General features: G+C 50.8%; 3 protein-coding genes, 1 long non-coding RNA gene, 2 other non-coding genes and 1 pseudogene across 6 annotated transcripts; 4 read left to right on the forward strand and 3 right to left on the reverse strand.

Annotated features, from left to right (window-relative positions):
* Positions 1-1,490: 1,490 nt before the first annotated feature.
* Positions 1,491-13,548, forward strand: LOC137309982 (uncharacterized). Its single transcript, XR_010960035.1, has 3 exons — positions 1,491-3,135; positions 11,285-11,379; positions 12,896-13,548. It is a non-coding gene; the product is annotated as an uncharacterized lncRNA (long non-coding RNA).
* Positions 12,266-16,052, reverse strand: LOC137309981 (probable G-protein coupled receptor 139). The gene is made up of 2 exons (XM_067977981.1): positions 15,983-16,052; positions 12,266-13,173 (listed from the first exon to the last, which is right to left on the reverse strand). The coding sequence occupies exons 1-2, from the start codon at positions 16,050-16,052 to the stop codon at positions 12,266-12,268; spliced, it is 978 nt and encodes a 325-aa protein (XP_067834082.1).
* Positions 16,053-21,606: 5,554 nt separating this feature from the next.
* On the reverse strand, positions 21,607-24,506 carry LOC137309979 (zona pellucida sperm-binding protein 3-like; annotated as a pseudogene).
* A 3,602-nt stretch (positions 24,507-28,108) lies between these two features.
* On the forward strand, positions 28,109-28,180 carry trnad-guc (transfer RNA aspartic acid (anticodon GUC)). The gene has a single exon. It is a non-coding gene; the product is annotated as a tRNA-Asp (tRNA).
* A 7,788-nt stretch (positions 28,181-35,968) lies between these two features.
* Positions 35,969-36,040, forward strand: trnae-uuc (transfer RNA glutamic acid (anticodon UUC)). Its single transcript has one exon. It is a non-coding gene; the product is annotated as a tRNA-Glu (tRNA).
* Positions 36,041-61,299: 25,259 nt separating this feature from the next.
* Positions 61,300-63,650, reverse strand: LOC137309983 (ferritin heavy chain B-like). Its single transcript, XM_067977982.1, has 4 exons — positions 63,471-63,650; positions 62,577-62,681; positions 61,873-62,002; positions 61,300-61,487 (listed from the first exon to the last, which is right to left on the reverse strand). Exons 1-4 carry the CDS (start codon positions 63,648-63,650, stop codon positions 61,300-61,302), a joined length of 603 nt encoding a protein of 200 aa, XP_067834083.1.
* Positions 63,651-64,625: 975 nt separating this feature from the next.
* LOC137309997 (ferritin heavy chain, oocyte isoform-like) lies at positions 64,626-67,931 on the forward strand. Its single transcript, XM_067977996.1, has 4 exons — positions 64,626-64,813; positions 66,308-66,454; positions 67,067-67,192; positions 67,623-67,931. Exons 1-4 carry the CDS (start codon positions 64,712-64,714, stop codon positions 67,773-67,775), a joined length of 528 nt encoding a protein of 175 aa, XP_067834097.1. The 5' UTR covers positions 64,626-64,711; the 3' UTR covers positions 67,776-67,931.
* Positions 67,932-69,681: the final 1,750 nt, after the last annotated feature.

The raw sequence follows: 69,681 nt of genomic DNA on the forward strand, positions 1-69,681 counted from the left end.
TATTGGAAAAAATTCTGAAAGACGAAATTAGTCTCCACTTGGAGAAGCAAGGATTAATCAGGGATAGTCAACATGGCTTTGTCAAGGGAAGATCATGTCTGACTAATTTGATTGAATTTTTTGAGGGGGTGACTAGGCGTGTGGATGAGGGTAACGCAGTGGATGTGGTATACATGGATTTCAGTAAGGCCTTTGATAAAGTTCCGCACAGGAGACTGGTCAAGAAGGTACGAGCCCATGGAGTCCAGGGTGCCTTGGCACTTTGGATACAAAACTGGCTTAGTGGCAGAAGGCAGAGGGTGATGGTCGAAGGTTGTTTTTGTGACTGGAAGCCTGTGGCCAGTGGGGTACCACAGGGATCTGTGCTGGGGCCCTTGCTGTTTGTGGTCTACATTAACGACTTGGATATGAATGTAAAAGGTATGATCAGTAAGTTCGCTGATGATACAAAAATTGGTAGGGTGGTAAATAGCGAGGAGGATAGCCTCAGTCTGCAGGACGATATAGATGGGTTGGTCAGATGGGCGGAACAGTGGCAAATGGAATTTAACCCGGAAAAGTGCGAGGTGATGCACTTTGGAGGGACTAACAAGGCAAGGAATACACAATGAATGGGAAGACCCTCGGCAAGACAGAGGGTCAGAGGGACCTTGGTGTGCAAGTTCACAGATCCCTGAAGGCGGCGGAACAGGTAGATAAGGTGGTAAAGGAGGCATATGGGATACTTGCCTTTATTAGCCGAGGCATAGAATATAAGAGCAAGGAGGTTATGATGGAGCTGTATAAAACACTGGTTAGGCCACAGCTGGAGTACTGTGTGCAGTTCTGGTCGCCGCACGACAGGAAGGATGTGATCGCTTTGGAGAGGGTGCAAAGGAGATTCACCAGGATGTTACCAGGGCTGGAGCGCTTCAGCTATGAAGAGAGACTGGGAAGATTGGGTTTGTTTTCCTTGGAGCAGAGGAGGCTGAGGGGTGACATGATTGAGGTGTACAAAATTATGAGGGGCATAGATAGGATGGATACTAAGGAGCTTTTTCCCTTCGTTGAGAGTTCTATAACAAGGGGGCATAGATTGAAGGTAAAAGGCGGGAGGTTTAGAGGGGATTTTAGAAAGAACTTTTTCACCCAGAGGGTGGTTGGAGTCTGGAACTCACTGCCTGAGCGGGTTGTGGAGGCAGGAACCTTCACAACATTCAAGAAGCATTTGGATGAGCACTTGAAATGCCATAGCATACAAGGCTACGGACCAAATGCTGGAATATGCGATTAGTTTAGACTGGGCTTGATGGCCGGCGCGGACACGATGGGCCGAAGGGCCTCTATCCGTGCTGTATAACTCTATGATTCTTTCTTTCAACAGTGGTCCGTGGAAAGTTAAACATACTGTCATCAAATGAATAATTCAAACAGATTCACTGAAACCTGAAGCATCTGTGGTGAACGTACATCCCCTTCCGGCTCCAGTTCCTCGTTAGTATCGTGGTGATTGTCAGTGTCTATCACCCTGGAGACTGGGGTCAATTCCCCGATGGGAAGGTCTGCCTTTAGAAGCTTCACTTTCACTTATCTGCAACATCGGATAAGGAAAATACAATGAAAAACTGACTCAGACTTTTCCACTTTCCATGATTTAATTTCACTGATATTCCAGCAATTTTAAAATCTGTTCTCTGCCTCACTCTTCACCTCGATGTCAGAACACAATAATGAGGAAGAAATAAAACGCAGAATCGCTCTGTGAACAGACCCGGGCTAATTCACCAGCCCAAAACAGAGAGAGACAGAAAACTGCTCACGATTCCAGGATCATCCTGGAATGTAAAGATACACCCGGTATCTCTTCTTCACTACAAATTATTATTCCTACAAGAAACTCCTTGAACCCCCTGCCTCCTCCACCCTCACCACAAAAATTGTGCGGAGCTCATGGACTATTTTATCACTAAGATTGAGACCATCCGTCCAACTGCCGCTCCCTCCCTTCCCCCACGGTTCCCCCCTGTCCAAGCCCTGAACTCACATCTTTCTCTAGTTTCTCTCCCGGTGGCTGTTGGAGGCCAATCATCTCAGCCCCAGGACATCGCTGCAGGAGTTCCTCATGGCAGTGTCCAAGGCCCAACCATCTTCAGCTGCTTCATCAATGACCTTCACTCCATCATAAGGTCAGAAGCGGGGATGTTCGCTATTGATTGCACAGTGTTCCGCTTCATTCACAACGCCTCAGATAATAAAGCAGTCCCTGCCCGCATGCAGCAAGATCTGGACAACATCCAGGCTTGGGCTGATCAGTGGCAAGTAACATTCACTCCAGACAAGTGCCAGGTAATGATCATATCCAAGTAGTGAGAGCCCAACCACCACCCCTTGACATTCAACGGCATTACCATCGCCGAATTCCCCACTATCAACATCCTGATGGTCACCATTGACTGGAAACTTAACTGGTCAAGCCACATAAATACTGTGGCTACAGAAGCAGGTCAGAGGCTGGGTATTCTGTGGCGAGTGACTCACCTCCTGAGTCCCCAAAGCCTTTCCACCATTTACAAGGCACAAGTCAGGAGTGTGATGGAATACTCTCCACTTGCCTGGATGAGTGCAGCTCCAACAACACTCAAGAAGCTCAATACCTTCCAGGACAAAACAGCCCGCTTGATTGGCACCTCATCCACCTTAAACATTCACTCCCTCCACCACCGGCGCACCGTGGCTGCAGTGTGTACCATCCACAGGAAGCACTGCAGCGATTCGTCAAAGCTTCTTCGAAAGTACCTCCCAATCCCACGACCTCTACCACCGAGAAGGAAATGGGCAGCAGGTGCACGGGAACAACACCACCTGCACAGTCCCTTTCAATTCACACACCATCCTGACTTGGAAGTACATCGCCGTTTCTTCATCGTCGCTGAGTCAAAATCCTGGAACTCCCCATCTAACAGCACTGTGGGTGAACCTTCACCACACAGACTGCAGCGGTTGAAGAAGGAGGCTCACCACCACTTTCTCAAGGGCAATTGGGGATGAGCAATACCTGCTGGCCTTGCCAGTGATGCCCACATCCCATGAAAGAATTTTAAAAATCATCCAAATTACCTATGGTCTGCCAAACATCAATTCCTCGTTAATATAGTGGTGAGTATCCCTATCTATTATGCGTGAGACCGGGGTTCAATTCCCTGGCGAAAAGTTCATTGCTGCTTTGGAAGTTTCACTTTCATTTATCTGCAATATTGGATGTTGAAAATACAATGAAAAACTTACCTTCCACCCACCAGCCTCCACATTCAATGTATGATCCTCTGCCATTTCCACCACGTCCAAGCGTGATGCCACCACCAAAAACATCTTCCCCTCCCCTCCACTTTCAGCCTTCCGAAGGGACCGCTCCCTCCACGACACCCTGGTCCACTCTTCCATCACCCCCAACACTCGCTCTCCTCCCCACGGCACCTTCCCATGCGAGTGCAGGAGATGCAACACCTGCCCTTTCACCTCCTCCCTTCCCACCTTCCAGGGTCCCAAACATTCCTTCCAGGTGAAACAGCGATTTATTTGTAATCGCTTTGCTGAACACCTCCGCTCAGTCCACGAGTGTGACCCTGAGTTTCCGGTCACTTGCCATTTTAATTCCCCGTCCCACTCCCACTCTGACCTCTCTGTCCTCGGCCTCCTACACTGTTCCAATGAAGCTCAACATAAGCTCGAGAAACAGCACCTCATCTTTCGATTAGGCTCTTTACAACCTTCTGAACTCAACATTGATTTCAATAACTTCAGATCATAAACACTGATCCCATTTTTTCGGACAGCAAGTGCTGGTTATGGTGCTAATGTTGCCATTTACAGCTCCTCTAGACCCATCTTTTGTTTCTTTACTTGTCCCATTACCACCCTCCTTGCCTTGCACCATCATTCCTTTTGTTATTTAATCACTCCTGCCCTCCACCCTATCATAGACCTTCCCTTTTGTACTTTCCTCCCCTCCCCTTCCTCCCCCATCCCTTTTCCTGACTCTGTACTTGTTAAAAAACTGTTTAATCTTCAACTTTTTCCAGTTCTGATGAATGGTCATCGACCTGTTTCTCTCTCCACAGACGCTGCCTGACTTGCTGATTATTTACAGCATTTTCTGTTTTTATTTCAAATTTCCAGCATCGGCAGTATTTTGCTTCTAATATCTCCTTCTGTGGCTTGGTGTCAAATTCTGTTCAAAAACGATCCGATGAAGCACCGTGGGATGTTTTGCTACGTTAAAGGAGCGATTGAAATAGCTCGGGCAGAGGCTTAACCACTGACGTGTGGTGCCGTGATCGTATAGTGGTTAGTACTCTGCGTTGTGGCCGCACAAACCTCGGTTCGAATCCGAGTCACGGCATAGTGTGCGCTGCTTCTTTTGTTCTCTCCCGCGCGTGTGACTGGAATGCAACAATATATCAATATTTAATACATGAAAGAAAACATTTTTTGTTGGTGGTGAAAACTATTTTATCCGTCAAATCCCAGCACTCTCACATGCCTGTACTTGATGTTCCACAGTTCAAACCCGCCTCTTCTCCCGGCTTTTTCTTCCTTCCACAGTCAATCGGCCGCCTTGACTTTCCTCCTTCCATTTCATGGACACTTTCCTGCTCCATTGCCGACTCTAACATTCACTTTCACGATCTCACGCCTTTAAGTTTGTTCTGCTCCGACCGCTGTTTCTATTGGGCACATGTCCCATTCGCACCAATGTTCATTTGTGCCTTGAAACCAGTCGATACATTTCGATCTGCGTGACCGCTCGACAGACAAACACGACGAAAGCAGGGCTGGTCTCTGGAAAGACAGCCGCCCGATTGCTCTCGAAATTTACTTGGGGAATCTTGTGATCCAGGGGATGGTAACTGAAGAACTGGTTTTTGTTTTGATGCTTGTTGGCTCTTTTCTCTCAGCAGTTGAGTTGCGTGGGCGACGGGCAGCGCGACAGAGCTGCGAATGGCGGTTGAAAGGTTCACATTTGGCAAGTTGGGGCGGTGCAGTAAGATCGGAAATGTTCCGCCTTGATCTTAATAGTTCTGTTGAAGCGTGAGATTGAATTGAGTAGAGGATAAATGTAAAGAGCGCCTGTGGGGAAAAAGGAGCGATTACAGGCCGTGAGCGGAAGGTCTTTTGAATTCTCGTGCCGCAGGACGCTGTGTGTGGAAACGGCAGATTTTAAAGCGCGTGTGTCGGAAAGTAAAGTGTGATCTTGTGTGTGAGAAGAGCACAAGAAAGTTGTGCTTGAAGCTGCGCCCTTGAGGCAAGTTGCAGGTTACCAGGAAAACTGCGATAGTGAAAGCTCAAAAATAAACCCAGAAACTGCTGGCAACACTCAGCAGGTCAGGAAACATCATTACCAGGGCGTCATTGTTCACTTTGATTGATACTAAAGACCTGTACAAGATGGACGGGTTGCACCTCAACGGTGCTGGGACCAATGTCCCCTCAGGGATGTTACCCTTGTCTTATCAGCGAGCAATACCGACCGTTACTGGGCCTCAGCTATTTACAATCTATATTAGTGTAATGTATTGAAGATCTCTGACGATACAAAGCATCTGTGAGGAGGACACAAAGAGTCTGCAAAAGTTTATAGACAGGTTAAGTGAATGGGCAAGAAGGTGGAAGATGGAGTATAATGTGGGGAAATTTGAGGTTATTCACTTTAGTAGAAAGAATAGAAAAACAGAATATTTTTAAAATGATGAGCAACTATTAAATGTTCGTGTTCAGAGAGACTTGAGTGTCCTGGTATAAGAAACACAAGAAGTTAACATGTAGGTACAGCAAGCAATTAGGAAGGCAAATGAAATGTTGGCCTTTATTTCAAGGGTTTGGAATACATGAGTAAGGATTTTGTTGCAATTGTACAGGGCTTTGGTGAGACCACAACTGGAATTGCAGTTTTGGTCTCCTTATTTAAGAAAGGGTTCTCAGGACGTTTCACGTTGACCACGGTCTGACGGCCTTGTGTTCGAAGGGGTTACTCCTCAGGAACTTCTACACCTGGGACAGATAGTGGGGGGGGGGGAGCGGTCCAGCTCGATGGGACATCCTGCACCTGCTCGGCCAGCACAGCCAGACCCAGCCTTCTCAGTGTGTTGGCCAGGTAGAAACTCAGCACGTAATGACACTTGGTATCTGCGTACTGGGGCTCTACACATATCCTGAGGCAGCCACACACAAAGGTGGCTGTCAGGATCAGAGCAGCATTGTAGACGCTCTTTCTCCATTTGTCTGGAAGCTTGTACATGGTGACCCTGTGGACACATTCTACCTTGGACCTCCAGGGAAAGTGGAGGATATCTCGGGTGACTGTGACGGCGGAGATTTGGGGAACGGGCCAGTGCTGGGTCATGTGGAGCAACACGGTGAGTACCTCACACCTTATCACCAGGTTCCTGTCGGTTATGGAGAGGGATCACCCCACCCACATATCAAGCTTCTGTTTGGCCTTAGTGATCCGCTCCTCCCAGTTCTTTCGACCGGCCAGGGGCCCCTTGAACCAGATCCCCAAAACCTTCAGGTAGTCGGATCTGACAGTGAAGGGGACAAAGGACCGGGTCTCCCAACTGCCAAAGAACATGGCCTCACTCTTACTTTGGCTCACCCTGGCCCCTGAGGCCAGCTCGAAATGGATGCAGATGCCCATCAGTGTGTGGACCGACTGCTGGTCGGAGCAGTTGAAGTGAATTTAATAACGAGCGGTCAATCTGCAAGGCCAGTCATATGCCAGCTCGCCAAGCAGAAAATGTACCCAGAGAGTCTGCAATTATTCGTTCTGGGAACTGAAGTATATAGAAATTCAAGAGAATAACTTTTCTGAATTCAAACATTTCCATTGACCAGAACCCCGACCACCTCCTGTGGAACAAACGGATTTGTGTTAACATTGCAGAATATCCATTGGAAATCCACATTTTGAATTGACACATTCAGCATTGTACAAATTACGGATTGGTGTCGGTCATTCAAACATTACCACAGACACTCGCTTTATTTCATCTTATTCATCTCTCCCCCACCGTGAGATAAATATCTAACCCTCTGACACCAAAATCAATGAGCGACATATGTTTTCATCACGTTCATCGCTAAGAACTAAGAGATCATCATTAGTACAGCTGATTCAGACACTCTAAGAGGTCTCTTTTGGGCCTCTGTGAATGATCAATAGATGGATTGAAAAGGGCAGGTCAGTTAAAATCTGATTATTTCCCGTATTAACAAACAGCCAAGTGATTAGGAGATTCTAATTGCCAGTTTAGTGCAGACACCATGTGATGAGTTCAGCACTCACTCTTCAGCAAACTGAGAGCTGGTCTGTTTCTGGCTCTGTGATATTGTAAGGAGTGACTGGTTGTGTTTCAGGGGTCTGTGCTGTGCTGATGACTGGAGCAGAAAAAAACATCTTTGGGCTGAAATCTACGCCTGATTCTTTGGTGCCTCGTGCGTTTGGGCCTTTTGACCATCTGCTTTGCTTAGACAGCCTGTCATTGTTCTTCTTAGAGAACCAAATATATGGAAAATAAACAATCCTAGAATCTCAGCATGGAAGGAGGCCATTCGACCCATTGTGCCAATGCCAGCTCTTTGAAGGAGGTACCCAATTACTCCCATTCCCGTGCTCTTTACCCATAAACTCTGCAATTTTTTTCCTTTTCAAGTATTTAAAGTTACGATTGAATCTAGATCCACCATCCTTTATGAACATACGAGTAGGCCATTCGGACCCTCGAGCCTGCTCTGCCATTTGATAAGCTCATGGCGATCTGATTGTGATCTCAACCTTACTTTCCCGTCTACCGACCAGATCCTTTGACTCCCTTGTTAAGCAGGAATCTATCTTACTCAGCCTTAAAAATATTCAATGACCCTGCCCCCACCGCTCTTTGGGGAAGGGAGTTCCACAGATTTACGATCCTGTGAGAGAAAAAATGTGTCCTCATCTCCGTCTTAAATGGAGACTCCTTATTCTTAAACTGAGGGCCCTCGTTCTAGACTCTCCCACAAGGGGAGACATCACCTCAGCATCTACCCCTTCTAGTCCCCTGAGATCAACTCTCATTCTTCTAAGCGCCAACTCCAACAGGCCCAACTTGTCCAACCTTTCCTCATAAAATAACCCCGTCATCCCAGGAATCAATCGAGTGAACTTTCTTTGAACCGCCTCCAAAGCAATTATTGTCCTTTCTTAAATAAGGAGACCAAAATTGCATACAGCATTCCAGATGTGATCTCACCAATGCTCTGTACAACTGTCGCAAAACATCTCTATTTTTATATTCCAGTCCCCTTGCAATAAATGACAACATTCCATTTACCTTCCCAATCACTTGCTATACCTGCAATCCAACTTTTTGTGATTCATGTACTCGGACACCCAGATCCCTCTGTACCTCAGAGTTCTGCAATCTCTCTCCATTTAAATAATATACTGCTTTTGAATTCCTCCTGCCAAGTGGGCAAGTTCACATTCTCCCACATTGGACTCCATCTGTCAATTTTTTGCCCACTTACTTAACCTATCTGTATCCTTTTGCAGACCCCTTATGTCCTCTTCACAACTTACTTTCCTATCTACCTTTGTGTCATCAGCAAATTTAGCAATCATACATTTGGTCCCTTCATCCAAGTCATTGATATAGATTGTAAATAGTTGAGTCCCAAGCACTGACCCCTGTGGCACTCCACTCGTTACATCTTGCCAACCTGAAAATGACCCATTTATGCCTACTCTCTGTTTCCTGTTAGCTAACCAATCCTTTATCCATACTAATATGTTACCCCCTACTCCATGAGCTCTTATTTTGTGTGGTAGCCTTTGATATGGCACCTTGTCAAAAGCCTTCTGGAAATTCAAGTACACCACATCCACAGGATCCCCTTTATCCACGTTGCTTGTTACTTCCTCAAAGAACTCTAATTCATTAGTCAAACACGATTTCCCTTTCACAAAGCCGTATTAACTCTGCCTGATTGCATTGAGATTGTCTAAGTGCCCTGCTACAACCTCCTTAATAACAAATTCTAACATTTTCCCTAAGATAGATGTTAAGCTAACTGGCCTGTAGTTTCCTGCTTTCTGTCGCCATTCTTTCTTGAACAGAGGAGTTACATTTGCTAATTTCCAATATGATGGGGACTGGAGAAAGGCAGATGTTACTCCTATTGTTAAAAAGGCAGCAAAATTCACCAAGGAAACTACTGACCAGTGAGTTTAACGTCCATTGTGGGTAAAGTTATGGAAATGCTTATTAAAGGTAAGTTCAAGGAGCTTGTGAATAGAAATATAACCTTAAAAGATAGACAATTTGCGTTCATGAAAGGGGAAGTCTTGCCAATCTAGCTCACTAGTTTTCTTTGAATGTGTGGCAAAGGAGTGTGATATTGGTACGGTAGTGGATGTGGTGTACATGGATTTCAGGAAGGCCTTTGATACAGTTCCTCTCGAAAGTCTGGTACTGAAAACAAAGAATGCGGAAATGAGTGGAAATGTTTTTCAGTGGGTGTGTAATTTGTTCACCGATAGAATCCAGAGGGCAGTGGTAGAGGGATTGTCATCAGCTTGCAAGAATGTTACCAGTGGGGTTCCACAGTGATCTGTTTTGGACCTCTTTTGTTTAATATCTTCATAAGTGATCTGGAACTAAGCGTAAATTTACAGATGATGCAAAGCTGATGAAGATGGTAGACTGCAAAACAGAACAGGATAAGCTACAGGAGGATTTAAATACTTGGGCATCGGACAGACAGGTAGCAGATGAAATTTAATGTAGAGGAATGCAAAGTGCTTCACACGGGGACAAAAAAAAACAGGAATGAACTATTGCAACAACAATAAAAACAACGTCCATTTATAGATCACCTTTAACACAATAAAATGCTTCATGTGATGGTTATCAGACAAAATTTGACACCGAGCTACATAATGAGATATTAGGACAGGTGACCAAAAACTTGGTCAAAGAGGTAGGTTTTACGAAGCGTGTTAGATGGGAGGAGAGAGAAGTGGAGAGGTTTAGGGAGGAAGTTCCAGAGCTTAGGGCTGAGACAACTGAAGCCACGGCCACCAATTGTGGTGCAATGGAAATCGGGCTGCACACGAGACCAGAGTTGGAGGAACGCAGAGTTCTTGGTGGGCTGTAGGGCTAAAGATAGGAAGGGGCGAGGCCATGGAGGGATTTGAACATAAAGGTGAGAATTTTTAATTTGAGGTGTTGCCGGACCAGGAGCCGATGTAGGACAGTGAGCACAGGGGTGATGAGTGAATGGGAGTTGGTGCGAGTTAGGATATGGGCAACAAAGTTTTGGATGAGCTCAAAATTACGGAGGGTGGAAGCTGGAAGGACAGCAGTGATAGCATTGGAATAGTGGAGCCCAGATATAACTAAGGCATGGATGAGGATTTAATAGCAGATGAGCTGAGGCAGGGGCGGAGACGGACAATTTTACAGGAGGTGGAAACAGGCGGTCTTGGTGATGGAGAAGATATGTGGTCAGAAGGTCAGCTTAGGGTCAAATAGGACGCCTGGGTTGCTAACAGTCTCGTTCATCCTCAGAGAGTGGCCACGGAGAGAGATGGATTTGGTGGGGAGGAAACGGAGTTTGTGACAGGGACTGAAGATAATGGATTCGGTCTTCCCAATAATTAATTGGAGGAAATTTCTCCTCATCCACTGCTCGATGATGGACAAGCAATATGACAACTCAGAGGCAGTGGAGGGGTGGAGAGAGGTGATGGTGAGGTAGAGCTGTGTGTCATCAGTGTACATGTAGAATCTGATGTCGTGTTTTAGGATGATGTCGGCGAAGGGCAGCATGTAAATGAAGAATAGGAGGGGGCCAAGCGTAGATCACTGGGGGAATCCATTACTTAACTGGAAAGAAAATAATGTCCATGGCAATGAAAAAGATCGGGGGGAGTAGATTGATAATAAATTGAAGCTGTCGCATCAATGCTCGGCGGCAGTGAGGAAAGCAAATCAGATGCTGAGATGCATTTAAAGGTCAATATTGAGCCGAAATAGTTTGGGAATCCTGCTACTGTAAAATTATAGGTGCAATCGCACTTACAATGCTGTGTACAGTTCTGGTCACCACAGTACAAAAAGCATAATGCAGCTATTGAGAGGATAGAGAAGAGAGCAATCAGAATGATTGAGCGGGTGGAGGGATTGAATTATGTTGAGTGATTATGTAAATTGGGCATGTTCTCACTGGAAACGGGAATGTTTAGAGGTGATACTATTGCTGTTTTTAGGTTTCTAAATCGACTGGATAATGTAGACTGTGACAAAATATTTCACCATGTCCAGAAGAGTAGAACCAGAGGAGACGGCCTGCACTTGAAGCCAGGTAAATTCAAAACTAAGCTCCATAAAGAATATTTCAGTGAGCAAGTGGTCACTCTATAGAACAGGTTCCCCAGGGAGGTGGTGAAAGCAGTTCATATTGAATCATTCAAATGCAAATTAGATAGAATCTTACAGAAAATAACATTTCTCATTTCAGTATCTGAGTAATTTGAGACATGACATGTGGTAAGTGTCACATGTTTGGGAGGAACAGGTGCCTTTGGGCCTATGGTTCCCAATGCTCTCGATGACTGGGGGATTCCTGGCCTTGTGTCTGGGTCTGTTGTGGATTCATTGATAGAGATTGATCGCTATGATTAGTCAACAACCCCATTGTCGTTGTATCATGTGACTAACCGGATAGTGGAAGGCGAGCTGGATGGACCTTGGTCTTTTTCCATCCAGCAATTCTTATGTTTATGGACACACGAGTGTGGCTGTGGGGCGGTGCCTAGTGAGTGGAGAACAATGGGTGGGCACAGTGTGTGTTCCCATTTCAGAGAGTATACTATCCTCAAAATCCAAACCATTCCCAGGGGGGATATTGAAGTCACATCATTAAACAGTTAAACTTGATATCCAACAACAGAACAGAGCTCGGACTCTGTCTCCCACATGAATGTGGAGATACTCGAGGGCCCTCGGGGCTGGTGGGAATGCACCAGGCCTGAGTCAGCACCGACAAGAGAACTGGAAACTAACAGAACAGGAAACAACACTGAATTGTGCAATGATGTCGTTTTCCTTATACTTTCGTAAATTTACAGTGGGAAAGGATCTCAGAGTGAGTGACTGTGTATCTGAGAGGGCAGGCAGTGTGTGAGAGGAACGAGAGGTGTACAGGATGGAATATAAGGAACAATTGAGGCTGGATTTTACTATTTTCATTATTTAAATAATTTAACAATTAGAGTCAGTGGATATTTCACCATATTCTTTAACTCGTCTCTGAATTTACTCTGGGTCCCTGCATAAATAAACGGGTTTAGGCAGGAACTCAAAAGCTGAAGCATAAATCCGCTTTCCTCCAGAATAAAATTTGAATCATCGAAATTGGAACCTGAGAAATAACTAACGTTCGCAATTCGCACATAGAGGAAAGTTATAAGAAACAACAACCATAACAGGATGAGACTGCCCGAGATACAGAAGAGCAAAACGATGGATTTCCTCCGGTTCTCCATCTCTGGGTCACTCTGATTCTCAACGTTGCTGCGGACCTGGAGTCTTCTGCGGATTCTAATGGCCGCTAAAATGTGTCTGACGGTCTGAGCATTGAGCAATAAAATCACAATGAATGGGAGACAAGGGGTTAAAATGCGGTGAATCCAGTCAAATGCAGCCCATGCGGGTGAGGTGTAAAATATTAACTTGATGTTGCAGAACCAGGGTATGTTGTTAATTGTATACAAAGGTTCATATATAAAATACCAGAATGTATTTTTTAAACAGCTCAGGACACAGACCGTTCCGATAACCACAGCCACCGTTTTCTCGGTGCAATATTTTGTTTTCAGCTTCTGGCAGCAAATGGCTACAAATCGATCAAAGGTGAACACGACCGTGACCCAGACAGAACTGTCTCTGATTGCATAAATTAACACAAAACTGAGAGAACAGACCGGAGTGATGGACAGGAAACTGAATGGGAAATAAATACCAACAATGCGGTTTAATATCACAGCCGTGATAATGACCAGGAGATCCGTCACCGCCATGGACACCAGGTAGGAAGTGATACATCTGGAGAGACCGCACCTTCCTCGGGACAGGATCACAATCACCGCCAAGTTAGCTGTAAGAGAGAAGGAGAGAGACAGAGCATGTGTACGTGTGTGAGAGAGAACAGGAGCGTTAATGATCCGACTCCCAGCAAAATAATCCAATTGACAGGATTCTGTGTGAAACTTATAGCTTTGACACTTGATCCTGAGTTGAAAACCGATCCTTACCCTCTGGACACCTGTATCTGTGCTAAAATAATCATCCGCATTGAAATCAGACAGGCCAAAGACTTCAGAATGTAAATGAATATAATAAAACATAATGGGAACAAGAAACCCATTAAAACCAATGCGGGAACGTCAAATAGACAAGAAAAGAAACAAATCTTAAAGAATCAGTAAAATGGTTCATAATAAATGCGAAGATTAGGTGACAGGAAAATAAACGTGTTACAGAAGATTTTTTAAGAGAATAAATAATAAAAGAATTGACAATGAAACTGGAAACAACCAATAAAGTACAAAAAACTTGCATTTAAAACCGACCATGTCCTGTCGGAGCCCAAATCGCTCTCATCCGATGAATTCATCGAATCAGAGAAAGTTACTGCACAGAAGGAGGCCATTCGGCCCATCATGTCCGTGACGACTGAAAAAGAGCTATCCAGCTTTATCCCCCTTTCCAGCACTCGGTCTGTAGCCCTGTAGGTTACAGCACTTCAAGTACACATCCAAGGACTTTTTAAATGAGTTGAGGGTTTCTGCCTCTCCCACCCTTTCAGGCACTGAGTTCCAGACTCCCACCACCCTCTGGGTGAAAATAATTTCTCCTCAGCTCCAGTCTAGCCCTTCTACCAATTACCTACAATCCAAGCTGTCAAATTATTCACTGTTGGAAGCACAAACACAGCGCGGTCTAAGTTTGGAGCAAATCCAGATTCATTCATAAAACGGACACTTGTTACATTGTTTATATTTTTGTCAATAATTGGCTGCCCAATAATGTCCCTTCAATCAAGTCAGTTATTAAATTCAGTCGGGAATTATTTAATCACTGAATAATCTCAATCGATAAAGAACTTGTTGAAATTATTCCGTGCTGTAAATAATTATCAAAACGAAGACAAGTAAATGAATCATTTAATAAACCCAGTCAGTAATGAATAAATCCAGAGATTAAATTCAACCAGTAGCTTCACGATTATACAGTTACGTCTGTAATTGGTTGAATTATTAATACATCCAATCAGTATTACATATTTTTGATTTAATTTGCTTTAATTAATGAAACCGTAACTATCAGTGAACCATCCTGTATTGGTGCCTGGAATGCTGGCATCAAACGCAGAGAATTTTCACCCTGATGTTGCTGTTTAGCGGATCGCCAGCGGTTCCACTTCTTATTCATCTGTAGAGGCTCCGATATATCTTCAGGGGCAACTTCACAATTAGAGTGGAAATACACTGAGTAAAAAGGAATGGTCACGGTACCCGAGGGTTGAGAGCGTCTGTAGAACCGAACCCCACCACCAGTCAGTCTGCAGCAAGGAACAAAATAATTTCCTACATATCTTATAATAACGTGATAATACCACTCACAACACAACGGCAGCAATACAATATATTCTCTGATATAACAGAGTACACCTTTCACAGTGCAGCACCAATAAACACAACATAACTACATATACACCGGAATAACAGTGGGATAATTCACCCACAGTAATAATGTTCATAACACAATAGAACTACATCTACACGGTGAGAACAGTGTGACAATTCACTTACAATAACACAATAGACCTACATGTACACCGTGATAACAGATGAAAACATTGTCTTCCTTTCAGCCACAAACTCCCTTCCCTCGCCATCGACTCCATCCCTGTTCCTGGCCATTTTCTGAGGCCGAACCAGACTGTTCACAATCTTGGCGTCCTATTTGACTCTGAGTGCAGTTTCGGACCCATATCCTCTCCACCACCAAGGTCACTACCTTCCACCTCCGTAACTACTGGTCTCTGCCCCTGCCTCAGCTCATCTGCTGCTGAAACCTTCATCCATGCTGTTGTGACCTCTAAACTCAACTCTTTCAATGCTCTCCTGGCTGGCCTCCTGCCTTGCACCCTCCGTAAACTTGAGCGCATCCAAAATTTTGCAGCTGGTATCATAACTCGCAACAAGTCCTGTTCACCCATCACCCTTGAGTTCGATGATCTACATTGGCTCCCTTTCCGACAACACCTCAATTTTAAAATTCTTATCCTTGTACTCAAATACTCAGCCTCGCTCCTCCCAATCTCTGTAGCCTCCTCCAGCCCTACAATCCTCCGAGATCTCTGCACTCCTACAGTAACAGGGCCAATAACACATCAGGTAGTGGTACTGGTAAAGCCGAGAAGCGCACAGTTAAAGGGGAGAAACGATACAGTTAAAGCAGAGAAATGATACCGTTTAAGGAGAGAAATTATACCATTGAAGGGGAGAAATGATACCATTAAAGGGATAAATTACACCGGTAAAGAGCAGAAATGATATAATTAAAGGTGACACATAAAAGGCAGATATTTATACTGTTGAAGGGGAGAAATTACACAGTCACAGGGGAGAAGTGATAGTAAAAGCGGCGAATTTATACATTTAAAGGGGAGAGATTGCACTATTATAGGGGAGAAATATTGGTAAAGGGGAGAAATTATACAGTTAAAGGAGAGAAATTATACTGTTAAAGAGAAGAAATTATACCGGTAAAGTGGAGAAATTATATCATTAAAGGGGAGAAACGATACAATTAAAAGGGAGAAACGATACCAGTAAACTAGAGCAGTGATACAGTTAAACAACGATTTCCATAACTAATAACTAACTACAATACTTTACCTGGAACACTGATAGCTGCAAGGATGGGATAATAAATGGCAAATAACAGTCCTTTAGGTGAACCGTGCATTTCTATCAGAAGCTCTGCTCTACATTCAAGGGTTGACACAGTTATACCTGATGTCAGCCTCCAGGGAGACAATTCGGTGCTTTGGTCTTTTATATTAATTACAGTAATTGATACAAACAGATTAGTGCAGCCGTTGCCAGGCTTGTGTTTTTGTTTTGATGAAATTGGATCTGACACAGCTCTAAAGTGAAATACCGAGAAACCACAGTATGATCCCGATTACATTTCTTCAGAAAAGATAATGAAAAGCTTGACAGGCAGCTGCCATTGGTGAGGGTGAGCCTTGTACACGAGGAAGACCCCGGGTTTAAACACCTCTTAATGCTGAATTAACAGATCTCAGCACAAGGTATAACTGATCAGAGACACTCTCCTTCTGCAACCGGAAAACGCAGCCAATTTCTCGATCCTGGTCGTACACCCACTTTAACCCACATCTCTGCGTATGATGTGGACAGGTCCAGTTCAGCACGGTTACATTCAGTGTGCAACGTGCCCAATTCAGCCCGAGCCATGTGCATTAACTCTACCTCCACTACCTGTGTGTGGTCAGGATACTTGTCCGACATCCAATCTTGGATGAGCCCCAATTTCCTTCAGTTTAACATTGCGAAGACTGAAGCCATCGTGTTCAGCCCCGCCACCAACGCGTATCCTCACCACCATTTCTATTCCCCTCCCAGCTACTTTCACAGGCTGTATGGAGCTTTGGTCAGACCCCATCTGGAGTACTGCATTCAGTTTTGGGCACCACATCCTCGGAAGGATGTGTTGGCCTTGGAGGTGGTGCAATGCAGATTCACCATAATGATACCCGGGCTGAGAGGGTTAAGTTATGAGGGCAGGTTGCATAAACGTGGCTTGTATTGCGTTGGGTATAGAAGTTTGAGGGGTGATCTAATTGAGGTGTTTAAAATGTTAAAATTATTTGATAGATTAGATTGAGAATCAATTTCCTCTGATGGCGGAATGAAGAACGAGGAGACATAATTTTATAAATTAGTGCTCAGTCATTCGAACAGATTCGGATGTGACGCCAAATGGTGATCAATGTCTTCTTTTTTAATAGTCAAATCAAACATGTGAAAGTATCCAATATTATAAGACAGTAATAATAGAGTGAAGTCACTTATCATACAGATATTAAAACAATATCACATCGTTTGGTCTCTGGGCAGAGTTTGTAATTAAGTTGGCGGTGTAATCCTCTCAAGTCTTCTGACAGTTTCGAAGTCTTTTTACAGCTTGGTCGATCTCTGGACAGAGGTTGTAGTCTTCTGACAGCTGGGTGAACTTCGCTAATTGCTCTGCACCGTCCTCTCCCCTGAGCTCAAAAGATGTTGGGTTTTTAAAGCTCCGTGGTAGGAGCCTCACAACATATACGGCGTTCTTATTCATAAAACTCTTCTAGATTTATGAGGTTATTTGACCACAAAATATAATGTTGCCAGCTTGACCCATCCGGTCACAAAATCCTCCGAAAGAAATTTTTTTAAAAATAGAATTTAAGTGGTCAGCTTCACTCATCTTGTCACAAAACCCTCTGCAAAATGGTTTGTCACAGAGGCCAAGTGACCACTGATTGCTCCTCATACATCGAGCTGCCTGCCCGCATTGTGTTCTTATCACCATCCCTGCTGCTTTTCCAGAGTCATTGTCCATAGCTGTCTTGCCTTACAATGGAAATGGTCAAGGTCAGTTTTTTTTTGTTCGGTCATCGGATGTGGGCGTCGCTGGCGAGGCCGGCATTTATTGCCCATCCCTAATTGCCCTTGAGAAGGTGGTGGTGAGCTGCCTTCTTGAACCGCTGCAGTCCGTGTGGTGAAGGTTCTCCCACAGTGCTGTTAGGAAGGGAGTTCCAGGATTTTGACCCAGCGACAATGAAGGAACGTCGATATATTTCCAAGTCGGGATGGTGTGTGACTTGGAAGGGAACGTGCAGGTGGTGTTGTTCCCATGTGCCTGCTGCCCTTGTCCTTCTAGGTGGTAGAGGTCTCGGGTTTGGGAGGTGCTGTCAAAGAAGCCTTGGCGGGTTGCTGCAGTGCATCCTGTGGATGGTACACACTGCAGCCACTGTGCACCGCTGGTGAAGGGAGTGAATGTTCAGGGTGGTGGATGGGGTGCCAATCAAGCGGGCTGCTTTGTCCTGGATGGTGTCGAGCTTCTTGAGTGTTTTTGGAGCTGCACTCATCCAGGCAAGTGGAGGGTATTCCATCACACTCCTGATTTGTGCCTTGTAGATGGTGGAAAGGTTTTGGGAGTCAGAACGTGAGTCACTCGCCGCAGAATACCCAGCCTCTGACCTGCTCTTGTAGCCACAGTATTTGTATGGCTGGTCCAGTTAAGTTTCTGGTCAATGGTGACCCCCAGGATGTTGATGGTGGGGCTTCGGTGATGGTAATGACGTTGAATGGCAAGGGGAGGTGGTTAGACTCTCTCTTATTGGTGATGGTCATTGCCTGGCACTTGTCTGGCACGAGTGTTACTTGCCACTTATCAGCCCTAGACTGGATGTTGTCCAGGTCTTCCTGCCTGCGGGCTCGGACTGCTTCATTATTTGAGGGGTTGCGAATGGAACTGAACACTGTGCAATCATCAGCGAACATCCCCATTTCTGACCTTATGATAGAGGGAAGGTCATTGATGAAGCAGCTGAAAATGGTTGGGCCGAGGACACTGCCCTGAGGAACTCCTGCAGCAATGTCCTGGGGCTGAAATGATTTGTCTACAACAACCACTACCATCTTCCTTTGTTCTCGGTATGACTCCAGCCACTGGAGCGTTTTCCCCGATTCCCATTGACTTCAATTTTACTAGGGCTCCTTGGTGCCACACTTGGTCAAATGCTGCCTTAATGTCAAGTGCAGTTATTCTCACCTCACCTCAGGAATTCAGCTCTTTTGTCCATGTTTGGACCAAGGCTGCAAATGAGGTCTGGAGCCGAGTGGTCCTGGCGGAACCCAAACTGAGCATTGATGAGCAGGTTATTGGTGAGTAAGTACCGCTTGATAGCACTGTCGACGACACCTTCCATCACTTTGCTGATGATTGAGAGTAGACTAATGGGGCAGTAATTGGCTGGATTGGATTTGTCCTGAGACTGTGACCCCTGGTTTTGGGCTCCTCAGCCATTGGGAACATCCTCCCTGCATCTGGTCTGTCCAGTCCTGTTCGAATTTTATATGTTTCACTGAGATCACCTTTCATTATTCTAAACTCTAGTGAATACAGGTCTAGTCAACCCAATCTCTCCTCATAAGTCAGTCCTGCCATCCCAGGAATCAGTCCAGGAAACCTTTGTTGCACTTCCTCCTGGCAAGGACTTCATTCCTCAGATAAGGAGACTAAAACTGCACACAATACTCCAGATGTGGTCTCACCAAGGCCCTGTATAACTGCAGTAAAACATCCCTGCTCCTATACTCAAATCCTCTTGCAATGAAGGCCAACATACCATTCGCCTTCCGAACTGCTTGCTGCACCTGAATGCTCGCTTTCAGCGACTGGTGTGCAAAGACACCCAGGTTTCGTTGCACCTCCCCTTTTCCCAATCTATCACCATTCAGATAATAATCTGATTTTACAACCAAAGTGAATAACTTCACATTTAACCACGTTATACTGCATCTGCCATGTTTTTGCCCACTCACCCAACTTATATAAATCATATTGGAACCTCTTTGTATCCTCCTCACAGCTCACATTTCACCCCAGCTTTGGGTCGTGCACAGGGACCTTGGAACAGAGGAACATTAAAGTGGACGAGGAGCAAGAGGAAAGTCACCTGTTTCTGTCCTGTAAGATCCTAAGCTTCATTGAGAATGAATTCATGAAGCATTTCTACATCGTATTTTTTGCAACATTGTAAAATAGCCCAAAGTAGTTCTCTTGCCCAGTATATCCAGTTTGTAAAATCTCCCTGAAATATTTACATGTAGATCAAACAGTCAGAAGAGGGTAGGATGGACCTACACTACACTTGAATGTATTGTCATCTATTGGGTTTAAAGTTTCCGAACACTATTTGTCAATAGTGTGAGGAAGCTCAGAGTGAAAGTGAGGAGGGGCCGTCTGACTGCAGTTTCCACTGGAAGAAAATTCACCTTCAGTGTGTACAGTGAGCAGAAATGAATTGCTATTGTTAAAAGTTCCCACTAACTTGTTATTCTACTTTAACAGAACAAGCCTGGATCTCCTGCTATGTTTAAACACTAAACTTCAGTGATTATAGCTTAAGTAAAATAATACTATGATTTGATTTAAATGGAGGCGTGGTTTCCACCTGCCAAAGAATGTTGTCTGAAGCGAGGGTGTTTACTGCTAACAGCTCCCATCCTGTTTAATAGACCCCCTGAATGTCTGATTAACCAAAAAGAAACCCAGCTCAATAAAGTTCAACATTCTCATTAATCGGAAGAACATTTTATGAACAAATTTCAGTATTTCATAAGGCAAGGGTGGCCCAGACATGGATTGTACCCAATTCAGTGTAAAGTTATGAAAACCACAGCCAGTTTCGCGACCAGGGGACATTACCTTAAAGTTAGAATTAGGACTTTCAGGAGTGAAGTGAAGAGACACTTCGACACGCAAAGAGTGGGAGAAGTTAGGAACACTCTTCCACAAATGGCAGTTGATGCTAGCTCAATTGTTAAATCTATTATCTCAGATTAAAATTGTGACCCAAAAGGTAAGGGATATGACGAAGGCAGGTATATGGAGTTATGTCATGGATCAACCATGATCTCTTTGAATGGTGGACCAGGATCGAGGGGCGAAATGACCTTCTCCTGTTCCTATGATCACTCTTCAAATACAGTGAATGATAATAATGTAAATAGTTCATCCTATTTTCAAATTGCAATAAAATCTTCAGGGCCTGTCGTGAGGGGAAGGTGAAGATGAGAAACTTCTGTCTGCTCACAAGACAGGTGAAATTCAAATCCAACAGTTAAGTCACAACCTCTGGGCTCCCCATCCCTCGCCCTCTCACTGTGCCTGTACCCAATAGGCACATCATTGCCCCCTGTGTACATTAACCTTTACACTGAGCATTTGAAATCTACCTGGAGCCCCACCCCCACTAAACAAGAATCTTTACATCAGGGGCAGGGATCTTCAATCTTGGAAGAGAGTTCCAAGTCCACCGACTCTCAATCCGATTGGTGTTTGGACAATTAGCTCCAAAAGGGAGAGTTTAACTGGAGTTTTGAGCCCGTGTGGGGATTCGAGTGATCAATGGATGCGGAGCACCAAGGGAGAGATTGGGCCGTCAACCAGCCGGCACCAGTCCCTCAGGCCAGTCCCACTGTTCCTTCAGAGCTCATTTACCTGCACAATGAGGGCCTGGCAAGCCTTCACCCATTGCTGCAGCCATCCCTGGACTGGGCCTGGATACATTATTACCAGCCAGTCTGCCACGACTTACATGGACCCATTAAAACCCATTTCACTAACAGGAGGAACTGTGGAGGAGTGCAGAGTGTTACGAACAGTATTGAGCACTCATTGCATGCTGATTGGAGCCAGATAATGAAAAATGAGCAACCAGCCATTCGAAGATACAAGTAGTCACTGCTTTATTGGTCATTTGATAACTAGTTGAACTGGGTTTGCTTGTGTTTCCTGTACAGGAACAAGGCGATCAAAGAAGCAGAGATCAGAGAGACAGCGGTCACAGTCAGGGCCAGGATCAGGACCACCTCAGACTCCACACCTAAAAAATAGAACAAGAAACCAAAGGTCAGAGTGAGTGAAGGAAATACTGAGGGGAAAATGGAAACTAGCAGTCAGCCAACTCACCACCCGGAGACCTCTGCTGCATCCTTTGCTCAACCTCATTAAGGGGCTCAATTGCCAGGTCTGTCACACCAGGATCCAGAATGACCAGGGGTCCAAGTAAGGCCTCACCCTCCCACTTCAATTCAGCATCACTCTCTGCAATATCAAACATTCCAGTTAGAGAGGGTAAAGGGTGACCAACAACAAGGGGATCAATGACCTACCAGGTCCAGATATAAGATCCCTCCTTCCTCTGGAATCAAGTCGGAATTCCCTCGTGGCACTGCAGTTACCCAGATGACAACAGGCACACACGTCATTGTTGGATTCTTCCAATGGGGTCCAGCTAAACCAGAGAATCCGTTTATCAACCAGGTTGTCCATCACCCTTCAATACAACACATCCCTGAGCGAGAGAAGGAACTGACATATTCTGGAAAGTACAAGCTTTGTTCATGGAATCGCTCCGATCCACTGCAGCAACTTTCAGGTGACAGGTGATGAAAATCTGAGGGACACATTCAATACAAGTTGTTATTTAGTGACCTCCTCCCAACATGGGGAACCCCAATGTTTGGCTTCCTCTTACCAAGGAACGGTCATCTCCAAAGAAGCGGAACGCATCCAGGTCAAACTGGAGTTTGTCCAGCTCACGTTCACCTCTTGGCAACAAAAAAGGTTGAAAAGGAGTCCTCAGCTTTGCTGTCCAGGAGGCAACTGAAGATAGATTAAAAAAGGGACAAAGTGAATTCAGTGAACCCATTGAGACATAACCAGCTGGAGAAAGCAGAGAGCTCCTTACCCATGGTAGTCAATGATGTTGTATCTTGGGGTGGAATCCTTGTCTGGGCTCAATGTGGCTGCACAGCTGTCAATGTAGAGCTTCAAGGGCATGTGGTTGGTCATTGAAACAGAGGCCTCAATGTGAATGAGGTCACCCAGGTAGTAGACAGTCGAGGTGCGCTCTGTAAGCCAGTCATCTGAAGTACAAGAGGACAAGGGTTGGAGACAGTGGATGAAACTCCGAGTGGGAGACCACAGAAAAGCACTCCCCATCCACCCATCACATACCGTTCATAAGACGCAGTGAGAATGACAGAAGCCCTTCTCCAGACTTGGTCGAGCTGAATGGGATCCAGGTGGGCTTGATAGGGTCACTGCTCACATTGCCCTTCCTGGAAGGACAAGAGAGTAATTTCAGGACAACTTCAGAGAACTGCACCTGCTGTAGACCTTATTTGCCACAGAGTAAAGATTCTTACCTAAAATAATGGCACTCAATTGGAATGATGGCTCCATTCGTTCTCACAATGACAGATCCATGAGCATTTGGGGTGTGGTTCAGGTGGGTGGTGTAGACCAGGAAATCTCCAGCCATCTGAAAGACATCAGGTTAAGGAATGAAGAGCTGGTCTCATTGGACAAAAGCTATTTCTGGTCATTTTCCTGCCCTGTTAAGCAGCAGTTTGAGGGGTTTCAGCTGTTCCTCAATGACACATGATTGAAGCAGCTCCACCATTGGTTGAAGTTGCCTCGAGCAGCCTCTGTAACTCTGCTCAGTCCACTTTCTATCATTGGGGACTTCAGGCCTGCAGTCAGAAACCCTGAAATGATTGGCACTGCCAGATTTGATGAGCATTCTTTCCCATGTAGAATAGAGCTTTCACCTTAAGGGGCTTCAAGTTAACCCTGATATGGAGCACAAAACAACATCACTTAAATCTCATCTGTGTCCGTGGAATCAAGGGGATTGGCAGGAGTAATAACCAAAAGTGGAGTTCCCCTTTAATACATTGTATCCCAATTATTATTCCACTTGTTTCATTTTTCAAGAGAAGTCTCAACAGGAACTTCCACATTGAACATTCATTGACCACAAGTTGAGGCAACAGGCCTGAATATCCACGAGAAGGCACGGAAAAGATAAATCAATTGAGGCACAAAAGAACAGACTGGTTTGGAGGAATGTCGGTAAAGGTTCAAGGTCAATAGAATTGAATCTCAGAGTTAGAGAGTAGTAATGACCCATTTAAGAAAGATGCAGTCCCTCAGTGACAAGTTAAAGTTCTTTTTAAATATAAAGCTAAGATTAACAGGTCAATATAAAGTAGTTGTTTCACACAGGGTGATATTTAACAGTGGGCAAGAATTTATACACTGATTTCATTCAGGGATCTCCTCAGTGGCTGGAGTTTCAGCCGACGTGAATGAATTCAGAGTGGGCAGTAAACGACACAGTGAAATTGGAGCAAGAATTGAGGAATCACATTACCTGCAATCTGCTGCCACATTCATGGAGCCCATAATCAAAGAGGACAGTGTGGTTCTGAGAGTGGATCCCAGTTGGCCGACAACCTGCTGTCCCCAGGGCCAGGTCAGTAGCTTTAATCAGGTGCCTGGTTCCAAATAAATCCATGTCTACCCTCACCAGCAGGTTCTGCTCTCCACACTGCACCATCACAGTCTGCAGTGGAGACAGACTTCTCCCCTCAGACACACTGAAATGGGAAGCAAAGGGAGGCACAGGGAGAGGGACTCTCTGGGGCACAGGGGTGGGTTTTACTCTTCTCCATGGAAATCTCTGGCCTCGAAACTGTTCCCAAATATCAGAGCAACAAACCACTCCAACTAACACCAGCACCGAGAACAAACCTCTCACTACAAAATCCCCCATGATACCAAACAACTCAACTATCCCTTTACCCACCAACCAACACCTTTTATACACTGCAGTCACCTGACTCCAATTCAATGAGTCGCTGTTGTGATACGATTGGATGTCTTTCAGAAAAAAACTCAATATCTTTCTGATCCTCCTTTCATTCAATCACTTCCATTGTCCTATTTCATAAGTTTCTTTAGAAAAATAAGAAAAAAAGAAAAGAAAAAAGACGGAGGGAGAGAGCGGTGCAACTGAGTACAGAGATACAGAGAGACACCAGCAGAGGGAGGTAGAGAGCGGTGTAACTTAGTACAGCGATACAGAGAGACACCAGCAGAGGGAGGTAGAGAGCGGTGTAACTGAGTACAGAGATGCAGAGAGACACCAGCAGAGTGTCCAGGAAACCAACCTTTTATCTGAAGTCTGAGGCGAGATCTAAACTGCACAGTGTCGAGGAAGCATTACTGTGTATCTAACTAGTGTTGTACCTGCCGTGTGAGTGTTTGATTTGACAGTGTAGAGGGAGCTACATCTGCATATATCCCGTGCTGTACCTTCCCTGGGAGTGTTTGATGTCACAGTGTGGAGGGAGCTTTGCTCCCTATCTGACCTGGAACTGCCCTTCTGCAACTGGAAAGTTTCTCCTTCTTTACTCTTTGAAAACCCTTCACAATTTTGAGCACCTCTATCAAATCTCCACTTTATGTTCTCTGTTCTAAGGAGAACAGCCCCAGTTTCTCCAGTCTCTCCACAGAACTGAAGTCCTTCATTCCTGGCACCATTCTAGTAAATCTCCTTTGCATCCTCTCTAAGGCCTTGACATCCTTCCTAATGTTTGGTGCCCAGAATTGAACACAATACTCCAGCTGAGGCCTAACCAGTGTTTTATCAAGATTTTGTATCAATTCCTTCCTTTCTATTCTGTGCCTCAATTAATAAAGCCAAGGGCCCCACTTGATTTTTTTAACAGCCTTCTCAATTTGTCCTGCCACCTTCAAAGATTTGTGGAACTACACCCCCAGGTCTCTCTATTCGTCCACTCCATTTAAAATTGTTCCATTTAGTTTACATTACATCTCCTCATTTTTCCTACCAAAATGTATCGCTTCACAATTCTCTGTATTAAATTTCATCTGCCATGTTTCTACCCATTTCACCAGTCTGTCCATGTCCTCCTGAAGTCTGTTACTATCCTCAACATTGTTTATTACATTTCTGAGTTTCGTGTCATCTGCGAACTTTGAAATTATACCCTGTACACCCAAGTCCCGGTCATTAATATATATCAAAAAGAGCAGTGGTCCTAATACCGAGCCCTGGGGGACACCACTGTATACTTGCCTCCAGTCTGAAAAACAACCGTTCACCACTACTTTCTGTTTACTGCTCCTTAGCCAATTTTGTATCCACGCTGCCATTGTCCCTTTAATCCCATGGGCTTCAATTTTGCTGACAAGTCTATTATGTGATACTTTATCCTCCCTTAATCTCTCCCTGCATAGAAACTCCCCGACCCATATTCATGGCCACCCCCTCGACCTTGCCATCTCACGTGGCCTCTCTACTCCCATCGTCTCAATCATGGATAAGGCCATCTCCGATCACTTCCTTGTAACCCTCTCCACCCATATGGAATCATAGAATCATAGCAAGGTTACAGCACGGAAGGAGTCCATTCGGCCCATCGAGTGATTACCGGCTCTATGGAAGATCAATCCATGCAGTCCCACTCCCCCAATGCACATCACAGAATGAACTCAGGAATCCCACCCCACTTTCTATGGGTCGGGGAGTTTCTATGCAGGGAGAGATTACGGGAGGATAAAGTATCACATAATAGACTTGTTAGCAAAACAGGCTGCGGTTATGGTGCAGACTGGGATCCAGGGCTGAGGCTGTGGTCATCAGTTAGTCTGGGAGTGGCACAATCTGGTTCATGACTTGCCGGGTGTGAGAGTAACACCAGGGAGTCAGGCTGGCGTTTCGAAGGGTGTGGGTTCCAGCTCCCAGTGTTTCCAGAATGTTCTGTGTGTGTTTCACTGAGACTCGGGCTTTACAGTAAATATTAAAAGGATTGTAGACAAATACTTGGCCATGAGCTGCTGAGTGACCTGTCGGGAGATTGTTGCTTGCTTCCCTTCAGCTTGTGGGACTGTGTTTTTGGTGCACTGTCCCTTTAAGAGCTGTGGTCTGCCTCATTTCTCAGTGTGATTGTGGGACTGACACAGAAGCGAGGGAGGAAGCAGCAGCCACAGCCCGGACTGCAGGCAAATTGGGAGGCTGGGATTAAAAGGCTGTTATTCCTACACCGGGAGTTGAACCCACGCCACCTGCAGGAAAACCAGGAATCCTAACCACCAGACCACATGGGAATGGAAGGAGGAATCAACAGCAAGGGCACTGAGACAACACCCAGAAGGTTAAGGCGCGATTTAATGTAGGTGTTCACAATTATGAAAGGTTTTGACAGACGAAATAAGGAGAAACTGTTTCCAGTGATGGGAGGGTTAATAACCAGAGGACACAGATTAAAAATAAATGGGAAAAAAAGCCACGGGCGGGAGGAATGAGGAGAGATTTTTTTACGCAGCGAGTTTTTATGATCGGGAATGCACTGCCTGAAAGGGCGGTGGAAGCAGGTTCAATAGTAACTTTCGAAAGGGAATTGGATAAATACTTGACCGGAAAAAATTGCAGGGCTGTGGGGAAAGAGCCGGGGAGTGGGACTAACCCACTTCCTTCTGTGTTCATCCCTGGAAAAAACTCTCCCCCCAAGTCACTTACAACGGCACTTTCAAATTCCCAACTGTCTATTCTTTGGCCATTCATCGCCAGATCTGGCTGGACCACATAAAGCACTATCGGGTCCTGTCTCCTCTGACAAAACTGCTCACTATTCCAGGATCATCCTGGAATGTAAAGATAACCCCCGGATTCTCTTCACTACAAACCATCTTCTTAAACCCCTCTCCCATCCCCTCTCCACCCTCACCTCCAACAACAAGTGCGAGGAGCTCATGGACTTCTTTGTCACTAAGATTGAGACCATCCATTCAGCTGCCTCTGCCGTTCCCCTCCCTTCCCCGAGCTCACCAAGTTTCTCTCCTATCTCCCCTCATGCCCTCTCTGAGCTCATCTTGACCATGAGACCCACCTCCTGCTCCCTCGACCCTATTCCCTCCAAACTTCTGAATACACAACCTCCTTTCCTGGCCCCATGTTTGCTGACATTGTTAACGGTCCCCTCTCCTCAGGTACTGCCCCCTCCTCATCAAATCTGCCGTCATCACCCTCCTTCTCAAAAGACCCACCCTTGACCCTCTGTCCTTTCAAAATACCGCCCCATCTCCCACCTCCCTTTCCTCTCCAAAGTCCTTCAATGTGTTTTTGCCTCCTAAATCCGTGTCCATCTTTCCCACAACACCATGTTTGAATCCCTCCAATCAGGCTTCCACTCCTGCCACAGTACTGAAACGACCCTTGTCAAATTCACAAATTACATCCTCTGTGACTGTGTCGAGGGAGATTTCATCTTGATCGAACCCTTGATCGAACCAGATTCACTGAAATGTGAAGCATCTTTGGTGAATGTACGTTAAAAGCCTGCACCACTTCCTCGTTAGTATAGTGGTGAGTATCCCCGCCTGTCACGCGGGAGACCGGGGTTCAATTCCCCGACGAGGAGGTTATTGCTGCTTTCGAAGCTTCACTTTCATTTATCTGCAATATTGGATGTTGAAAATACAATGAAAAACTGACTCGGCCTTTCCCACTTCTCCAATTTGATTTCACAGCGATTTTAAACATCTGCTCTCTGCCTCACGCTTCAGCTCGATGTGAGAACCACAATGATGGGCAAGAAATAAAACGCAGAATCGCGCTGTCACCAGCCCGAAACAGAGAGAGACAGGTCTCGGAACAGGCGCAGACATGAAAGATCTCACATACAGCAATGAAAATGATGCATGTTTCAGTGAATCTATTTTAACTACTGCTTTGATGACAATTTGTTTAACTTTCCGCATGCCACTGTTGAAGGAAGACTTACTTTCTATCTCTTTGTTAGTCAAGGTCCAGAGGAAAATGATGTGGTGAGCAGGGAAAAGTGACAGAAAGAAAGAAAGAGAGACACTCAGAAACCCGTATAACAAGTGAGACAGACATAGTCATATTCAAACACACACATTCATCGCTACATAAACACTCACACACAAACAGAGTGAATTAAAATTCCACAGCTTTTAACACCTCGAGTTTTATGCTAATTTTAATTAATCTGCAAGATTTTACGAAATCTACGACAAAAATCAGCCAAATTATCCATATTCTGATTCTCAGTATTTCTGAGTCACCCCATGTGTTTGTGTGTCTGTTTCTGTGTGTCTGTGTCTGTCTGTCTGTGTATGTGCCTCATATTTTCTATATTTTCCTGAGAAGATCTGTCTCTTTCTGTCTCACTCTCTCCCGCGTTACCCACATCATGATCCAACATGTGATGCAAAAGTGGTCGGTAATTTTTCTTTCAACAGTGGTCCGTGGAAAGTTAAACAAACTGTCATCAAATGAACAGTTCAAACAGATTTACTGAAACGTGAAGCATCTGTGGTGAACGTACATCCCCTTCCGGCACCAGTTCCTCGTTAGTATCATGGTGAGTATCAGTGTCCATCACCCTGGAGACTGGGGTCAATTCCCCGACGGGAAGGTCAGTCTTTAGAAGCTTCACTTTCATTTACCTGCAACATCGGATGAGGAAAATACAGTGAAAAACTGACTCGGACTTTTCCACTTTCCACGATTTAATTTCACTGATATTCCAGCAGATTTTAAAATCTGCTCTCTGTCACTCTTCACCTCGATGTCAGAACCACAATAATGAGGAAGAAATAAAACGCAGAATCGCTCTGTGAACAGACCCGGGCTAATTCACCAGCCCGAGACAGGGAGAGACCAATCGACAGAGAGAGAGAGAGACATTCAGAAAGAAAAAAGACAGAGATACAGAGAGAGACAGGTCTCGGAACAGGCGCAGATGAGAAAGCAGACTCGGAAGATCTCACATACAGCAATGAAAAGGATGCATGTTTCAGTGAATCTATTTTAACTACTTCTTTGATGACAGTTTGTTTAACTTTCCACGCACCACTGTTGAAAGAAGACTTATTTTCTATCTCTTTGTTAGTCAAGGTCCAGAGAAAAATTATGTGGGGAACAGGGAAAAAGTGACAGAAAGAAAGAAAGAGAGAGACACTCAGAAACGGGTAGAAAAAGTGAGACACACGCAGACATATTCACACATACACAAACACACACATTCATAGCTACATACACACTCACACAAAGACACACCGCATGTACACACAAACACACACCCACCAATAACCTGAAAGTAACACAGGACGACTTGCCAAACAGCAGAAGCAGCATGCTATAGACAGAGCTAAGCGATCCCACAAACAACGGATCTTCTGCAGTCCTGCCACACCCAGTTGTGAATGGTGGTGGTCAATTAAACAACTAACGGGAGGAGGCTCTATGAACATCCCCATCCTCAATGATGGTAAAGCCCAGCACGTGAGTGCAAAAGACAAGGCTGAGCTGTGAGCAACCATCTTCAGCCAGAAGTGCCGAGTGGATGATCCATCTCTGCCTCCTCCCGATGTCCCCACCATCACAGAAGCCAGTCTTAGATCGAGGTGAAGAGTGACGCGGAGAGCAGATTTTAAAACCGCTGGAATATCAGTTCATTTAAATTGAGGAAAGTGGGAATCTCCGAGTCAGTTTCACACTGCATTTTCCACATCCAATGTTGCAGATAAAAACTTTTACAGGCGGCGAAAATTTAACTTCCTCGTCGGGGAATTGAAGCCCGGTCTCCGGCGTGACAGGGGAGGATACTCACCACTATACTAACGAGGAATTACTGTATTGATTCTACACTCACCCCAGATGGTGTTAAAAATGCTTCATGTGTCAGTGAATTTCTTCAACTATTTATTTGATGACAGTTTGTTTAATTTTCCACGGGCCACTGTTGAAAGAACCTTTTACATTTCCTTCTCTTTGTTAGACAACGAACAACTGACTCTGTCTTTCTTTCGTTCTTTCTCTCTATTATCGTGGTGAGCATTGATAAGACGCCAACTTTTAATTTTATGTCTTCGCCGAGCTTCTTCCTAAAAAAAACTGCAGAGAAAAATAAACAGCTGATTGTCGCTTTCAGAATATTATTGAACAGAGACTGTTTGGGGACTGGATGCAGAGCGATTGTGATTTAAACTGACTCGTGGTTAAGGTGACAGATTAAAATTTCATTCATTTCTCTCGCACAGGTTCGAATCTGAGAGACTTCAGATCCCGTCATTTATCAACGTGTTCATCTCTGCGTTTCAAAATTCAACAAGTTTCTTGTGGAATTAATAATTCTGAAGTGAATTAAAATTCCACAGCATTGAACACCTCGAGTTTTATGCTCATTGATCTGTGAGATTTCACGAAATCTACGACAGAAATAGAACAAAAATCAGCCAAATTATCCATGTTCTGTCTCTCCATATTTCTGAGTCACTCCATGTGTATGCGTGTCTGTGTCCATCTGTCTGTGTATGTGCCTCATGTTTTCTATGTTTTCTTGAGTCGGTCTTTCTCTGTCTCACTCTGTCCCGCGCTCCCCACATCATGATCCAACATGAGACGGAAAAGTGGTCAGTAAATCTTCTTTCAACAGTGGTCCGTGGAAAGTTAAACAAACTGTCATCAAAAGAATAGTTCAAACAGATTTACTGAAACGTGAATCATCTGTGGTGAACGGACATCCCCTTCCGGCACCAGTTCCTCGTTAGTATCATGGTGAGTATCAGTGTCTGTCACCCTGGAGACTGGGGTCAATTCCCCGACGGGAAGGTCTGCCTTTAGAAGCTTCACTTTCATTTATCAGCAATATTGGATGAAGAAAATACGGTGAAAAACTGACTCGGACTTTTTCACTTTCTCCGATTTAATTTCACTGATCTCCGAACAGATTTTAAAATCCTCACCTCGATGTCAGAACCACAATAATGAGGAAGAAATAAAACGCAGAATCGCGCTGTGAACAGACCCGGGCTAATTCACCAGCCCGAAACAGAGAGAGACAGAAAACTGCTCATTATTCCAGGATTATCCAGGAATCCAAAGATACCCCCGGTATCTCTTCTCGACCACAAACCGACTTCTTGCACCCCCTGCCTCCTCCACCCTCACCACAAAAATTGCGAGGAGCTCCTGGACTATTTTGTCACAAAGATTGAGACCATCCGTTCAGCTGCCGCTCCAGTGGAAAACTCTCCAGTGGCTGGAGTCAGACGGAGCACAAAAGAAGATGGTAGTGGTTGTTGGAGGCCAATCATCTCAGCCCCAGGACATTGCTGCAGGAGTTCCTCAGGGCAGTGTCTTTGGCCCAACCATCTTCAGCTGTTTCATCAATGACCTTTCCCCCATCATAAGGTCAGAAATGGGGATGTTTGCTGATGATTGCGCAGTGTTCAGTTCCATTCGCAAACCCACAGAAAAGAAGCAGTCCGTGCCCACATGCAGCAAGACCTGGACAATATCCAGGCTTGGGCTCATAAGTAGCAAGGAACATTCATGCCAGACAATTGCCAGGCAATGACAATCTCCAACAAGAGAGAGTCTGACCACCTCCCCTTGACATTCAACGGCACTACCATCGCCGAATCCCCCACCATCAACATCCTGGGTGTCACCATTGACCAGAAACTTAACTGGACCAGCCATATAAATACTGTGGCCACACGAGTAGGCCAGAAGCTGGGTATTCTGTGGTGAGTGACCCACCTCCCGACTCCCCAAAGCCTTTCCACCATCGACAAGGCACAAGTCAGGAGTGTGATGAAATACTCTCCACTTGCCTGGATGAGTGCAGCTCCAACAACACTCAAGAAGCTCGACACCATCCAGGACAAAGTAGCCCACTTGATTGGCACCCCATCCACCACCCTAAACATTCACTCCCTTCACCACCGGCGCACTGTGGCTGCAGAGTGTACCATCCACAGGATGCACTGCAGCAACTCGCCAAGGCTTCTTCGACAGCACCTCCCAAACCCACGACCTCTAACATATAGAAGGACAAGGGCAGCAGGCACATGGGAACAACACCACCTGCACGTTCCCCTCCAAGTCACACACCATCCCAACTTGGAAATATATCACCGTTCCTTCATCGTCGCTGGGTCAAAATCCTGGAACTCCCTACCTAACAGCACTGTGGGAGAACCTTCACCACATGGACTGCAACGGTTCAAGAAGGCGGCTCACCACCACCTTCTCAAGGGCAATTAGGGATGGGCAATAAATGGTGGCCTCGCCAGCGACGCCCACATCCCATGAACGATTAAAAAAAGGCAATAATGGCGCGGCTGGGATACAAAACCATGCTGGCAAAGCTCAATGGATTAGCAATCCATCACCTCAACCACTCAGCCACCTGGTCGCAAGAACAGTGCAAAGAAAGCCCTTTTATTTGATTCTTTCAAGGCAAAAATCTTGGACTCAAAGGTCAGAGTCGGAAAGCCGCTTTTCAATCACCAGTTCCGAGATTCTGGACAACACCCTTGTGAAGCGGTAGCGTGGCCGAGCGGTCCAAGGCGCTGGATTTCGGCTCCAGTCTCTGCGCTGCCATAATCTGAGCTGTTGAACATTTTAGCCTCATCACCAAAATCTTTCTTTTCTCAGCAGTGTCATGCGTGCCATTAATGTTGTTGGGGCACAACTGCCACACCTCATGTGCTGCGTCGTGATCGTTTTGTGGTTAACACTCTGCGTTGTGGTCGCAGTAACATCGGAGCGAATCCGAGTCTCCACAGAGTTTCATTTACCGATTTTTTCCTTTCCCACATGTGCTGAGAGGATGCAGCAAGAAATCAATCTTCAGAACATGAAAGAAAAATGTTTTGGTGAAACCTTTCAATTCCGTCAAATCCCACCTCTCTCACATGCCTGTACTTGATGTTCCACAGTTCAAACCCGCCTCTTCTCCCAGCTTTTTCTTCCTTCCACAGTCAATAGGCCGCCTTTACTTTCCTCCTTCCATTTCATGGACACTTTCCTGCGGCATTGCCGACTCTAACATTCACTTTCACGATCTCACTCCTTTAAGTTTGTTCTGCTCCGACCGCTGTTTCTATTGGGCACATGTCCCATTCGCACCAATGTTCATTTGTGCCTTGAAACCAATCGATACATTTCGATCTGCGTGACCGCTCGACAGAGAAACACGACGAAAGCAGGGCTGGTCTCTGGAAAGACAGCCGCCCGATTGTTCACGAAATTTATTTGTGGAATCTTGTGATCCAGGGGATGGTAACTGAAGAACTGGTTTTTGTTTTGATGCTTGTTGGCTCTTTTCTCTCAGCAGTTGAGGTGCGTGAGTGACGGGCAGCGCTACAGAGCTGCGAATGGCGGTTGAAAGGTGCACATTTGGCAAGTTGGGGCGGTGCAGTAAGATCGGAAGTGTTCCGCCTTGATCTTAATAGTTCTGTTGAAACATGCGATTGAATCGAGTAGAGGATAAATGTAAAGAGCGCCTGTGGGTTAAAAAGGAGCGATTACAGGCCATGAGCGGAAGGTCTTTCAAATTCTCGTGGCGCAGGACGCTGTGTGCGGAAACGGCAGATTTTAAAGCGCGTGTGTCGGAAAGTAAAGTGCGATCTTGTGTGTGAAAAGAGCCCAAGAAAGTTGTGTTTGAAGCTGCGCCCTTGAGGCAAGTTGCAGGTTGTCAAGAAAACTGCTCCAGTGAAAGCTCAAAAATAAACCCAGAAACTGCTGGCAACACTCAGCAGGTCAGGTAGTATCTGTGGGGAGATACTCGCTTTACCGGGGGCGTCATTGTGCACTTTGATTAATAGTAAAGACCTGCTGGAACTGTGGGATGGAAATCAGACTTTGGGTGTCGGAGGCTGCTTTAGCGGCTCAGTGGCTCATCGAAAGAATGATTTCTATTAAAGAGCAGGGCTCTGCTCCATCACAGACTGATACTGTACAGTACATGGCAGAGTAAAGCTCCCTCTACACTGTGCCATCAAACACTCCGGGGGCAGGTGCATCAAGGGTTAGATCAAGATTAAATCTCACTCCACACAGTCACAGAGGATGTCATTTGTGACTTTGACAAGGGCCGTTTCAGTACTGTGGCAGGAGTGGAAACCTGATTGGAGGGATTCAAACATGGTGTTGTGGGAAAGATGGACATGGATTTGGGAGGCGGCAACACTTTGGAGAGGAAAGGGAGGTGGGAGATGGGGTGGTAGTTTGCAAGGACACAGGGGTCAAGGGTGGGTCTTTTATGAAGGAGGGCGATGAGAGCAGATTTGATGGGGAGGGGGACAGTACCTGAGGAGAGGGGACCGTTAACAATGTCAGCTAACAGGGGGCCAGGAAGGGAGGTTGTGTGGTCAGCAGTTTGATGGGAATAGGGCCGAGGGAGCAGGATGTTGGTCTCATTGTCAAGAGAGCTCAGCGAGGGCATGAGGGGAGATAGGAGAGAAACTTGGTGGGCTTGGGAAAGGAGGGGAGCGGCAGAGGCAGCTGAATGGATGGTCTCAATCTTAGTGACAAAGAAGTCCATGAGCTCCTCGCACTTTTTGTTGGAGGTGAGGGTGGAGGAGTGAGGGGAGTGGGGTTTGAGAAGACGGTTTGTAGTGGAGAAGAGAAGTCGGGAGTTACCTTTACATTCCAGGATGATCCTGGAATAGTGAGCAGTTTTGTCAGAGGAGACAGGACCCGATAATGCTTTATGTGGTCCAGGCAGATCTGGCGATGAATGGCCAAACCAGTTGTCCACCATAAATGTTCAAAGCTGTGTCCCTTGGACTTAGGGGAGAGGAAATGAGGGCAGACCAAGGGGGAACGACCAGGGTGAGGGGGAGTGATGGTTTTAATGGGTACAAGAGCGTCAAAGGTGGAGGTGAGGGTGTGATTGAGCAAATCAGTAGCTGCAGAAATGTCGTGGTGAATGGAGGGACAAAGGCTGGACAGTTGGGAATTTGAAAGTGCCGTTGTCAGTGACCTGGGGGGAGAGTTTTTTCCCAGGGATGAACACAGAAGGAAGTGGGTTAGTCCCACTCCCCGGCTCTTTCCCCACAGCCCTGTGAATTTTTTCACGTCAAGTATTTATCCAATTCCCGTTTGAAAGTTACTATTGAACCTGCTTCCACCTCCCTTTCAGGCAGTGCATTCCCGATCATAACAACTCACTGTGTGAAGAAATCTCTCCTCATTCCCCCCGCCCGTGGCTTTTTTGCCCATTGATCTTAAATCTGTGTCCTCTGATTATTAACCCTCCCATCACTGGAAACAGTTTCTCCTAATTTACTCTGTCGAAATCTTTCATAATTGTGAACACGTCCATGAAATCGCCCTGCAACCTGCTGAGTGTAGTCTCAGTGCCCTTCCTGCTGGTTGTTCTTTTAGTTCCCATGTGGTCTAGCGGTGAGGATTCCTGGTTTTCACCCAGGCGGCCCGGGTTCGACTCCCGGTGTGGGAATAACAGCCTTTTAGTCCCAGCCTCACAATTTGCCTGCAGTCCGGGCTGTGGCTGCTGCTTCCTCCCTCGCTTCTGTGTCAGTCCCACAATCACACTGAGAAGTGAGACGGACCACAGCTCTTAAAGGGACAGTGCACTGAATACCCAGTCCCACAAGCTGAAGGGAAGCAAGCAACAATGTCCCGACAGGTCACTCAGCAGCTCATGGCCAAGTGTTTGACGACAATCCTTTTATCATTTACTGTAAAACCCGAGTCTCAGTGAAACACACACAGAATATTCTGGAAACACTCAGCGAGTCAGGCCGAATCTGTGGAGAGAACAGACCAATTAACTGAGAGTCTCAATGAGACAAGGAACGAGACACGGCTCTTCACAAATTGCCATGGGATCTTTTACACTTCGGAGCAGAAAGAAGGGACCGCCATTAAACACCTCATTCAAAGGACAGCACCTCTCACGATGCAGCTCCCTCTCAGCACGACACAGTCAGCCTGGATCATTTGTCCCAGTCCTGGAACGGGAGCTGGAACCCACACCCTTCTAAACACCAGCCTGACTCCCTGGTGTTACTCTCACCCCCGGCTAGTCATGAACCAGACTGTGCCACTCCCAGAGTAACTGATGACCACAGCCTCAGCCCTGGGTCCCGGTCTGCACCATAACCGCAGCCTGTCACCGCTCATAGAAAGTGGCGTGGGATTCCTGAGTTCATTCTGTGATGTGCATTGGGGGAGTGGGACGACATGGATTGATCTTGCATAGAGCTGGCATGGACCCGATGGGCCGAATGGCCTCCTTCCGTGCTGTAACCTTTCTATGATTCTATGATTCCATGTGGGTGGAGAGGGATACAAGGAAGTGATCAGAGATGGCCTTATCCATGATTGACACGATCGGGGGGAGAGAGGCCACGTGAGATGGCAAGGTCGAGGGGTTGGCCATGAATATGGGTCGGGGAGTTTCTATGCAGGGAGAGATTAAGGGAGGATAAAGTATCACATAATAGACTTGTTTTAAAAATTGAAGCCCATGGGATTAAACGGACAATGGCAGCGTGGATATAAAATTGGCTCAAGAGCAGAAAACAGAGAGTAGTGGTGAACGGTTGTTTTTCAGACTGGAGACAAGTATACAGTGGTGTCCCCCAGGGCTCGGTATTGGGACCACTGCTCTTCTTGATATATATTAATGACCGGGACTTGGGAGTACAGGGTATAATTTCAAAGTTTTCAGATGACACGAAACTCAGAAATGTAATAAACAATGTGGAGGACAGTAACAGACTTCAGGAGGACAGAGACTGACTGGTGAAATGGGCAGAAACATGGCAGAAGAAATTTACTGCAGAGAATTGTGAAGTGATACATTTTGGTAGGAAGATTGAGGAGAGACAACAATTTTAAATGGAGTGGATGAATAGAGAGACCTGGGGGTGTAGTTACACAAATCTTTGAAGGTGTCAGGACAAGTTGAGAAGGCTGTTAAAAAAGCAAATGGGGCCCTGAAAGACATCCAATCGTTTCAAAACAGCGACTCTTTTTTTCTTTTTCTTTTTTTCTTCTTTTTTGTGTGTTTTTAGGCCCCCCTTTTATAAGAAGGGGGGGGGGTTTAGGGTTTGTTTAGGTGCAAAAACACCCAAAGAAAACCAAAAACCAGTGTCAAATTAAGATTTTATTATTTTTGTCCAGAATGCACTCCAGCCCCTGCGGTGCCCACCGGTCGGGGAAACCGGGGAGTGAGTGAACTCCAGCTCCCCAACTCACCCGGCACCGTGCCCAGAGACCGGGAGAAGGGGCTCCCCCCGCCCACACCTCCAGCAACCGACCTGGCAGGTGAGACGTTTTTATTAAAACCGTCCACCAGGTCGAGCAGGTCCTTGGAGATGTCGAGCCGCGAGCGGGCGAATTCAGCCTCATCGGCCTCGTCCACCCCGGCACCCAGGACGCCCGACCCGGTGAACTGTATACTCTCCTCCACACCCGGATCCGCGACCCCCCCTATAGGCAGGGTCTCCCCATCCCCCCCGGGAGGCATGAGCTCGGTCTCCTCCCCCCGAGTGGTGGACGACTCCCGCCGATGGTGTGAAATGGAGGGTGGGGCCGCTGGATCCGTCGCAGGTGCCAACTCCCCTTCCACGGGGGGCCGTCCCTTTGCAGGGTTCCCCTCCACTTCCAGGGAGTGGCGCCTTTTTTTCTTTCCGGAGGCTCGCGGCGGGAGGGTCTGCTGGGGCCCCCTCCTCCGCTCCCTCCTGACCAACGATCTGCCCGGCCTCCGTCGCGACCACGAGATGTAGATCGGCCGCGGTCACGATCGCAGCCTCGGGCTCACTCGATTGTTCAGCATCCCGGGGACCAGCCTCCAGATGTTTGATTTTCCTCCCCGCCTTTTTTCCGCGAGGGTGCCCTCCTTCCCCCCCAGCGGAGGCCTTGTGTTGTTTTTTTATTCTTCGAGTGTGTTCATGTGCAGTAAACAATAAACCCAGAATATGTGTCATAATAATTTTTTCCCTTGTGTTTTCGGCCCTCTTTCATAAGAAGGGGGGGTTTGGGTGGTTTTTTTTGTCGACTGGAAGTTCAGTCAGAATGAGGCTTTTTTTTCCCCTTTTTCCTTGTGTGTTTTTCTTTTTTTTTGGAACATTTACATTGCTTGAGTGAAAGGGGTTAACTCAATCTGTTTGTTCAGTGACTGGCATTAATGATGCTTGATTTTTCTTCCTTTTTTTGTTGGCTTCAATTCTTTTTCTTTTCTTCCTCCTCTTTTTTATGTGTGTTTTTCGGCCCACCGTTTATAAGCAGGGGGGTTTAGGGTGTGTTCATGTGCAGGAAACCAATAAATCCAAAATAACTGTCAAATAATAATTTTTTTATTTCGGTCCAGGATGCACTCCAGTTTCGTCCAGTTTTCTCGTTTAGCCTCATCTGGGACAATTGGAGTCAGGTTGTGTATAAAAGGTGCTGGTTGGTGGGTAAAGTGATAGTTGAGTTGTTTGGTATCATGGGGGATTTTGTAGTGAGAGGTTAATCACTGTGACACCAACAACTTGCTGAGAGCAGAGCAGAGCAGAGCAGAGCAGGGCAGAGCAGAGCAGAGCAGAGCAGAGTCAGCCAGAGGAGAAGGAGACGAGAGGAACCATCGACAGGGAAGGAGGGAGAAGGAGAAGGAGAACACCATCACCATCAACATCAGCCGTGAGGGGTGTGCTGCTGCCGGTTTCGGTCATCCAAACAGAGGGAGGAAGAGGAGGTCGGCGCCGTGTGGAGGTAGGGGGAGGAAGAAGACCATAAAAGGACAGGGGGTTTCCCCCCAAGTGTCTGGCCCGGGACAGCTGGAGCTGCCTGGGTGAAGTTACTTTTCTTTGTTTCCATTCTTGGAGGACTGAACCGAGGCAGCTCCAGCTGTCTAGGGGAAGACATCTCCTCCCCCCTGCCCACCGGAAGGAAAGAAGAAGGAAGAAGGTGCAGCCCCGCCCCTCTTCGACCCACTTCAGCGGCAGCCCACCCCTGCGGACTCCCTCCTTTTTTTCGGGCGCCATCCCTCCCTCACTTGCTCTCCTGCTCTTGCGAGCTGCACCTTTTTTTAAGACACAAACATCGGACAAAGGAGCCCCTCTCCCAACTTAATATTGGCAGACGTGGGAGAGGCGGTTATCCCGACGTCCATTAAGGCCGTCTGCATCCATCGGCCTGAGACTATGGCGTCACCATCTTCGCCGGTGCCGGGACCCAGCAGGACGTATGCGGGAGTTGCCGCGGCGGCCGCTCCTGCTGTTTCTGCCGCTCCTGCTGGGCCGGCACCTTTCCGCCTCATTACAAGGAAGCATGGGGTGAAGAGCTACGCCCACCCCAACATGACCATTGAGGCCTGCGTTAAGGCCATGGCCGAGGTTGTCGGCCCCTCGGCCATCGTCGCGGCCTCAAAAATGTACGGGAGGGCAGTGTTCTTCCTGAGGTCCGAGCGGGCGGTGTCCCTGGCCCTTAGTAAGGGGCTCACGGTGGGCGGGACCTTCCTGCCGGTGGACCCGCTGGAGGCCACCGCGCAGCGGCTTATATTATCTAACGTCCCGCCCTTTCTACCGGACGAGCTCCTCCTCCCCCACCTACGTCAACTGGGGGAGGTGAGGTCGGGGGTAACGCCGCTGCCGCTCGGGCTCAGGGAGAGCAGCCTCCGGCATGTTTACTACTTCCGTCGCCAGGCATTTGTCAAGCTGGCGCGGGAGGAGGTGACGGAGGGGGGCTTTAACGCCCTTCATGAGGGGACCACCTACCGCGTCTTTTGGACGGCAGAGGGTGGGCGGTGCCATGCCTGTAAGGAGGTGGGCCACCTGAAGAAGAACTGCCCCGCCTCCCTGGCCACCAAAGCAGCTCCGGCGGCCGAGGTTGGCGCCGCTACCGCTCCTCCCCCCAACCCCGCCCCCGCGTTGGGAGAGTCAACTGCGCGGGCGGAGGTTGTCGTCGAGGCCTCCGCCGGGGGGGAGGGAGGGAACCCTCGCCGGAAAAAAGCGCGGAGCAAATCAAAACATCTAGAGGCTGGTCCCAGAGAAACAAATTCTCCTAGTCAGCCCGAGGCCGTGGTCGTGACCGCGGCCAGTCAACACCTCGTGGTCGCGACAGAGCCCGGGCTGGCCGTTAATCAGGAGGGAGCGGAGGGAGGAGCCCCAGCAGACATGGAGCTCCCCCTCCCTCCGCGACCCTCCGGAAAGAAAAAGAGGCGCCACTCCCTGGGAGCGGAGGGGAACCCTGCAAAGTGACGGCCTCCCGTGGAAGGGGTGTCGGCGCCCGCAACGGATCCTGCGGCCCCACCCACCATTTCCCATCAGCGGCGGGAGTCATCCACCTCTCGGGGGGAGGAGACAGAGCCTGTGCCTCGCGGGGGGGATGGAGAGACCCTGCCAATAGGGGGGGTCGCGGATCCGGGCAGAGGGAACAGTACCCCGTTCACCGGGTCGGGCGTCCTGGGTGCCGGGGTGGGCGAGGCCGAAGAGGCCGGATTCGTCTGCCCCCGGCTCGACCTCTCCCAGGACCTGCTCGACCTGGTGGCGGGGTTTAATAAAAACATCTCACGGGCCGGGTCGGTCGGTGGCGACGTGGGTGGGGGGACCCCCTCCTCCCAGTATCTGGGCACGGAGCCGGGGGAGGTGGGAGAACTGGAGTATACGTTCTCCCCCGTTTCCCCGGTTTGCCCCTATATCCGGGTGCCTGTTTTTCACCGCCCGGAGGATGGGGAGGGTCCCCGCCCGGCGCCGCCCTCTGACCCAGAGCCCCCGGTAGAGCCCGGGGGGGGACTCCTCTGCCGACGATCCTGGGGGTGGGATCGTGGCGGAGGCGGGGCCGGCCGGCGTGGCCGTCTCGTTCTCCGCGCTTTGTGCGGGGAGTGGGTCGGCCGCGGGCGACGATGATCCGGAGGAGGACGGGGACTCGGTGGTGGGCACTGGGGAGGATTTGGAGTTCGCCACCAGTGAGGTGGTGGACGCCCTCGTGCCCGGCACCGAGTCTCCCCTCATCCCCGTTGAGGAACTCCTGGATTTTGTGTCCGTTTGGAGCCATCGTCGCGATGGCGTCCGGCTGGCCCTCGACCGTTGGTCGGAGCCAGCGCAATTAATCTGCTCGGTCCGGGCCGCCGTCGCGTCCGTGGCCGCGGAGGAGGGCGGCGGCAGGGTCGGGTTGCGCCGGCTCAGGTTTCTCCTCACCGGGCTCTTGAGCGAGTGGCGGTCGACTAGCGGCCCCGCTCCCTCCGCGCATTAGGTTTAAGTAGGTTGCGCTGTGCTCTTGCCATGGAGATAACCATAGCCAGCCTCAACATCAACGGCGGCAGAGACGCCCGCCGTAGATTTGACAAGTTCTCGGTCCTTCGGGACGGGAAGTATGCGGTGTGCTTTCTGCAGGAAACCCACACCGTTCCGGGAGACGAGGCCACGTGGATCCTGGAATGGGGAGGGGGGGTCTACTTGAGTCACCTCGCCAGCGTTTCGAGCGGGGTGGCCATCTTGTTGGCCCCGACTTTTCAGCCGGAGATCTTGGGGGTCAAGGAGCCGGTGCCGGGCCGCTTGCTCCACGTAGCCCTTCGCCACGGGGATGTGCCGCTTCACCTGGTGAACGTGTACGCCCCCTGGTCCGAGGGCGAGCAAGTGAGCTTCTTTGAAGAAGTGTCTACTTACCTAAACTCCGTCGACGCCGGCGAGTGCATTATCCTCGGGGGGGATTTTAACCGTACCCTCGAGGCGAGGGACCGCTCCGGTCCCGCGCGTGCCCGAACGGCGACGGAGAAGTTGAGGGACCTGGTCGGGTCCTTCGACTTGGTGGACGTCTGGCGGAATCTCCATCCCGACTCCGGCCAGTTCACCTTTGTGAGGGCCGGAGGGGGGAGCACCAGAATCGACCGCCTGTACGTTTCGCGGGCGTACGCCTCCTGCGTCCCGTCGGCCTCCATCCGGCCGGTGTCGTGCTCGGACCACCACCTGGTGTGGATGGAGCTCGCTCTGCTCCGCGCCCGGTCGGGGTCCGCGTACTGGCACTATAACAACCGGCTGCTGGAGGACGCGCGGTTCCGGGACTCGTTCCGTCTGTTCTGGAGCGACTGGAGAGGGAAGCGGGGAGGCTTCTCCTCCTTGAGGCTATGGTGGGACGTGGGCAAGGCTCACGTCCGCCTCTTCTGTCAAGAGTACGCGAGGGGGTCGACTAAGAGGCGGGAGTCCGAGGTCAGGCGGTTGGAGCAGGAGGTGCTTGGCCTGGAGTCCCGTCTCGGTCAGGCCGCCGAGGATCCGGCCCTGCGGCAGGTGTACGAGGAGAGGAAGGACGCTCTGAGGGACCTGCAACTGGTCGGGTCCCGAGGAGCGTACGTGAGGTCGCGGCTCCAGCTCCTGCGGGACCTGGACCGCGGCTCTCCCTTCTTCTACTCGCTGGAAAAGCGGCGGGGGGCTCGTAAGCAGCTCCTTACGCTGCTGGCCGACGACGGGTCCCTCGTCTCGGACCCGGAGGGAGTCAGGGCCCGGGCTCGATCTTTCTACGAGGCTCTGTTCTCTCCGGATCCGTCCAGCGAGGAGGCGCGCAGAGTTTTGTGGGAGGACTTGCCGAAGGTCGGCCCGGAGGACGCCGAGCGTCTGGACGCTCCGCTCAGTTTGGCGGAGCTGACCGGCGCCCTCCACCAGCTCTCCAGGGGCAAGTCCCCGGGGCTGGACGGGCTGACCGTGGAGTTCCTCAGGGCCTTCTGGGACGTCCTGGGGGGCGACTACGCGCGGGTCCTGGGGGAATGTCTGGCGACCGGGGAGATGCCCCTTTCGTGGCGCAGGGCGGTCGTGGTCCTGCTGCCTAAGAAGGGGGATCTCCGCAACCTTAAAAACTGGCGCCCGGTCTCCCTCCTCAGCACGGATTATAAGGTCTTCGCCAGGGCGATGTCTGCTCGCCTCGGCACCGTGCTGGACCACATGATCCACCCCGACCAGTCCTACACGGTCCCGGGCCGGACGATCCACGATAACATCCACCTGGTCCGGGACCTGATCCACCACTCCCAGAGGGCTGGTCTGTCGGTCGCCTTCCTTTCCTTGGATCAGGAGAAGTCGTTCGACAGGGTGGATCACGAGTATCTATTCGGGACTCTGCGCGCTTTCGGATTCGGGTCGCATTTCGTCGCCCGGATCCGACTTCTGTACGCCGCCGCGGAGTGTCTGATTAAGGTTAACGGATCCTTGACGGCGCCCCTTCGCTTCGGGAGAGGAGTGCGTCAGGGGTGCCCCATGTCCGGCCAATTATATACCATCTGCGTAGAGCCTTTCCTTCACCTCTTGCGAAAGAGGCTGTCGGGACTGGCTCTGCTCGAGCCGGGCGTGGAGGTCGTCCTTTCGGCTTACGCCGACGACGTGCTCCTCATGGTCACCGATCCCCTTGACTTGCGGAGAATGCGCGAGTGCCAAGAGGTCTACTCTGCCGCGTCCTCCGCAAGAATCAACTGGGAGAAATGTTCCGGACTCCTGGTGGGTCAGTGGCGGGTGGACTCCATGCCGGAGGAGCTCAGGGCTTTCGCCTGGAGTACCACGCACCTCCGGTACCTGGGAGTCTACCTCGGCCCTGCCGAGGAAGCCTGGCCGGCGAACTGGGTAGAGCTGGAGGCCAAAGTCGCCGCTCGCCTGGCGCGCTGGACAGGACTGCTCCGAGTGTTATCCTACAGGGGTCGAGTGCTGGTCATAAACCAGCTGGTGGCCGCCATGTTGTGGTACCGGTTGGTTCCTTTGACCCCCCCCCCTGATTTTGTCGCCAAGATTCAGAGGAAGTTCGTCGACTTCTTCTGGGCCAAAGGGATGCACTGGGTCGCTGCCGCGGTCCTGAGTCTCCCGCTTAGGGAGGGCGGTCAGGGGCTGGTGTGCGTCCGCACCCAGGTGGCAACTTTCCGCCTTCGGATGCTGCAGCGATACCTGTACGCGGAGCGTCCTCTTAGATGGCGTGCGCTGGCGACGTATTTTTTCCGCCAGCTGCACGGCCTGAACTACGACACGCAGCTCCTGTTCGTCTCGCTGCTGGGCGGCCGCACGTCTTTGCGGGAGCTGCCTGTCTTTTACCAGGATCTGCTCAGGGTCTGGACCATGGTCGCCTCCAGCCGGAGCTCTCGCCCGTCGGGGGTAGCGGCCGTCGTGCAGGAGCCGCTGCTCGGGAATCCGTTCCTCCGCGATGTCGGCTTCAGCCGCTCGTGGCTGACGGAGCGGAGGGCTGTGGCCGGTCGGGTAACCAGAGTCAGGGACGTCCTGGATGGCGGAGGGTCGGGTTGGCTCGAGCCGTGGGCGCTCGCCGCTCGCATGTCCTCGTGGCGTGCCGGGGACGCGGCCGCCGCCATCCAGGCGTTGAAATCGGCGCTCGGCCCTGACTCCACTCGGGGTGTGGAGGCGGCTCAGGCGTGCGGAGCCATCCCGTCCGACCTGACCCCCGTTCGGACGGAATTCCTCCTCGGCGCCAAACCCCGGAACCTCCCTCGGAGGGCCGCGCCTCACAACTTGAGCCGTCTCTCGGAAATTCCCTCCGTGCCGTTTCACACCGCGCGGAGGGATTTCCTGTACGGGCTGCTCCTGCACACCATCCACTTCCTCGCCCTCGTCTCTCGCCCGGACACGCCCTGGCGTACCATCCTGCCGTCCGGCGGAGACGGGGGTCCCCAGTGGGAGGCTCTCTATACGGGGGTCCTCCCGTGTTACTTTGGGGATCTGGGGTGGAGAGTGTTGCACGGAGCAGTCCCGTGCAACAGGCGTTTACGCCATTTTACGGACACCCAGGCCGCTTGCATTTTCTGCGGCCTGGAGGAGTCCGTTTTTCATTTGTACACTGGGTGTGCGAGACTGCAGCCCCTGTTCCATTATTTGGAGGGGCTGCTCCTCAAGTTCTGGCTGCACTTCAGTCCCACGCTCCTGATCTTTGGCCGCCCGGTGAGGAGGGGGGCGGGCAGGTCGGTGGACGTCCTCGTGGGCCTGCTCCTGGGCCTGTCCAAGGTGGCTATCCACAGGTCCAGGATGCTCGCGGTCCGCGGGGGTGGGCGCTCGGCCTGTCTGCCTCTCTTTCGCGGGTTGCTCCGCGCCCGGGTGGCCCTGGAGATGGAGCACGCGGTGTCTGCCGGTACGCTTGAGGCTTTCCGCGACCGGTGGGCACCGCAGGGGCTGGAGTGCATCCTGAACGAGGATAATAAAATTTTGATTTGAACTCTTGGTTTTGGTTTGTTTGGTTTTTAGTTGTTAAGCACGCCCCACACCCCCCCTTCTTATAAAAGGGGGGCCTAATTAGAGAAGAAAAAAGAAAGAGAAAAAAAAAAGAAAAAAAGAAAAAAAAAAAAAGAAAAAAAGAAAAAAAAAAAGTTGTGGAACTATTTTTTTCTGATCCAAGCTCTTGTATTTCTACTACTGGGACAGCCTGCATTTAAACCAGGAATGGACAGCACCAATGATGATTGACAATCCCTGATAGCCAATCAGGAATCTTCCCTGAATCCAGGCACCAATTAACAAAGGACAGGGCTCTGGTGGAGAGATTGATATCCAGAGCCAATCAGAGCTTTGCAATACAGACCAGCAAGGCCTTGGAGGTGTTTGTGGCTGGACTGCCACTGAGTGGAGTGGAGAGCAGAGAGAGCAGGCCCTTGCCTGGGTCCCTTGGGGAGAAGGAGAAGGAGAAGGAGAAAGAAGGAGAAACCACCATCAACAAGGAGGGAGGGAGAAGGAGAAAAAGAGCACCAACCAGTGGGAGGAAGAGGTGGTCGGTGCAGTGAGGTGTGTCGGCTGAAGGTAGGGGGAGGAAGAAGACTTCAGAGGACAGGGGTCCCCCCCAAGTGTCTGGCCCGGGACAGCTGGAGCTGCCTGGGTGAAGTTACTTTCTTTTTTAAATCTTTGGAGGACTGAGCCTAGGCAGCTCCAGCTGTCTAGGGGAAGACATCTCCTCCCCCTGCCCACCGGAAGACAGGCAGAAGAGGATCCACCTTTTAAGGTGCAACCGGCCCCTCTTCCACCCACTTCTGCAGCAGCCTACCCCTGCAGACTCCCTCCTTCCCATTCTGCCATCCATCCCTCCCACCTTCTCCTGCTCTCTGGGATATTCCCTTGCTCTCCGGGGTATTCTGGGAATATATAAAAACAACAAAGGGGCCCTCTCCCAACCAAGCACTGGGATTCGGGGAGAGAGGTATCCTCAAGAATTCTTTTAAAAAAAGGCCAATTTCCATCCAAAGGCCTGAGACTTGGGGTGGGTGTGGCTCTTTAGGTCATGGCTTCACCATCTTCGCCGGTGCCGGGACCCAGCAGGACGTATGCGGCGGTTACCTCGGGGGCCGCTCCTACAGTTCGTGCCGCTCCTGCTGGGCCGGCGCCTTTCCGCCTCATTACGAGGAAGCATGGGGTGAAGAGCTACGCCCACCCCAACATGACCATTGAGGCCTGCGTAAAGGCCATGGCCGAGGTTGTCGGCCCCTCGGCCATCGTCGCGGCCTCAAAAATGTACGGGAGGGCGGTGTTCTTCCTGAGGTCCGAGCGGGCGGTGTCCCTGGCCCTTAGTAAGGGGCTCACGGTTGGCGGGACCTTCCTGCCGGTGGACCCGCTGGAGGCCACCGCGCAGCGAGTCATTTTATCTAACGTTCCGCCTTTCCTGTCGGACGAGCTCCTCCTCCCCCACCTACGTCAACTGGGGGAGGTGAGGTCGGGGGTAACGCCGCTGCCGCTCGGACTCAGGGAGAACAGCCTCCGGCATGTTTACTCCTTCCGTCGCCAGGCATTCGTCAAGCTGGCACGGGAGGAGGTTACGGAGGGGGGCTTTAACGCCCTCCACGAGGGGACCCCTTACCGCGTCTTTTGGACGGCAGAGGGTGGGCGGTGCCATGCCTGTAAGGAGGTGGGGCACCTGAAGAGGAACTGCCCTGCCTCTCAGGCCGCCAAAACAGCTACGGCGGCCGGGGCTGGCGCCGCCACCGCTCCTCCCCCCAACCCCGCCCCCGCGTCGGGAGAGTCAACTGCGCGGGTGGAGGTTGGCGTCGAGGCCTCCGCCAGGGGGGAGGAGGGGAACCCTCGCCAGAGAAAGGCGCGGAGAAAGAGGAAGAATTTAGAGGCTGGTCCCCGGGACAGAGAAGATCTGAGTCAGCCCGAGGCCGTGACCGCGGCCAGTCAACATCTCGCGGTCGCGACAGAGCCCGGGCTGGCGGGTGATCAGGAGGGAGCGGAGGCGGGGGTCCCAGCAGACATGGAGTTCCCCCTCCCTCCGCGACCCCCCGGGAAGAAAAAGAGGCGCCACTCCCCGGAAGCGAACGGGCTCCCTGCTAAGGGACGGCCCCCCGTGGAAGGGGAGTCGGTGCCGGTCGCGGATCCTGCGGCCCCGCCCGTGACATCCGAACAGCGGCGGGGGTCATCCACCTCTCGGGGGGAGGAGATCGTGCCCGTGCCTCCCGGGGGGGATGGAGAGACCCCGCCGATAGGGGGGGTCGCGGATCCGCATTTACCCGATACCACCCTGTTCACCGGGTCGGGCGTCCTGGGTGTCGGGGTGGGCGAGGCCGTTGCGGCCAAATTCGTCTGCCCCCGGCTCGACCTCTCCCAGGACCTGCTCGACCTGGTGGTGGGTTTTAACCAGAATATCTCACCGGCCGGGTCGGTCGGTGGCGACGTGGGTGGGGGGACCCCCTCCTCTCAGTCTCTGGGCTCGGAGCCGGGGGAGGTGGGAGAACTGGAGTACACGTTCTCCCCGGTTTCCCCGGGTTCCCCTTATATCCGGGTGCCGGTTTTTCACCGCTCGGAGGCTGGGGAGGGTCCCCGCCCGGCGCCGCCCTCTGACCCGGACCCCCCGGTGGAGCCCGGGGAGGACTCCTCTGCCGACGATCCTGGGGGTGGGATCGTGACAGAGGCGGGGCTGGCCGGCGCGGCCGTCTCGTTCTCCGCGCTTTGTGCGGGGAGCGGGTCGGCCGCGGGCGACGATGACCCGGAGGAGGACGGGGACTCGGTGGTGGGCACTGGGGAGGATTTGGAGTTCGCCGCCAGTGAGGTGGTGGACGCCCTCGTGCCCTGCAACGAGTCTCCCCTCATCCCCGTTGAGGAACTCCGGGATTTTGCGTCCGGTTGGAGCCGTCGTCGCGATGGCGTCCGGCTGGCCCTCGACCGTTGGTCGGAGCCGGCGCAGTTAATCCGCTCGGTCCTGGCCGCCGTCGCGTCCGTGGCCGCAGAAGGGGACGACGGCGGGGTCGGGCTGCGTCGGCTCAGATCCCTCCTCACCGGGCTCTTGAGGGAGTGGCGGTCGACTAGCGGCCCCGCTCCCTCCACGCGTTAGGTTTAAGTAGGTTGCGCTGTGCTCTTGCCATGGAGATAACCATAGCCAGCCTCAACATCAACGGCGGCAGAGACGCCCGCCGTAGATTTGACAAGTTCTCGGTCCTGCGGGACGGGAAGTATGCGGTGTGCTTTCTGCAGGAAACCCACACCGTTCCGGGAGACGAGGCCACGTGGATCCTGGAATGGGGAGGGGGGGTCTACTTGAGTCACCTCGCCAGCGTTTCGAGCGGGGTGGCCATCTTGTTGGCCCCGACTTTTCAGCCGGAGATCTTGGGGGTCAAGGAGCCGGTGCCGGGCCGCTTGCTCCACGTAGCCCTTCGCCACGGGGACGTGCCGCTTCACCTGGTGAACGTGTACGCCCCCTGGTCCGAGGGCGAGCAAGTGAGCTTCTTTGAAGAAGTGTCCACTTACCTAAACTCCGTCGACGCCGGCGAGTGCATTATCCTCGGGGGGGATTTTAACCGTACCCTCGAGGCGAGGGACCGCTCCGGTCCCGCGCGTGCCCGAACGGCGACGGAGAAGTTGAGGGACCTGGTCGGGTCCTTCGACTTGGTGGACGTCTGGCGGAATCTCCATCCCGACTCCGGCCAGTTCACCTTTGTGAGGGCTGCAGGAGGGAGCACCAGAATCGACCGCCTGTACGTTTCGCGGGCGTACGCCTCCTGCGTCCCGTCGGCCTCCATCCGGCCGGTGTCGTGCTCGGACCACCACCTGGTGTGGATGGAGCTCGCTCTGCTCCGCGCCCGGTCGGGGTCCGCGTACTGGCACTTTAACAACCGGCTGCTGGAGGACGCGCGGTTCCGGGACTCGTTCCGTCTGTTCTGGAGCGACTGGAGAGGGAAGCGGGGAGGCTTCTCCTCCTTGAGGCTATGGTGGGAGGTGGGCAAGGCTCACGTCCGCCTCTTCTGTCAAGAGTACGCGAGGGGGTCGACTAAGAGGCGGGAGTCCGAGGTCAGGCGGTTGGAGCAGGAGGTGCTTGGCCTGGAGTCCCGTCTCGGTCAGGCCGCCGAGGATCCGGCCCTGCGGCAGGTGTACGAAGAGAGGAAGGACGCTCTGAGGGACCTGCAACTGGTCGGGTCCCGAGGAGCGTACGTGAGGTCGCGGCTCCAGCTCCTGCGGGACCTGGACCGCGGCTCTCCCTTCTTCTACTCGCTGGAAAAGCGGCGGGGGGCTCGTAAGCAGCTCCTTACGCTGCTGGCCGACGACGGGTCCCTCGTCTCGGACCCGGAGGGAGTCAGGGCCCGGGCTCGATCTTTCTACGAGGCTCTGTTCTCTCCGGATCCGTCCAGCGAGGAGGCGCGCAGAGTTTTGTGGGAGGACTTGCCGAAGGTCGGCCCGGAGGACGCCGAGCGTCTGGACGCTCCGCTCAGTTTGGCGGAGCTGACCGGCGCCCTCCACCCCAGCTCTCCAGGGGCAAGTCCCCGGGGCTGGACGGGCTGACCGTGGAGTTCCTCAGGGCCTTCTGGGACGTCCTGGGGGGCGACTACGCGCGGGTCCTGGGGGAATGTCTGGCGACCGGGGAGATGCCCCTTTCGTGGCGCAGGGCGGTCGTGGTCCTGCTGCCTAAGAAGGGGGATCTCCGCAACCTTAAAAACTGGCGCCCGGTCTCCCTCCTCAGCACGGATTATAAGGTCTTCGCCAGGGCGATGTCTGCTCGCCTCGGCACCGTGCTGGACCACATGATCCACCCCGACCAGTCCTACACGGTCCCGGGCCGGAAGATCCACGATAACATCCACCTGGTCCGGGACCTGATCCACCACTCCCAGAGGGCTGGTCTGTCGGTCGCCTTCCTTTCCTTAGATCAGGAGAAGGCGTTCGACAGGGTGGATCACGAGTATCTATTCAGGACTCTGCGCGCTTTCGGATTCGGGTCGCATTTCGTCGCCCGGATCCGACTTCTGTACGCCGCCGCGGAGTGTCTGATTAAGGTTAACGGATCCTTGACGGCGCCCCTTCGCTTCGGGAGAGGAGTGCGTCAGGGGTGCCCCATGTCCGGCCAATTATATACCATCTGCGTAGAGCCTTTCCTGCACCTCTTGCGAAAGAGGCTGTCGGGACTGGCTCTGCGCGAGCCGGACGTGGAGGTCGTCCTTTCGGCTTACGCCGACGACGTGCTCCTCATGGTCACCGATCCCCTTGACTTGCGGAGAATGCGCGAGTGCCAAGAGGTCTACTCTGCCGCGTCCTCCGCAAGAATCAACTGGGAGAAATGTTCCGGACTCCTGGTGGGTCAGTGGCGGGTGGACTCCATGCCGGAGGAGCTCAGGGCTTTCGCCTGGAGTACCACGCACCTCCGGTACCTGGGAGTCTACCTCGGCCCTGTCGAGGAAGCCTGGCCGGCGAACTGGGTAGAGCTGGAGGCCAAAGTCACCGCTCGCCTGGCGCGCTGGACAGGACTGCTCCGAGTGTTATCCTACAGGGGTCGAGTGCTGGTCATAAACCAGCTGGTGGCCGCCATGTTGTGGTACCGGTTGGTTCCTTTGACCCCCCCCCCTGATTTTGTCGCCAAGATTCAGAGGAAGTTCGTCGACTTCTTCTGGGCCAAAGGGATGCACTGGGTCGCTGCCGCGGTCCTGAGTCTCCCGCTTAGGGAGGGCGGTCAGGGGCTGGTGTGCGTCCGCACCCAGGTGGCAACTTTCCGCCTTCGGATGCTGCAGCGATACCTGTACGTTGAGCGTCCTCTTAGATGGCGTGCGCTGGCGACGTATTTTTTCCGCCAGCTGCACGGCCTGAACTACGACACGCAGCTCCTGTTCGTCTCGCTGCTGGGCGGCCGCACGTCTTTGCAGGAGCTGCCTGTCTTGTACCAGGATCTGCTCAGGGTCTGGACCATGGTTGCCTCCAGCCGGAGCTCTCGCCCGTCGGGGGTAGCGGCCGTCCTGCAGGAGCCGCTGCTCGGGAATCCGTTCCTCCGCGATGTCGGCTTCAGCCGCTCGTGGCTGACGGAGCGGAGGGCTGTGGCCGGTCGGGTAACCAGAGTCAGGGACGTCCTGGATGGCGGAGGGTCGGGTTGGCTCGAGCCGTGGGCGCTCGCCGCTCGCATGTCCTCGTGGCGTGCCGGGGACGCGGCCGCCGCCATCCAGGCGTTGAAATCGGCGCTCGGCCCTGACTCCACTCGGGGTGTGGAGGCGGCTCAGGCGTGCGGAGCCATCCCGTCCGACCTGACCCCCGTTCGGACGGAATTCCTCCTCGGCGCCAAACCCCGGAACCTCCCTCGGAGGGCCGCGCCTCACAACTTGAGCCGTCTCTCGGAAATTCCCTCCGTGCCGTTTCACACCGCGCGGAGGGATATCCTGTACGGGCTGCTCCTGCACACCATCCACTTCCTCGCCCTCGTCTCTCGCCCGGACACGCCCTGGCGTGCCATCCTGCCGTCCGGCGGAGACGGGGGTCCCCAGTGGGAGGCTCTCTATACGGGGGTCCTCCCGTGTTACTTTGGGGATCTGGGGTGGAGGGTGTTGCACGGAGCAGTCGCGTGCAACCGGCGGTTACGCCATTTTACGGACACCCAGGCCGCTTGCATTTTCTGCGGCCTGGAGGAGTCCGTTTTTCATTTGTACACTGGGTGTGCGAGACTGCAGCCCCTGTTCCATTATTTGGAGGGGCTGCTCCTCAAGTTCTGGCTGCACTTCAGTCCCACGCTCCTGATCTTTGGCCGCCCGGTGAGGAGGGGGGCGGGCAGGTCGGTGGACGTCCTCGTGGGCCTGCTCCTGGGCCTGTCCAAGGTGGCTATCCACAGGTCCAGGATGCTCGCGGTCCGCGGGGGTGGGCGCTCGGCCTGTCTGCCTCTCTTTCGCGGGTTGCTCCGCGCCCGGGTGGCCCTGGAGATGGAGCACGCGGTGTCTGCCGGTACGCTTGAGGCTTTCCGCGACCGGTGGGCACCGCAGGGGCTGGAGTGCATCCTGAACGAGGATAATAAAATTTTGATTTGAACTCTTGGTTTTGGTTTGTTTGGTTTTTAGTTGTTAAGCACACCCCACACCCCCCCTTCTTATAAAAGGGGGGCCTAATCAGAGAAGATATAAAAAAAAAAAAAAAAATTCTGGAACTATTTTCTTCTGATCCAAGCTCTTGTATTGAGACGACTGGGACAGCCTGCATTGAAACCAGGAATGGACAGCACCAATGATGATTGACAATCCCTGATAGCCAATCAGGAATCTTCCATGAATCCAGGCACCAATTAACAAAGGACAGGGCTCTGGGGGAGAGATTGATATCCAGAGCCAATCAGAGCTTTGCAATACAGACCAGCAAGGCCTTGGAGGTGTTTGTGGCTGGACTGCCACTGAGTGGAGTGGAGAGCAGAGAGAGCAGGCCCTTGCCTGGGTCCCTTGGGGAGAAGGAGAAAGAGAAGGAGAAAGAAGGAGAAACCACCATCAACAAGGAGGGAGGGAGAAGGAGGGAGAAGGAGAAAAAGAGCACCAACCAGTGGGAGGAAGAGGTGGTCGGTGCAGTGAGGTGTGTCGGCTGAAGGTAGGGGGAGGAAGAAGACTTCAGAGGACAGGGGTCCCCCCCAAGTGTCTGGCCCAGGACAGCTGGAGCTGCCTGGGTGAAGATACTTTCCTTTTCAAATCTTTGGAGGACTGAGCCGAGGCAGCTCCAGCTGTCTAGGGGAAGACATCTCCTCCCCCTGCCCACTGGAAGACAGACAGAAGAAGATCCACCTTTTAAGGTGCAACCCCGCCCCTCTTCCACCCACTTCTGCAGCAGCCCACCCCTGCAGACTCCCTCCTTCCCTTTCTGCCATCCATCCCTCCCACCTTCTCCTGCTCTCTGGGATATTCCCTTGCTCTCCGGGGTGTTCTTGGGGAATTTAAAAACCAACAAAGGGGCCCTCTCCCATCCAAGCACTGGGATTCGGGGAGAGAGGTTTTCCTCAAGGTTTTCATTTAAAAAAAAGAGGCCAATTTCAATCCAAAGGCCTGAGACTTGGGGTGGGTGTGGCTCTTTAGGTCATGGCTTCACCATCTTCGCCGGTGCCGGGACCCAGCAGGACGTATGCGGCGGTTACCTCGGGGGCCGCTCCTACAGTTCGTGCCGCTCCTGCTGGGCCGGCGCCTTTCCGCCTCATTACGAGGAAGCATGGGGTGAAGAGCTAGGCCCACCCCAACATGACCATTGAGGCCTGCGTAAAGGCCATGGCCGAGGTTGTCGGCCCCTCGGCCATCGTCGCGGCCTCGAAAATGTACGGGAGGGCGGTGTTCTTCCTGAGGTCCGAGCGGGCGGTGTCCCTGGCCCTTAGTAAGGGGCTCACGGTTGGCGGGACCTTCCTGCCGGTGGACCCGCTGGAGGCCACCGCGCAGCGAGTCATTTTATCCAACGTCCCGCCTTTCCTGTCGGACGAGCTCCTCCTCCCCCACCTACGTCAACTGGGGGAGGTGAGGTCGGGGGTAACGCCGCTGCCGCTCGGACTCAGGGAGAACAGCCTCCGGCATGTTTACTCCTTCCGTCGCCAGGCATTCGTCAAGCTGGCACGGGAGGAGGTTACGGAGGGGGGCTTTAACGCCCTCCACGAGGGGACCCCTTACCGCGTCTTTTGGACGGCAGAGGGTGGGCGGTGCCATGCCTGTAAGGAGGTGGGGCACCTGAAGAGGAACTGCCCTGCCTCTCAGGCCGCCAAAACAGCTACGGCGGCCGGGGCTGGCGCCGCCACCGCTCCTCCCCCCAACCCCGCCCCCGCGTCGGGAGAGTCAACTGCGCGGGTGGAGGTTGGCGTCGAGGCCTCCGCCAGGGGGGTGGAGGGGAACCCTCGCCAGAGAAAGGCGCGGAGAAAGAGAAAGAATCTAGAGGCTGGTCCCCGGGACAGAGAAGATCTGAGTCAGCCCGAGGCCGTGACCGCGGCCAGTCAACATCTCGCGGTCGCGACAGAGCCCGGGCTGGCGGGTGATCAGGAGGGAGCGGAGGTGGGGGTCCCAGCAGACATGGAGTTCCCCCTCCCTCCGCGACCCCCCGGGAAGAAAAAGAGGCGCCACTCCCCGGAAGCGAACGGGCTCCCTGCTAAGGGACGGCCCCCCGTGGAAGGGGAGTCGGTGCCGGTCGCGGATCCTGCGGCCCCGCCCGTGACATCCGAACAGCGGCGGGGGTCATCCACCTCTCGGGGGGAGGAGATCGTGCCCGTGCCTCCCGGGGGGGATGGAGAGACCCCGCCGATAGGGGGGGTCGCGGATCCGCATTTACCCGACACTACCCTGTTCACCGGGTCGGGCGTCCTGGGTGCCGGGGTGGGCGAGGCCGTTGCGGCCAAATTCGTCTGCCCCCGGCTCGACCTCTCCCAGGACCTGCTCGAACTGGTGGTGGGTTTTAATCAAAATATCTCGCCGGCCGGGTCGGTCGGTGGCGACGTGGGTGGGGGGACCCCCTCCTCTCAGTCTCTGGGCTCGGAGCCGGGGGAGGTGGGAGAACTTGAGTACACGTTCTCCCCGGTTTCCCCGGGTTCCCCTTATGTCCGGGTGCCGGTTTTTCACCGCTCTGAGGCTGGGGAGGGTCCCCGCCCGGCGCCGCCCTCTGACCCGGACCCCCCGGTGGAGCCCGGGGGGGACTCCTCTGCCGACGATCCTGGGGGTGGGATCGTGGCGGAGGCGGGGCCGGCCGGCGCGGCCGTCTCGTTCTCCGCGCTTTGTGCGGGGAGCGGGTCGGCCGCGGGCGACGATGACCTGGAGGAGGACGGGGACTCGGTGGTGGGCACTGGGGAGGATTTGGAGTTCGCCGCCAGTGAGGTGGTGGACGCCCTCGTGCCCTGCACCGAGTCTCCCCTCATCCCCGTTGAGGAACTCTGGGATTTTGCGTCCGGTTGGAGCCGTCGTCGCGATGGCGTCCGGCTGGCCCTCGACCGTTGGTCGGAGCCGGCGCAGTTAATCCGCTCGGTCCGGGCCGCCGTCGCGTCCGTGGCCGCGGAGGAGGACGGCGGCGGGGTCGGGCTGCGTCGGCTCAGATCCCTCCTCACCGGGCTCTTGAGCGAGTGGCGGTCGACTAGCGGCCCCGCTCCCTCCGCGCGTTAGGTTTAAGTAGGTTGCGCTGTGCTCTTGCCATGGAGATAACCATAGCCAGCCTCAACATCAACGGCGGCAGAGACGCCCGCCGTAGATTTGACAAGTTCTCGGTCCTGCGGGACGGGAAGTATGCGGTGTGCTTTCTGCAGGAAACCCACACCGTTCCGGGAGACGAGGCCACGTGGATCCTGGAATGGGGAGGGGGGGTCTACTTGAGTCACCTCGCCAGCGTTTCGAGCGGGGTGGCCATCTTGTTGGCCCCGACTTTTCAGCCGGAGATCTTGGGGGTCAAGGAGCCGGTGCCGGGCCGCTTGCTCCACGTAGCCCTTCGCCACGGGGATGTGCCGCTTCACCTGGTGAACGTGTACGCCCCCTGGTCCGAGGGCGAGCAAGTGAGCTTCTTTGAAGAAGTGTCCACTTACCTAAACTCCGTCGACGCCGGCGAGTGCATTATCCTCGGGGGGGATTTTAACCGTACCCTCGAGGCGAGGGACCGCTCCGGTCCCGCGCGTGCCCGAACGGCGACGGAGAAGTTGAGGGACCTGGTCGGGTCCTTCGACTTGGTGGACGTCTGGCGGAATCTCCATCCCGACTCCGGCCAGTTCACCTTTGTGAGGGCCGGAGGGGGGAGCACCAGAATCGACCGCCTGTACGTTTCGCGGGCGTACGCCTCCTGCGTCCCGTCGGCCTCCATCCGGCCGGTGTCGTGCTCGGACCACCACCTGGTGTGGATGGAGCTCGCTCTGCTCCGCGCCCGGTCGGTGTCCGCGTACTGGCACTTTAACAACCGGCTGCTGGAGGACGCGCGGTTCCGGGACTCGTTCCGTCTGTTCTGGAGCGACTGGAGAGGGAAGCGGGGAGGCTTCTCCTCCTTGAGGCTATGGTGGGACGTGGGCAAGGCTCACGTCCGCCTCTTCTGTCAAGAGTACGCGAGGGGGTCGACTAAGAGGCGGGAGTCCGAGGTCAGGCGGTTGGAGCAGGAGGTGCTTGGCCTGGAGTCCCGTCTCGGTCAGGCCGCCGAGGATCCGGCCCTGCGGCAGGTGTACGAGGAGAGGAAGGACGCTCTGAGGGACCTGCAACTGGTCGGGTCCCGAGGAGCGTACGTGAGGTCGCGGCTCCAGCTCCTGCGGGACCTGGACCGCGGCTCTCCCTTCTTCTACTCGCTGGAAAAGCGGCGGGGGGCTCGTAAGCAGCTCCTTACGCTGCTGGCCGACGACGGGTCCCTCGTCTCGGACCCGGAGGGAGTCAGGGCTCGGGCTCGATCTTTCTACGAGGCTCTGTTCTCTCCGGATCCGTCCAGCGAGGAGGCGCGCAGAGTTTTGTGGGAGGACTTGCCGAAGGTCGGCCCGGAGGACGCCGAGCGTCTGGACGCTCCGCTCAGTTTGGCGGAGCTGACCGGCGCCCTCCACCAGCTCTCCAGGGGCAAGTCCCCGGGGCTGGACGGGCTGACCGTGGAGTTCCTCAGGGCCTTCTGGGACGTCCTGGGGGGCGACTACGCGCGGGTCCTGGGGGAATGTCTGGCGACCGGGGAGATGCCCCTTTCGTGGCGCAGGGCGGTCGTGGTCCTGCTGCCTAAGAAGGGGGATCTCCGCAACCTTAAAAACTGGCGCCCGGTCTCCCTCCTCAGCACGGATTATAAGGTCTTCGCCAGGGCGATGTCTGCTCGCCTCGGCACCGTGCTGGACCACATGATCCACCCCGACCAGTCCTACACGGTCCCGGGCCGGAAGATCCACGATAACATCCACCTGGTCCGGGACCTGATCCACCATTCCCAGAGGGCTGGTCTGTCGGTCGCCTTCCTTTCCTTGGATCAGGAGAAGGCGTTCGACAGGGTGGATCACGAGTATCTATTCGGGACTCTGCGCGCTTTCGGGTTCGGGTCGCATTTCGTCGCCCGGATCCGACTTCTGTACGCCGCCGCGGAGTGTCTGATTAAGGTTAACGGATCCTTGACGGCGCCCCTTCGCTTCGGGAGAGGAGTGCGTCAGGGGTGCCCCAAGTCCGGCCAATTATATACCATCTGCGTAGAGCCTTTCCTGCACCTCTTGCGAAAGAGGCTGTCGGGACTGGCTCTGCTCGAGCCGGGCGTGGAGGTCGTCCTTTCGGCTTACGCCGACGACGTGCTCCTCATGGTCACCGATCCCCTTGACTTGCGGAGAATGCGCGAGTGCCAAGAGGTCTACTCTGCCGCGTCCTCCGCAAGGATCAACTGGGAGAAATGTTCCGGACTCCTGGTGGGTCAGTGGCGGGTGGACTCCCTGCCGGAGGAGGTCAGGCCTTTCGCCTGGAGTACCACGCACCTCCGGTACCTGGGAGTCTACCTCGGCCCTGCCGAGGAAGCCTGGCCGGCGAACTGGGAAGAGCTGGAGGCCAAAGTCACCGCTCGCCTGGCGCGCTGGACAGGACTGCTCCGAGTGTTATCCTACAGGGGTCGAGTGCTGGTCATAAACCAGCTGGTGGCAGCCATGTTGTGGTACAGATTGGTCACTTTGACCCCCCCCCTGATTTTGTCGCCAAGATTCAGAGGAAGTTCGTCGACTTCTTCTGGGCCAAAGGGATACACTGGGTCGCTGCCGCGGTCCTGAGTCTCCCGCTTCGGGAGGGCGGTCAGGGGCTGGTGTGCGTCCGCACCCAGATGGCAACTTTCCGCCTTCGGACGCTGCGGCGATACCTGTACGTTGAGCGTCCTCTTAGATGGCGTGCGCTGGCGACGTACTTTTTCCGCCAGCTGCACGGCCTGAACTACGACACGCAGCTCCTGTTCGTCTCGCTGGTGGGCGGCCGCATGTCTTTGCAGGAGCTGCCTGTCTTTTACCAGGATCTGCTCAGGGTCTGGAACATGGTCGCCTCCGGTCGGAGCTATCGCCCGTCAGGGGTAGCGGCCGTCCTGCAGGAGCCGCTGCTCGGGAATCCGTTCCTCCGCGATATCGGCTTCGGCCGCTCGCGGCTGTCGGTGCGGAGGGCCGTGGCCGGTCGGGTGACCAGAGTCAGGGACGTCCTGGATGGCGGAGGGTCGGGTTGGCTCGAGCCGTGGGCGCTTGCCGCACGGATGTCCTCGTGGCGTGCCGGGGACGCGGCCGCCGCCATCCGGGCGTTGAAATCGGCGCTCGGCCCTGACTCCACTCGGGATGTGGAGGCGGCTCAAGCGTGCGGAGCCATCCCGTCCGACCTGACCCCCGTTCGGACGGAGTTCCTCATCGGCGCCGGGCCCCAAAACCTCCCTCGGAGGGCCGCGCCTCACAACTTGAGCCGTCTCTCGGAAATTCCCTCCGTGCCGTTTCACACCGCGCGGAGGGATTTCCTGTACGGGCTGCTCCTGCACACTCTCCACTTCCTCGCCCTCGTCTCTCGCCCGGACACGCCCTGGCGTACCATCCTGCCGTCCGGCGGAGACAGGGGTCCCCAGTGGGGGGCTCTCTACTCAGGGATCCTCCCGTGTTCCATCGGGGATCTGGGGAGGAGAGTGTTGCACGGAGCAGTGGCGTGCAACAGGCGTTTACGCCATTTTACGGACTCCCAGGCCGCCTGCAATTTCTGCGGCCTGGAGGAGTCCGTGTTTCATTTGTTCACGGGGTGTGGGAGACTGCAGCCCCTGTTTGATTATTTGGAGGGGCTGCTCCTCAGGTTCTGGCTGCACTTCAGTCCCACGCTCCTGATCTTTGGCCGCCCGGTGAGGAGGGGAGCGGGCAGGTCGGTGGACGTCCTCGTGGGCCTGCTCCTGGGCCTGTCCAAGGTGGCCATCCACAGGTCCAGGTTGCGTGCGGCCGGTGGGGGCGGTCGCTCGGACTGTCTGCCTCTCTTCCGCGGGATGCTCCGCGCCCGGGTGGCCCTGGAGATGGAGCACGCGGTGTCTGCCGGTACGCTTGACGCTTTCCGCGACCGGTGGGCACCGCAGGGGCTGGAGTGCATCCTGAACGGGGAAAATAAAATTTTAATTTGATACCTGGTTTCGTTTTATTTGGTTTTTAGTATTTAAGCACACCCTACACCCCCCCTTCTTATAAAAGGGGGGGCCTAAGAACACAAAAAAAAACAAAAAAGAATTTAAAAAAAACACAAAAAAAAAGGTGCTGGTTGGTGGGTAAAGTGAAAAAGAAAAAAAATATGCCCGTTTCTGCAAGGACTGGAGAACAGAGTTGATCAGGAAAATTAAAATTCTTATTTGACTCTGGTTATTGATTTGTATTAAAAATAAAGTTGTCATCCTAAACCTACCCCCAGCCAAAGGGGCTTAAATAAAATCAAAAGCAAAAGAAATATATAAATAAACCCGTTTAGGAGACACTGGGTTTGCCCTCGTGTCATCAACCCAAAATAAAGGATATCTAACAAAGGGGCACAACTAATAAACACCAAAATCAAACAAAAGACAAAGAAAACTTAGCAAATTAACTCATAATATTATTGGCAGTGTCTACCATACACTCCAGTCCCTGCTGTGCCCATCGGTCGTGGAAGGCCTCAAGTGTACCTGCAGACAACGCGTGCTCCTTCTCCAGGGCCACCCAGGCATGGAGAAAGCCGCGGCAGAGAGGTACGCAGCCAGAGCGGCAGCCCCCATGGGCCATATCCAACCTGGACCCGTGGCTGGTCACCTTGGCCAGGCCCAGGAGCAGACTCATGAGGAGGTCCTCCGACTTGCCTCCACCACTCCGCACCGGGCAGCTAAAGATCAGGAGCGCAGGACTGAAGTGCAAAATTCAATTAACTGTGATGCTGAGACAATATTCAAAGCAATCAAGTAGCCTTGAGTGAATTTGCAAACCAACCATTGGACAGAGAAATGGAATTTCCATCCCATGGATGGTGGGAATCGCCCCCAGTTCTAATATAGAGAATGGGTGTGTCTGAGGATTGGCAGCATGGGGGCATCAACTGGGTAAAGCATTGTGGGATGTGTCATTTTTAGTTTTGATTCTCATGAAATGTTGTTTGGTAAAATTCAGGATATTCAGCGAGAATGAGAGGGAGTGAAGATTACTGAATGCAATGTCACCCACACAAACATCTCCATTTGTGTCAGCTGTGGCTCAGTGGTAGCACTCTCACCTCAGAGTCAGAAGGTTGTGGGTTCAAGTCCCACTCCAGGGACTGGAGCACAAAGTCTAGACTGATACTTCAGTGCAACACTGAGGGAGTGCTGCACTGTCAGATATAGAATAGTTATGTCCAGCTGGAGATATCGTGGAACATCTAAGTTTCCCCTCGAGCGTTTGGATTTTAATCCTCTTGGTCTGGAGGATTGGCAAGTGTTGCACTTCAGATTGATGCATTTTTTGCATCATTGGAGCAAACTTACTGTACAGTAAGTGCTTAGATCCTGGGGTCACTGGGACACACTTACTGCTAATGTACACAATAGGCCAACTTGCCTGTCTCCCCCCTCCCCAAAAAATTCCAAGAAAGACGCAAACAAACAAACCAATTAGGAATGAAGATCTTTTGAATAGGCTCAAGGACAGCAAGGTTCCTCCATCTCTAACTTACCCAAAAGCCCACATTAACAGCATTAGGAACTTACATGAGGGTCTGTCCTCAGTGGACAGTTTGTGCAGATCCAGCAGACTCTGGTTCACATCCTTCTCCATCTGCAGAGCTCTCTGCATCGCCTCCAGACCATTGCTCCACTCATCCTGCTCTGGCTTCTGAAAAGGAAGTCTCAGCCAGTTCACTTAATGGATTAAACAAACGAACAATACACCAGAAAGCATTGAAGGAAAATAGGGTGGAAAAAGTAAAAGTCCATGTTACCATGAACCAATTGTGTTAAGAATATAGAATTACTGAATTAAGCCATCACAACCACAAGAGTCAAATTAATGACAATTAGTATCGATGCATTTAAAGGGGAGCTCGACATGTACATGAGTGCAAAAGAAATAGAAAGATATGCTGATCACATTCGATCAAGTAAAGTGGGAGGAGGCTTTTCTGGAGCATGGACATAAACATAGACCAGTTGGACCAAATGACCTGTTTCTGTGAAGCAAATTCCATATAAATTGGAACAAGCAAAGTGGTGCCATGTAAAAGACCACTTGTTTGCTGAACCCAACCTGGATATCCTCCAAGATGATTCTGGAATTTCAGCAATTTCTCAGCATCCTCATGTTTCTCCTGTGACTGCTCCTTGAAGAACTTGACAAAGTGATGCAGGGCAACATCATCCCGGTCAAAGTAATAGGACTGTGGAGAGATCAAAAGTAGTTGGATATCTCAAAGACCAATCATGGGTATTGTACATGAAGCCAACTTCAATATTTTGCTTTCTGGCTCACTCAACTGGTCTGCAGATTGTTATGAAAACTAGCACAGGCCAACTTGCTTCACTAATCTGGTAAAGATGGTGGATAATTTCATTCCCAGCAATTGGGAAGCTAGCCAATGGAAAATAATCACCAATTCAGCTTTAATTAAAATTTTACTTGAATATGCTCACAAATCAATACTTGCTTAACGTGAAATTATGACACTCAATAGTATATCTGGAAATTAGTGAAGGACCAATAATAACATTCCTTTCACCAGGATCATGCCCCCATTGAATGCAGTGTATTCCAAAAGTAAATTTGAAGAAGCTCAGAGCCCAGGAACGTGAGTCAGAGATTGAAGAAACTCAGCCTATATTACAATTACTGTAAGGAACAGGGAGACAGTTTGTTTATAACAATTCAATTTAACTTGCACAATTACAGGTTTCAAAAATACACCCACTGTACATAGATTGAGGGATTGAATAGGGTCCAAAAAAAAGACTCACTATGGAGAGATAAACATAGGAGGAATAGAGCTCCATATTGATCTGCTTGTTGACACCATCCTCACTCCTTGTGATAGTTCTAACACACCTGGGAATCCATTCTAACTGTCTAAGAAGGTATTTTAACTAGCTGAACCAGGCTAACGTCTTCCCAAACTCTTTTTTTTTTCTTTTTTTTCTTTTTCCTATTAGGCCCCCCTTTTATAAGAAGGGGGGGTGTGGGGTGTGCTTAAATACTAAAAACCCAAACAAACCAAAACCAAGTGTTCAAATTAAAACTTTATTATCCTCGTCCAGGATGCACTCCAGCCCCTGCGGTGCCCACCGGCCGCGGAAAGCCTCGAGCGTACCGGCAGACACCGCGTGCTCCATCTCCAGGGCCACCCGGGCGCAGAGCATTCCCAAACTCTTCTATTTATATGTCTGGGGACAGCCTGCCTGTAATACAAGGCGTGGCATTCCCGATGATGAGTAAAAACTCACACTAGCCATTCAGAGCTCGACGCCCACTGAGGACACCAATCAAGAAAGAGGCGTAGTCGAGATTGTATTTAAGGCCAATCAGAACATTTTTTTTTCAATTAAGTAGATTTGTTTTGAATCAGGTTGACTTTTTTTGTATGTTTCGATCCCCTTTTATGAGATTGAGGGAGGGAGGTTCAGGATGTAACTTTATTTTTTTTTTTAAATCCAAAAACTAAATGATAACAGAGTCAAATAATAATTATAATTTTTTTTTTTATGGGCAGTCAGCTTTTTTTGTGTGTTTTAGGCCCCCCTTTTATAAGAAGGGGGGTTAGGGTGTGTTCATGTGCAGTAAATCCAAAAAATAAATAAGTGTCAAATTATAATTTTATTATCTCGGCCCAGGATGCACTCCAATCCCTGCGGTGCCCATCCGTCGCGGAAAGCCTCAAACGTACCGGCAGACACCGCGTGCTCCCTCTCCAGGGCCATCGCGGTGCGAAGAATGCTGCGGAAGAGAGGCAGACGGTCGGAGCGACCGTCCCCATGGGCCGGGTCGAGCCTGGACCTGTAGATGACCACTTTGGACAGGCCTAGGGCCAGACCCATGAGAATGTCCTCCGACTTGCCTGCGCCCCCCCCCCCCAAACTCCCCACTCCCCTCAACGGGTGGCCAAAGATCAGGAGCGTGGGACTGAAGTCCTCGTGGGTCTGGTCCTGGGCCTGTCCAAGGTGGCCATCTACAGGTCCAGGCTAGACATGGCCTATGGGGGGGGCGGTCGCTCCGACTGTCTGTCTCTCTTCCGCAGCATTCTCCGTGCCCGGGTGGCCCTGGAGAAGGAGCACGGAGTGTCTGCCGTTATGTTTGAGACCGGGGACTGGAGTGGATAGTTGATTACGACAGTGACATTTTGGTTTAATTCGGTTTCATTGCTATGATTGGGTGTGCCACAAGAAAAAATTCTTACAGCACTTGAATAGGTTTTCGGGGTTCCTGACACTGGGGCTCAAAGACCCATTAGAAAAAAAGAGAAACTCAGTGTCTCCTTCTTGTTCAATTAAAAGAGTAACATTGAGACAATGGCACCGAGGGACTGGATAGCATGCTCGTAGTGGAAGGAATATTTTTTATTGAAGAGAGTGACTCAGGCTGACTGAAGCACAGGGACATGGACACACAGGCTGCAGACTGCACAGTGTTACAAGGGGACATGGGAATGGGTGGGATTCTGGGGAATGGGGGAGATGGGGAGAAAAGAACAGAACAAATGAGGAGCAGGGGGAGAAATCATTAGAAAGAGAGGTTAAAAAACAGACAGGTCACAGAATAAAAACAAACAGCAGGTTAAAATGAAGTGAAGAAACTTATGAAATAGAACAAGAGAAGTGATTGAATGAAAGGAGGATCCTGAAGATATTGGGTTTTTTTTTGGTGTTTTTAGGCCCCCCCCCCCACTTTTTTCAGGGGGAGGGGTTAGGGTTTTTTTCCGTTCGTGTGATGCGAAAGCAGCTATTTGATTGGCTGCCAAACATTTATCATCAGTGATGTCACATCCTGTAGTTAAAGATGGGTTGGGTCTGAAAGAATAAATATAGCAGCTTAGGTTTGAGGTCCTTATGTTCATATTGTTTATAGTCAGTTGCTGGTCTATTAAAAAAAAGTAGTTTGGATGGCTTCTCAAGTGTGTCAGAATTACCACAAGGAGTGTGAGGATGGTGTTAACAAGCAGATAAATATGGAGCTCTATTCCTCCTATGTTTATCTTTCTATGGTGAGCTTTGGGTTTCTTTGCGTATTTTGTCTTATTAACTAATGTAGACTTACTGAATTCTAGTGAATTAACCTTTTAAATTCAGTTAAATAATTGAATTTGCTGTTCTAATATTTCTTTTAAGTATCTTTATAGTTGTGATGTTTCATTATCCTTTCAAATGGATTGTCTGGGTCCTTTTTTATATAGTTTCCATGTTGGAGTTTACATTGAGACTGTGAAATGCATTCCCCACCCCCCCCCCCCCCAAAAAAAAATCCTATTCAGTACATTGGCCAGTGAGTGTCTTTTGAGTTTCAGATGACTTGCCCATAGTTGGGGTCTTTGAAACACCTGTGGTGCAATCTTTAGTCAAAACACAAATCCATGGGCATTCTTAGCCATAGCTACATACTCTTGATCTTGTAACCTGTCTTTTCCAGCCAAAAGCTTAATTGAACTTCTCAAAGTTTCTAAAATCAAATTGAGAATTTTCAAAATGGGTGGAGTTTCTTGCTTAATGAAGGGAGTTTTGTTCAGGTTTGGGATGGAGTGTAACCCTTGTCTGTACAATAGCAAGAAACTTGTAATTGATGGAATGTATAGAACACAGTGGAGAAATGTGTGCCTTTTTTAATCAAGTAAGGCTGACATTGGGTTGCTCTCTGTTATCAGGAAAGTGCCCAATTGCTACAAAGCAATGAACATAAAGCCTAATTTGAGCAAAAGGAAATTTATATCTCACTCTTCACTGGTGCCTACTGGTCATCGCCTCAAATGAGTGTACTGGTGGACACTGCATGCTCCCTCTCCTGGACCACATGGGACTGGGCAAGACCATGAACGAAGCAGGTCAGCCCTCCTTGGGCTGTGCTGATCCTTGACATGTGAATAGGGGGTGGGGGTTTGTGGTGAGTTCAGATTATTGATTTGGAAAAGTTTTTCAGATGTCAAATGTACATCTAAATTTTCCCTAATTTAGTGATCTGAACTAATTTGAGTTTTATCCTCTCACATTGTTTGTCTCTGTTACAACTTATTTTCTTGGAATGTCACAAGTTCTGATCTAGTACACAGACCCTCTAAAAGGAGGAGACTCATTGCATGAGTTAATTGACTAATTGTGCACCCTGGTCTTTCTGAATCACTTGTGGTGGAACAGGTAGCTTTCGGCACCTTGGTCACAGTATCCAACACTGAAGGAGGACCTGTCATGTGACTTCCTGGTTAATGCTTTGTATAAATTGAGATGTGGGCAGGAGGTACCTGAATGGCCAAGTAGCTCAAGCTTGGGTTTAAGTTGAGTTGCTCAGTGTGGTCAAAGACTGAGGTGATTCCATTCTCCACTGGCCACCTGTTGTCTACTTTCACCAGGTGAACTGAGTTAGGAAATATGAGTACTCTTTAAAAATGATCAAACTCCTTGGTTCCCTGATCCATGGTGAAATCACTGTACTGATGTTTGTTCTCTATCTTAATTTGGTATGATTGTTTAATTGACTCTTGTGCCTACAGTCCTATTACTTTGACCGGGATGATGTTGCCCTGCGTCACTTTGCTGAGTTCTTCAAGGAGCAGTCACATGAGGAACGGGAGCACGCTGAGAAACTGCTGAAATTCCAGAATCAGCGTGGAGGCCGAATCATCTTGGAGGACATCAAGGTTTGTTCATAGAATCAGGCCATTTGGCTCATAGTGTCTGTGCTGGCTCTTTGAAAGAATATCCAATTAGTCCCTCGTGCCCTGCTCTTTCCCCATAGAGCTGTAAGTTATTCGTTTTCATGATTCTATGCATAAAAATCTGTTCTGACAGTTGCTATTGAATCAGCTTCCCTTTCAGGCATTTCATTCCAGATTGTAACAATTCACTGTTTATATATGAAATCTCTATCTTCCCTCTGGTTCTTTTGCCCATTATCTTCAATGTGTGTCCTCTGGTTAATGACCCACCTGACAGTTGTTGAGTTCATGACTGGACCAAATGTAATTTATTGAGGCTTATTTTCATATTGAATGATTGGTCCCCAGTGCAGCCTCTATCCAGCTTTCAGAATGTGGAAAATTTCTCCACAGCAGAGAAGATGTTTTCTCATTAATGAGCCACATGTTCTACATTATAACTGAACAGAGTACTTGTTGCTAACATCAGGGCAAAAATCAATTTTCTTCCACTCTCCAGTCATCCTCTTGTTTCAGGCTAGTTTGAGATTAATACTGCATGGGATGCAGATGGGAGCTTGAGCATTTTGTGACTTGAAAGACTTCCCTTTTCAGAAGCCAGAGCAGGATGAGTGGGGCAATGGTCTGGAGGCGATGCAGAGAGCTCTGCAGTTGGTGAAGGATGTGAACCAGAGTCTGCTGGATTTGCACAAACTGTCCACTGAGAGGACAGACCCTCATGTAAGTCCTTAATGCATCAGTGGCATTTAGCTTTTGGGTTTATTTTTAATTTGGGATTGTGTAATTTAGCACTGTCCTTTAAAATCACATCAGACTGAATGCAGCTCAATACTTTCCATTTCTAAATCTGAGGTTTGTTAAATCTACTGAAGGTGAGCATTAAAATCTGTCCTTGAGATCAATCTGTTTCAAGGGTTGAGATATCTTGGGCTTGAAGGGAACCTTCAAATGGATACTGACTTTAGGTGTGTGACTGGGGCAGGGCAGCATTTATTTTCAATACCAGTGGCTGGGAGGGCAAGGAGTTAGATCTAGTAGTCTCTTGGCCATATTTTGTAATGAGACCTTGAGTATTCCCCAGTAGGGAAGTGAGATTAAAGGAACCTAATGATTCAAGTAGCTAGCTTGATTTTTATTTTTCCCTTTCCAGTTGTGTGACTTCCTGGAGACCCACTACTTGGATGAACAAGTGAAGATGATCAAGAAGCTTGGAGATCACATCACCAACCTGAAGAGACTGGGAGCCCCTGAGAATGGCATGGGAGTGTACCTGTTTGACAAGCACACCCTGGGGGAGGAGTGACTGGACTGTTGTCCATGTTGCAGATATTCAACTTGTGTATTGAAATTTTATGTTGCCATCTCTCTGAACTGGGAATGGAATTCAAAGTCTAAGATTAACTTCCAAACATTGTAGTTGAGTGTTCTTGCAGCTGAAATAAAACATTTTGATGTTGAACTGGTTCCTTTTCTTCAGTAATTGAGCGCATTCTAACACCAATGCACGTGGCCTTGCGTCAAACAAAAAAACATTCTAAGAAATAGGTTGTCACCGTGATAAAATCTGATTTGTTTGGGCACATGGATGTTTTAACCCCTTCCCCTCCAGAAGGCTTAATTTGGTTTTGTAGCAGCCTAGGATGGCCATCAGGCCAAAATTAGATTTGTACCTAACAGCTTTCAATATTTGGTGTTCTGTAGTAGAGATTAAAGTGTAATCTGATTACAGTAAGACCTCTTCCTCCACATAGGCTTGAATCCCTTTTGGAGAGTGTGCATTTTTTTATTACTATTCGTTCATGGGATGTGGGCATCAATGGTGATTACAGTAGTTAACCTTCTGAATAAACAACCCCACACATTGCTGCTGACTTGTCCATTGTTGGACATGAGGGAAGTGTTCCCTGAAGCAGGTATTCAAATTTAAGTAGTTACAAAAATCCTGGAGCAAAGTAAGACCAAATCTCCAATTGTTCCTGCTAGGGTTACCTGGCTCTTTCCTCCTTCTCTTCAGCCCATCTTTTTCTTCCTGTGCAGAACTTTGGTCCAGCTCCTGCTATTTGTTTCAATCTCAATTTTTATTTTCCAGTCTCTGTTCACCTCCTGCACCTTTTATATCCTGGACCCCATAGCCTCTAAAATACTTCCATTTGCTGTTGCAAATCTAAGAGCCCCTCTAAGTTTCCCTTGCTGGATTCTGTTTCATTAAACAGTTCTTGCCCCATTCCCCTCTCCTTGTGAATACAATCTTTGTGTAATCTTATTTGGCCTGGAACCAAATAACACTAGATCCCAATTGCCAAAACTGCCACTTATAAGTCTACTGAAGAGTTGGAGAATAGAGCCATCTAATTAAAGGCTAAACCACCAACTACTTGGTCTGTTTAAAGCTTTAACTGAGTTTGCACCAGTGATGTTCAGGTTATTCTCACACAGGGATCATGTGATCAGATCAGTCCATCGACCCCACTTTTCGTTGCTTCATCTTTCCTTCACTAGGTTCCACCTTTGATTTTTTTTTTTAGCCTGCTGTTTGTTGTTTATCCGACAGTATTCTGATGTGATCTGGAACACAAAATATCCACGGGGCCCCATCCTTCCCTGACCGGATTTAGGGAAATATCAGTAACTCCCCTTTCTAATGAGAAAATTCACCACTCGACTCTTTCCACTTGGTGTTTGACTGTCCAAAAAGTACAAGAGATTAATCATTGAAACACGGGATTACCAAACCCAGGAAATACCAGATAGTCTGTTCACCACTGTCGCTCACTGTATATACAACCAACACTACACACAGTGTTTGCCTCTCACCGCAATCCCTCCCAACACCAAACCATCCCCCGCCCCAAATCCCTTCAGTCAATGGTCCACAGTCTCTTCCCCGTGGAGTGCTCTGCATTTTATTGTTTGTAAAATGTCATGATGACAAAACAAGAACTCAACATGCCGTGGCCCCCTTCACTTTCCAGCCGATGTGTGTACAGATGCTCACTGACCCTAGAATTGATGGAGTATTGAAGGACTTGTGTTTAACACGTTCATCACACCCACTTTCCATTCGCCTGACTCGCTGTTGGTTGCTGTTCACAGGCTCTGATCTGTTTGGATGTTGCCTCAAACCCGCAGCTACTTGCCAAATAACCAACTCACGGATCCATCCAGAATTATTCAAAGACACTGACCCGCAAACAACAATTAAACCTGTG

Source organism: Heptranchias perlo, unplaced genomic scaffold (genome assembly GCF_035084215.1).
Source record: "Heptranchias perlo isolate sHepPer1 unplaced genomic scaffold, sHepPer1.hap1 HAP1_SCAFFOLD_199, whole genome shotgun sequence".
Classification (NCBI taxonomy): domain Eukaryota; kingdom Metazoa; phylum Chordata; class Chondrichthyes; order Hexanchiformes; family Hexanchidae; genus Heptranchias; species Heptranchias perlo.

Excerpts from the sequence above, each read along its gene's own strand:
- LOC137309981 (XM_067977981.1), bottom strand. The coding sequence starts at position 16,052 with ATGCACGGTTCACCTAAAGGACTGTTATTTGCCATTTATTATCCCATC. Across the intron at positions 13,174-15,982 it reads TGCAGCTATCAGTGTTCCAG|CTAACTTGGCGGTGATTGTG; the intron begins GTAAAGTATTGT and ends TCTCTCTTACAG.
- LOC137309983 (XM_067977982.1), bottom strand. The coding sequence starts at position 63,650 with ATGGGTCTGGCCCTAGGCCTGTCCAAAGTGGTCATCTACAGGTCCAGG. Across the intron at positions 62,682-63,470 it reads AGGCTTTCCGCGACGGATGG|TTAGAATGGATTCCCAGGTG; the intron begins GCACCGCAGGGA and ends CTTCTTAGACAG. Across the intron at positions 62,003-62,576 it reads CCTATGTTTATCTCTCCATA|TCCTATTACTTTGACCGGGA; the intron begins GTGAGTCTTTTT and ends ATCTCTCCACAG.
- LOC137309997 (XM_067977996.1), top strand. The coding sequence starts at position 64,712 with ATGGCTTCTCAAGTGTGTCAGAATTACCACAAGGAGTGTGAGGATGGT. Across the intron at positions 66,455-67,066 it reads TCATCTTGGAGGACATCAAG|AAGCCAGAGCAGGATGAGTG; the intron begins GTTTGTTCATAG and ends TTCCCTTTTCAG. Across the intron at positions 67,193-67,622 it reads CTGAGAGGACAGACCCTCAT|TTGTGTGACTTCCTGGAGAC; the intron begins GTAAGTCCTTAA and ends TTCCCTTTCCAG.